The sequence below is a fragment of the Ranitomeya imitator genome, chromosome 2 (assembly GCF_032444005.1).
Source record: "Ranitomeya imitator isolate aRanImi1 chromosome 2, aRanImi1.pri, whole genome shotgun sequence".
NCBI classification, from domain to species: Eukaryota; Metazoa; Chordata; class Amphibia; order Anura; family Dendrobatidae; genus Ranitomeya; species Ranitomeya imitator.
Window position 1 is genome coordinate 627,982,012 of NC_091283.1, and position 72,089 is coordinate 628,054,100.

The 72,089-nt window shown below is 44.6% G+C and overlaps 3 protein-coding genes across 4 annotated transcripts in view; all 3 read right to left on the minus strand.

The window, feature by feature from the left end:
* Nucleotides 1-18,805: 18,805 nt before the first annotated feature.
* PCYT2 (phosphate cytidylyltransferase 2, ethanolamine) lies at nucleotides 18,806-31,930 on the minus strand. 2 transcript variants are annotated; one of them, XM_069752540.1, is made up of 13 exons: nucleotides 31,792-31,930; nucleotides 29,923-30,011; nucleotides 28,501-28,662; nucleotides 27,057-27,123; nucleotides 26,899-26,989; nucleotides 26,762-26,806; nucleotides 25,495-25,633; nucleotides 25,035-25,117; nucleotides 24,882-24,959; nucleotides 24,720-24,785; nucleotides 22,007-22,072; nucleotides 21,630-21,718; nucleotides 18,806-21,230 (listed from the first exon to the last, which is right to left on the minus strand). In XM_069752540.1, exons 1-13 carry the CDS (start codon nucleotides 31,869-31,871, stop codon nucleotides 21,128-21,130), a joined length of 1,158 nt encoding a protein of 385 aa, XP_069608641.1. In that variant the 5' UTR covers nucleotides 31,872-31,930; the 3' UTR covers nucleotides 18,806-21,127. The 2 variants fall into 2 exon arrangements, with proteins under 2 accessions (XP_069608641.1, XP_069608642.1); XM_069752541.1 differs by lacking the exon at nucleotides 31,792-31,930 and adding an exon at nucleotides 31,679-31,700.
* A 118-nt stretch (nucleotides 31,931-32,048) lies between these two features.
* SIRT7 (sirtuin 7) lies at nucleotides 32,049-44,075 on the minus strand. Its single transcript, XM_069752539.1, is given in 11 exon segments — nucleotides 32,049-32,333; nucleotides 34,685-34,791; nucleotides 35,344-35,424; nucleotides 36,912-37,148; nucleotides 39,006-39,104; nucleotides 39,306-39,378; nucleotides 39,461-39,531; nucleotides 41,743-41,847; nucleotides 43,720-43,857; nucleotides 43,934-44,024; nucleotides 44,026-44,075. Coding segments are annotated over 11 exon segments (1,236 nt in total). The 5' UTR covers nucleotides 44,073-44,075; the 3' UTR covers nucleotides 32,049-32,146.
* A 24,029-nt stretch (nucleotides 44,076-68,104) lies between these two features.
* Nucleotides 68,105-72,089, minus strand: part of MAFG (MAF bZIP transcription factor G) — a 10,708-nt gene continuing 6,723 nt past the window's right edge. The window contains exon 3 of the mRNA XM_069752542.1: nucleotides 68,105-72,089. This exon is cut by the window's right edge and continues 1,945 nt beyond it. The gene's annotated coding sequence lies outside the window, so the exon portion shown is untranslated.

Sequence of the window (72,089 nt, forward strand, 5' to 3'; positions counted from 1 at the left end):
TCCCCTAAAGTATTAAGAAGTAGTTCAGGCACAAAGAACAATGAACTTCACATGTTTGGATTAATTATCTCTTTTTCCAGCCTTTTCTGACTATTTAAGACCCTCCCCAAACTTGTGAACAGCACTCATACATGGTCAACATGGGAAAGACAAATGAGCATTCCAAGGCCATCAGAGACAAGATCGTGGAGGGTCACAAGGCTGGCAAGGGGTACAAAACCCTTTCCAAGGAGTTGGGCCTACCTGTCTCCACTGTTGGGAGCATTATCCGGAAGTGGAAGGCTTATGGAACTACTGTTAGCCTTCCACGGCCTGGACAGCCTTTGAAAGTTTCCTCCCGTGCTGAGGCCAGGCTTGTCCGAAGAGTCAAGGCTAACCCAAGGACAACAAGGAAGGAGCTCCGGGAAGATCTCATGGCAGTGGGGACATTGGTTTCAGTCAATACCATAAGTAACATACTCCACCACAATGGTCTCCGTTCCAGACGAGCCCGTAAGGTACCTTTACTTTCAAAGCGTCATGTCAAGGCTCGTCTACAGTTTGCTCATGATCACTTGGAGGACTCAGACTGACTGGTTCAAGGTTCTCTGGTCTGATGAGACCAAGATCGAGATCTTTGGTGCCAACCACACACGTGACGTTTGGAGACTGGATGGCACTGCATACGACCCCAAGAATACCATCCCTACAGTCAAGCATGGTGGTGGCAGCATCATGCTGTGGGGCTGTTTCTCAGCCAAGGGGCCTGGCCATCTGGTCCGCATCCATGGGAAGATGGATAGCATGGCCTACCTGGAGATTTTGGCCAAGAACCTCCGCTCCTCCATCAAGGATCTTAAGATGGGTCGTCATTTCATCTTCCAACAAGACAACGACCCAAAGCACACAGCCAAGAAAATCAAGGCCTGGTTCAAGAGGCAAAAAATCAAGGTGTTGCAGTGGCCTAGTCAGTCTCCTGACCTTAACCCAATTGAAAACTTGTGGAAGGTGCTCAAGATTAAAGTCCACATGAGACACCCAAAGAACCTAGATAACTTGGAGAAGATCTGCATGGAGGAGTGGGCCAAGATAACTCCAGAGACCTGTGCCGGCCTGATTAGGTCTTATAAAAGACGATTATTAGCTGTAATTGCAAACAAAGGTTATTCCACAAAATATTAAACCTAGGGGTTGAATAATAATTGACCCACACTTTTATGTTTAAAATTTATAAAATTTAACTGAGCAAGAAAACTTTTTGGTTTGTAAGATTTATGCATCTGTTAATAAATCCTGCTCTTGTTTGAAGTCTCTAACTTATTTGCATCTTATTAAACCTGCTAAATTTGCTGGGGGTTGAATACTACTTGTAGGCACTGTATATAGGAGATGATGACATACAGGTATATACTATATACAGGGGAGATGACACACAGCAGGTATATACTATATACAGGTGAGATGACACACAGGTATATACTATATACAGGAGATGACATACAGGTGTATACTATATATAAGGGAGATGACAAACATGTACATACTGAGGTGAAAATGAGAGGTGTGAGGTGAAAATGAGAGGTGTGAGGTGAAAATGAAAAGGTGTGAGTGCAAAATGAGAGGAGTGAGGGAAAATAGTGGAGTGATCGGAAAATGACAGATGTGAGGTTGAAATGACAAGTGTTAGGGGGGAATGAGAGGAGTGAGGGAGAAAATGAGAGGTGTGAGGGAGAAAATGAGAGATGTGAGGGGGAAAATTAAAGATGTGATTGGGAAAATGAGATGCGTGATGGGAAAATAAGAGAAGTGAGGTGCTATAACTAACCACAGATATTTACTATGCCCAGGCAACGCCGGGCTCTTCAGCTAGTATATATATATATACATACATATACACACATATACATATATATACACATACATACATACATACACATACATAATATGATAACCACCAACAAAAAATACTAAAAATAATTAAGTACATGAAAAATTCTTGACTTTTTTTGATAGAAGATTCTGTCGACATTTCCTGAGATCATAAAAGGAGGAAGTTAAAGGACAAGAAGGGTCTGTTAAGATAAAAAGAGAAATATGAGTAACACGAAACAAAACAACTGTTAAAACCACAAACATTAGACACAAAAGAGTTTTATATGGCCATAATAAATATCATTGCGGAAGCTATATAAAACTCAAAGAAACTACAAAAAAGGGCGAATGCAGTCTATACGAACTATCCATTGGGCTTCCAATTGAGCAAGACGTTTTTTCATGTCTCCACCTCGTCCATCCATTAGAACCCGATCAATCCCGCGTACTCGCAAAAGGTGGCTATTGCAGTCATGTTTCTCTTTGAAGTGCCTCGGGATTGGCTTCAAAAATTCATCAGCCGATTAGTTTTGTGCTGCCTTGATGTCCCGGATGTGTTCCCTAACTCTAATACGCAGTTGACGTGATGTAAGGCCTACATAAATGAGGCCACAGGGACACGTGGCATAATATACCACGTGGTCCGTGGAACAGGTAATATGTTGAGTGATCCGGAATTCTTTAAACCCATCACTGGATTGACATGTAAAGCAGCGTTCCAAGTTTTTACACGCTACACAGTCCCGACAAGGAAAGAAACCCCATCTCGGGCCTTTAGAACCAAAGGCACATTTTGAGTCAGGCCCCTTATAGTGTCTATGGGTAAGGAGGTCTCTTAGATTTTTATTCCTCCGATTACGTAACAGAGGGTGTATTTGTGAGGCAATTCGTCAATACAGAATCCTGTTTGATGATAGGCCAATACTTGCCAAGTGTTTCTTTGACCATTCTGGAGTTATTAGAGTAAGTTGCTATAAATCTCACCTGATTGGAAGTTCGTGGTTCCTTATTGGTCTTAAAGGGAACCTGTCACCTGAATTTGGCGGGACTGGTTTTGGGTCATATGGGCGGAGTTTTTGGGTGTTTGATTCACCCTTTCATTACCTGCTGGCTGCATGCTGGCTGCAATATTGGATTGAAGTTCATTCTCTGTCCTCCGTAGTACACACCTGCGCAAAGTAATCTTACCTTGCACAGGCGTGTACTATGGAGGACAGAGAATGAACTTCAATCCAATATTTCGGCCAGCATGCAGCCAGCAGGTAAGGAAAGGGTGAATCAAACACCCGAAAACTCCGCCCATATGACCCAAAACTGGTCCCGCCAAATTCAGGTGACAGGTTCCCTTTAAGGAGATCGGTTCTATTGATTCGTGAAGCCCTCCTCCTACATCGTCTAATTGTCCTTGTTGAGTAACCACGATCCATGAAGCGATGAGTTATATCTTCCGCTTGTTTCCGATATGATGCCTCCTCCGAGCAGATCCGTTTTGCCCTAAGGAATTGTCCATAGGGGATGCTATCTTTAAGATGTCTTGGATGAGCTGAAGTGGAATGTAGTAGACTGTTGACTGATGTATCTTTTCTATATAGGTCGCTTTGGCGAAAGCCATCTTCACCCTTGCAGATACGCACGTCCAAGAAGTCAACACCATCTTGGCTGTAATGGCAGGTGAGTTTGATGTTAGAATCATTAACATTAAGTTCGTCAACAAACGTCAACAGGTCTTTTTCGGTGCCCTGCCATATTGCAAACACATCATCTATATACCTGACCCACATAAGTACATTAGATGAAAGTGGGGTGGCATCCGTGATAAAAACTCTTCTCTCCCACAGCCCCAGGAACAGTTCTGGGGCTGTGGGAGAGAAGAGTTTTTATCACGGATGCCACCCCACTTTCATCTAATGTACTTACAGTGGGGCAAAAAAGTATTTAGTCAGTCAGCAATAGTGCAAGTTCCACCACTTAAAAAGATGAGAGGTCTCTGTAATTTACATCATAGGTAGACCTCAACTATGGGAGACAAACTGAGAAAAAAAAATCCAGAAAATCACATTGTCTGTTTTTTTATCATTTTATTTGCATATTATGGTGGAAAATAAGTATTTGGTCAGAAACAAACAATCAAGATTTCTGGCTCTCACAGACCTGTAACTTCTTCTTTAAGAGTCTCCGCTTTCCTCCACTCATTACCTGTAGTAATGGCACCTGTTTAAACTTGTTATCAGTATAAAAAGACACCTGTGCACACCCTCAAACAGTCTGACTCCAAACTCCACTATGGTGAAGACCAAAGAGCTGTCAAAGGACACCAGAAACAAAATTGTAGCCCTGCACCAGGCTGGGAAGACTGAATCTGCAATAGCCAACCAGCTTGGAGTAAAGAAATCAACAGTGGGAGCAATAATTAGAAAATGGAAGACATACAAGACCACTGATAATCTCCCTCGATTTGGGGCTCCACACAAAATCCCACCCCGTGGGGTCAGAATGATCACAAGAACGGTGAGCAAAAATCCTAGAACCACGCGGGGGGACCTAGTGAATGAACTGCAGAGAGCTGGGACCAATGTAACAAGGCCTAACATAAGTAACACACTACGCCACCATGGACTCAGATCCTGCAGTGCCAGACGTGTCCCACTGCTTAAGCCAGTACATGTCCGGGCCCGTCTGAAGTTTGCTAGAGAGCATTTGGATGATCCAGAGGAGTTTTGGGAGAATGTGCTATGGTCTGATGAAACCAAACTGGAACTGTTTGGTAGAAACACAACTTGTCGTGTTTGGAGGAAAAAGAATACTGAGTTGCATCCATCAAACACCATACCTACTGTAAAGCATGGTGGTGGAAACATCATGCTTTGGGGCTGTTTCTCTGCAAAGGGGCCAGGACGACTGATCCGGGTACATGAAAGAATGAATGGGGCCATGTATTGTGAGATTTTGAGTGCAAACCTCCTTCCATCAGCAAGGGCATTGAAGATGAAACGTGGCTGGGTCTTTCAACATGACAATGATCCAAAGCACACCGCCAGGGCAACGAAGGAGTGGCTTCGTAAGAAGCATTTCAAGGTCCTGGAGTGGCCTAGCCAGTCTCCAGATCTCAACCCTATAGAAAACCTTTGGAGGGAGTTGAAAGTCCGTGTTGCCAAGCGAAAAGCCAAAAACATCACTGCTCTAGAGGAGATCTGCATGGAGGAATGGGCCAACATACCAACAACAGTGTGTGGCAACCTTGTGAAGACTTACAGAAAACGTTTGACCTCTGTCATTGCCAACAAAGGATATATTGCAAAGTATTGAGATGAAATTTTGTTTCTGACCAAATACTTATTTTCCACCATAATATGCAAATAAAATGATAAAAAAACAGACAATGTGATTTTCTGGATTTTTTTTTCTCAGTTTGTCTCCCATAGTTGAGGTCTACCTATGATGTAAATTACAGACGCCTCTCATCTTTTTAAGTGGTGGAACTTGCACTATTGCTGACTGACTAAATACTTTTTTGCCTCACTGTATGTGGGTCAGGTATATAGATGATGTGTTTGCAATATGGCAGGGCACCGAAAAAGACCTGTTGACGTTTGTTGACGAACTTAATGTTAATGATTCTAACATCAAACTCACCTGCCATTACAGCCAAGATGGTGTTGACTTCTTGGACGTGCGTATCTGCAAGGGTGAAGATGGCTTTCGCCAAAGCGACCTATATAGAAAAGATACATCAGTCAACAGTCTACTACATTCCACTTCAGCTCATCCAAGACATCTTAAAGATAGCATCCCCTATGGACAATTCCTTAGGGCAAAACGGATCTGCTCGGAGGAGGCATCATATCGGAAACAAGCGGAAGATATAACTCATCGCTTCATGGATCGTGGTTACTCAACAAGGACAATTAGACGATGTAGGAGGAGGGCTTCACGAATCAATAGAACCGATCTCCTTAAGACCAAGAAGGAACCACGAACTTCCAATCAGGTGAGATTTATAGCAACTTACTCAAATAACTCCAGAATGGTCAAAGAAACACTTGGCAAGTATTGGCCTATCATCAAACAGGATTCTGTATTGACTAATTGCCTCACAAATACACCCTCTGTTACGTAATCGGAGGAATAAAAATCTAAGAGACCTCCTTACCCATAGACACTATAAGAGGCCTGACTCAAAATGTGCCTTTGGTTCTAAAGGCCCGAGATGGGGTTTCTTTCCTTGTCGGGACTGTGTAGCGTGTAAAAACTTGGAACGCTGCTTTACATGTCAATCCAGTGATGGGTTTAAAGAATTCCGGATCACTCAACATATTACCTGTTCCACGGACCACGTGGTATATTATGCCACGTGTCCCTGTGGCCTCATTTATGTAGGCCTTACATCACGTCAACTGCGTATTAGAGTTAGGGAACACATCCGGGACATCAAGGCAGCACAAAACTAATCGGCTGATGAATTTTTGAAGCCAATCCCGAGGCACTTCAAAGAGAAACATGACTGCAATAGCCACCTTTTGCGAGTACGCGGGATTGATCGGGTTCTAATGGATGGACGAGGTGGAGACATGAAAAAACGTCTTGCTCAATTGGAAGCCCAATGAATAGTTCGTATAGACTGCATTCGCCCTAAGGGGCTTAATGAAGTTTTAAGTTTTGTCCCTTTTTTGTAGTTTCTTTGAGTTTTATATAGCTTCCGCACTGGTATTTATTATGGCCATATAAAACTCTTTTGTGTCTAATGTTTGTGGTTTTAACAGTTGTTTTGTTTCGTGTTACTCATATTTCTCTTTTTATCTTAACAGACCCTTCTTGTCCTTTAACTTCCTCCTTTTATGATCTCAGGAAATGTCGACAGAATCTTCTATCAAAAAAAGTCAAGAATTTTTCATGTACTTAATTATTTTTAGTATTTTTTGTTGGTGGTTATCTTATTATGTATGTGTATGTATGTATGTGTATATATATGTGTGTATATGTATGTATATATATACAGGTCCTTCTCAAAAAATTAGCATATAGTGTTAAATTTCATTATTTACCATAATGTAATGATTACAATTAAACTTTCATATATTATAGATTCATTATCCACCAACTGAAATTTGTCAGGTCTTTTATTGTTTTAATACTGATGATTTTGGCATGCAACTCCTGATAACCCAAAAAACCTGTCTCAATAAATTAGCATATTTCACCCATCCAATCAAATAAAAGTGTTTTTTAATAACACACAAAAAAACCAACAAATAATAATGTTCAGTTATGCACTCAATACTTGGTCGGGAATCCTTTGGCAGAAATGACTGCTTCAATGCGGCGTGGCATGGAGGCAATCAGCCTGTGACACTGCTGAGATGTTATGGAGGCCCAGGATGCTTCAATAGCGGCCTTAAACTCTTCCAGAGTGTTGGGTCTTGCGTCTCTCAACTTTCTCTTCACAATATCCCACAGATTCTCTATGGGGTTCAGGTCAGGAGAGTTGGCAGGCCAATTGAGCACAGTAATACCATGGTCAGTAAACCATTTACCAGTGGTTTTGGCACTGTGAGCAGGTGCCAGGTCGTGCTGAAAAATGAAATCTTCATCTCCATAAAGCATTTCAGCCGATGGAAGCATGAAGTGCTCCAAAATCTCCTGATAGCTAGCTGCATTGACCCTGCCCTTGATGAAACACAGTGGACCAACACCAGCAGCTGACATGGCACCCCACACCATCACTGACTGTGGGTACTTGACACTGGACTTCAGGCATTTTGGCATTTCCTTCTCCCCAGTCTTCCTCCAGACTCTGGCACCTTGATTTCCGAATGACATGCAAAATTTGCTTTCATCAGAAAAAAGTACTTGGGACCACTTAGCAACAGTCCAGTGCTGCTTCTCTGTAGCTCAAAAGTGGCTTTACCTGGGGAATGCGGCACCTGTAGCCCATTTCCTGCACACGCCTGTGCACGGTGGCTCTGGATGTTTCCACACCAGACTCAGTCCACTGCTTCCTCAGGTTCCCCAAGGTCTGGAATCGGTCCTTCTCCACAATCTTCCTCAGGGTCCGGTCTCCTCTTCTCGTTGTACAGCGTTTTCTGCCACATTGTTTCCTTCCAACAGACTTACCATTGAGGTGCCTTGATACAGCACTCTGGGAACAGCCTATTTGTTGAGAAATTTTTCTGGGTCTTACCCTCTTGCTTGAGGGTGTCAATGATGGCCTTCTTGACATCTGTCAGGTCGCTAGTCTTACCCATGATGGGGGTTTTGAGTAATGAACCAGGCAGGGAGTTTATAAAAGCCTCAGGTATCTTTTGCATGTGTTTAGAGTTAATTAGTTGATTCAGAAGATTAGGGTAATAGGTCGTTTAGAGAACCTTTTCTTGATATGCTAATTTATTGAGACAGGTTTTTTGGGTTATCAGGAGTTGTATGCCAAAATCATCAGTATTAAAACAATAAAAGACCTGACAAATTTCAGTTGGTGGATAATGAATCTATAATATATGAAAGTTTAATTGTAATCATTACATTATGGTAAATAATGAAATTTAACACTATATGCTAATTTTTTGAGAAGGACCTGTATATATATATATATTTTTATATCCTTGTATCTTTCACTTCCGAGTTTGGTGTTTCCATATATTAGTTTTACCTATTTTTGGTTTTATGAATAATATGCTATGTATCTAGTTTTTTATTCACTAACAATATTCAGTGTCCTTTGACTTAAATTATTATCATTACTTTTTTAGCACGTACTTATGCTTACAGACATCCTTGATAGGACACTATGACTTTTTATCATATTTATTTTATTTTATCCATATAACTCCTTATGGACGTTAACACATACGGGGTATTTCCCTGCTTTTATCACAATCACTATTCTCTATGTACTCTATTATAGGCTTATGCCCCTTTATTACTATTTTTATTTTATCTTATCACACCAGTGTCATGTGATATTGGTGCTGCTCAGTCCAGCATCTTTTATTATAACTACTTAATATGCTTGTATGTATACTTGCACCATCTCACATTATGCATATTTACCTTTCACTGCAGTTGGTCCGGTTCCTTCACGAGCACTCTCCCTCACTTCCCTTCCTGCCCTTTCACCATCACCGTCTAGTCAGGTATGTGTACATGGACTTATCTGTGGGTACGTTCTGTTAGTCGCTTCCTGTTAGTCTCCGAGCGGCGTGCGCTTCTCCGGGTCGACATGCCATGGCTGCCGTGGATACGCGTCCTCTCTGCGTCACGCGGCTGGCCCCTCCCACTGACGCGTCAGTGCGGGGCGCGGCCGCGTGACGTTGGACGCCGAGTCCGCCGCCTCCAGCCATTGCCGCGCCTGGGTAAGCGCCGCCATTGCTGCCTGGAGCTTTTATCTGTCTGGTATATAAGGACCCTCATCCTACCCTTCATTAGCGCGCCCCCCGAAGAAGCCATATTTGCGAAACGCGCGTCGGGGCCTCTTATCCACGCACGGCAGTAGCAGCAGCAGGTTGGTACAAGGTTGATATTATATCGGATCTTCTTCAAATCCTTTCTCCCGTTTACCTATTTGGTATATATATGCTCTGGCACAATCCTTCCTTTTTTCTTTATACATGGGACTTCCCAGGACTATTGTCTTAGTGTACTCACATGGATGTGCCAGCATAGGGTGAGATACCATTCAGTATTTAATACTTAGTCTATACCATCATAACCTATTACTTGCACCTCCCTGCTGTTTGCGTTTATATATTTTTTTTGGAGCTCTCTCCCTATTGCAGTTGCCCACTTGCTATCATCATCATTGTATACTACTATCTGGTTTTGGGCCTTGAGTTTGTAGTTATTATACTTTTGGGAGTTTACATATATGACATATGTGTTTACATGTAAGGTTTTCCTACATATCATTGCTGTTTTGCTCCTTATATTATTATAACCGTGCATGGTACTAGGTTTACCTCTCTCTTCCTTATTGCATCTTTTTTATTTGTGTTTTTAGTATTTGTGTGTTGCATTTTAGAATTTTTTCTCAATAAAGTTGTTATATTTTAGCTCTGGTGTCCATTATCTTTTCGGTTGTCTTCCCTAATCATGACTCTAATGTCTTCTGATTTGACTGAGGCTTCCTCCCGTAAGGTAGTATCAATGCATGGTTTACAAAGCCTCTTAGCGTAACTATCCGGAAGGGGTTGGAGACATAACGCACACTGTTTGTGTTTCGTTTTTTCAGTTCTTTTTGCCTAGGGTGTATAGAGGGAGAGGGAACAATAATCAGCTTAGTGGGGTAGATACACACTCACCCAGTGAAGCTGTCTGTCAAGGTACCGGCTGAGGAGGAGACTGAGGCGTAGGTAGAGGAATAGGTCGATCCGACTTCTTCCTAGATGATCCGCTCTGTCTAGAGCGACTGCTGCTGTTACGGCTGCGTGGAGTGATAGCGGTGACTTTCACGGAAGGCATCGCAGGGTCCTGCGCAGAATCCATATTGGACGCCGGATTGTCGGTGCCGGCGTCCTTTTAACATGGGGCCGCCATCTTCTTCCTGTTGAACCCGGAAGTGCTAACCACCTCCGGGTCGCGGCCATATTCTATGCGCCTGCGCAGGCGCCGTCTCCCTCCTCCATCACCCCGGAAGCTTACCTGCACTTCCGGGGGAACACACCGGGGCTCCACGCTGCCTGAGCGTCCGCCGAGGACGGCGCGATGCTCCTTACTGCGGCGCTTGCTCCCTGCAGACAAGCCGGATGGATTCCCATGAGCCAGCAACCGCCTGTCCTGGCCTCACGGCGTCTGCCAGCAGAGGGGGGAAACTGAGCCAGGACCCCCGACGCTGCTTCCAGCTCTGGAGCCCTTGCCGTCCTCACAGGTAAACTGCACAAGCGGCATCCAGGCTGGGCATCCTCTTCTCCGTTGATGTTCCCGTAGGAACAGGAAACCAAACTGTGGGAGCGAGAGGGACCGCCCCTTTTATCTCTCCGTAGGGTTTCCTGTTCCTAGGGGCGGATCCCCTCTCTCAGTGGGTGCTGTCGTGGCAAAGAGAAAAAGTACTGTTTGGGTGCATGGCAGGACTTGAAAGGGAAGGTGCACCATTTGACTTTTTGAAAGCAAAATTGACTGCAGTTGAAAGCGGACGTCATGTTCCTTTTGGAGAGCCCCTGGTGTGCGCAAACAATGGAACCCCCTCCCCCCCCACAAGTGACTCCATTTTGGAAACTAGACATCCCAATTTATCTACATGTGTGGTGAGCACCTTGAACCTCCAGGTGATTCACAGAAATTTATAACCTTAAGCTGTGAAAAAAAAAAAAAAAAAATGTACACCCTGATACCACATACGTGGGGGAAAAGTACTGTTTGAGCGCACGACAGAGCTCGGAAGGGAAGGAGCAGCTTTTAACTTTTTGAACGCAAAATTGGCTGGAATTATCAGCGGATGCCATGTCGCGCTAGGAGAGCCCGTGATGTGCCCAAACAATGGAAACCATCCACAAGTGGTGCCATTTTGGAAATTAGATCCCTCAAGGAATTTATTTAGATGTGTGGTGAGCATATTGAACCCCACGGTGCTTCAGAGAGGTTTATAACGTTGAGCTGTGAAAATAAAAAAAATAAATCACATTTTTTCCCACAAAATTGTGCCCCAATTTTATTTTCACAAATGTAACATGAGAAATTGCACCATACAGATTGTTGTCCAATTTCTCCTGAGTATGCCGATACCCCCTATGTGGGGGAAATCTTTTGTTTGTGGGCACGGCAAGGCTCAGAAAGGAAGGAGTGATGTTTTGGATTGTAGATGTTGATAGAATTGTGTGCGGATGTGAGGTCGTGTTTGGAGAGCCCCTGGTGTGCCTAAACAGTGAAAACCCCTCTCAAGTGATCTCATTTTGGAAACTAGATCCCCCCAAAGAATTTATCTAGACATGTGGTTAGCACGTTGAAGCCCCAAGTGCTTCACAGGATTCTAGAACGCGGATCTGTGAAAAATGAAAAAATAAAAAAATTCTCCCACAAAACTGTTTCAGCCCCACATTTTTTTATTTTTATAAGGATAACAGGACAAAATGCACCCCAAAATTTGTTGTGCAATTTCTCCTGAGCACGCCGATACCCCATATGTGGTCCAAAACTACTTATGAGGCACAGTGCAAAGCTCAGAAGAGATAGAGTGCCATATTGGAGTTCCGATTTTGCTGGAATGGTTGGAGAGTGCCATGGCAGAACCCCTGAAGTGTCAGAACAGAAGAAACCCCCACATATATGACCTCATTTTACACTCCCCATTGAATTAATTTTTGGGTGCAGTGATCATATTAACACCACATGCCTCACAGAATTTTATACTATTGGGTGGTGAAGAAACAAGAATTACGTTTTTGAACTATTTGTTATAAAAATGTCTCCCGAGTGTGCCAATACCCTACATGTAAACAGGAAATACTATTCATGCACAGTGCAAAGCTCAGAAGGGAAGGAGCGCCATATTATAGTGCAGATTTTACTATTACTACCATTGGGCAGTGAAGAAAAAGTAATTACATTTTTACAACCAAAATTTTACATTTTCACAAGATGAAATGGGTAAAAAATGGCACCTTAATTTGGCCCTCAATTTCTGCTGAATGTAGCAATACCCTATATGTGGCTGTACAGTACTGCTTAGCCACATGGCGAGATTGCGGTAGCCCAGATGTTTCTAGAATAGTTTGCGAACTCCGTATACAGAGTCCCTAAATGAACCAAAAAAGGTGTGAACAGGTTTCTACAGACTTGTTCACTATGCAAGTAGCCCATGTGTTTTTGGTTCTATAATTGTTCTCTTGTTTCCACAAGACTGGGGAGTCCACCACTCCTCTGTGGGTCATTTGCATTGTAGCTGTTCCATCCTGCATGTCCACATGTATATTTTTTCTCTCTGAACCCTGCTTATACAGGTACTATACAGATGATCAGGTTTTTAAATACATCAGATAGAGCAGTCCCATTATGGGTATACCTTGGTGATTGGTAGAGCAGCTTAACATACATTTTTTTGCAAAAAAACGTATTAACTAAATACCCTGTATTTTTTTCATTTTTTGACTAGCACTTGCTTATTTACTGTGACTTTTTTACAACAGAGTATTTTTGACCTCTCTGTGCGTTTTTGTGTCTTAGGCTACTTTCACACTAGCGTCGGATTCGGCCTGTCGCATTGCGTCGGGCCGAGATTCCGACGCTAGCGTTTGATGCGCCGCACAACAGGTGAAGCGGATGCATTTCTACGGCGCATCCGCTGCCCCATTGTGAGGTGCAGGGAGGTGGGGGCAGAGTTCCGGCCGCGCATGTGCGGTCGGAAATAGCGGTCCGTCGGCAGCAAAAAACGTTACATTTAACGTTTTTTGCTCCCGACGGTCCGCCACAACACGGCGCAACGTTGCACGACGGTTGCGACGTGTGTCAATACATCGCAATGCGTCGGTAATGTTACTCTATGGGGCAGAAACGCATCCTGCAAACAACTTTGCAAGATGCGTTTTTTCCCCTAAAAGACGCATTGTGACGTATTCAAAAAAACGCCAGTGTGAAAGTAGCCTTAGAGTCCCTAAATGCTAGAAGAGCAGAATCCCCCTTTAAGTGACTCCATTTTGGAAATTATACCTCTTTAGGAATTTATCTACAGGTGTAGTGACGATTTTGAATTCATGCGTGTCTTCCAGAAACAAACAGTAGTGGATGTTACTGAGTAAATTGCAAATTGCCATTGTGGTGACTGGTACATTATAGTGACCACTATGTTATGGCCCAGCTCATGCTTCTGTTGACACGCACCTGTAAATTAGGCGGTCTCTACTCACTACAGAATTGTCAAACATGTGGGCGCTAAAAGTGGTTTGGGCAAACTGGGGCTCAGAAGGGAGGGGGCATTTGGATAGGGGAGCTGAGAATTCTCAAGGATTTCTTTTGAGGGGCGAGGAGCCATTTTGCTTTTTCAGAGCCTTTGTGCTACCAGTAATGTGGAAGCCCCCTATATTTCCATTGACAGATTAAGGACCTGAATGGGGACTTATTATTTTTGTGGATTGAGTTGAATCTTTTATTGGTAAGATTTTGCATAACATTTGGGATCACATTTATCCGGCGCTATACGCTGAGAACTTACTTTGGGGTTTTCAGCTAAATCGCCAAGTGCTGTGACAGATGAAACCCCCGAGGGATCCATTCCCTATAATGATGCAGCAGAGTTGCTCTGGACTCCGTATGGCTTTGGTACTGCAGCTTCCTTCTTTTCAGAGGTGCACAAAACTGGCGGACCGCGGTTTTATGCACGCTTAAAAAGTCGGATCACAGGTCAGACAGTGCATCTGTCTGCCTCATTATGGGGAATCTTCTGCTGGGGGTTCCATCTGAATCACATACAGGTCCTTCTCAAAAAATTAGCATATAGTGTTAAATTTCATTATTTACCATAATGTAATGATTACAATTAAACTTTCATATATTATAGATTCATTATCCACCAACTGAAATTTGTCAGGTCTTTTATTGTTTTAATACTGATGATTTTGGCATACAACTCCTGATAACCCAAAAAACCTGTCTCAATAAATTAGCATATCAAGAAAAGGTTCTCTAAACGACCTATTACTCTAATCTTCTGAATCAACTAATTAACTCTAAACACATGCAAAAGATACCTGAGGCTTTTATAAACTCCCTGCCTGGTTCATTACTCAAAACCCCCATCATGGGTAAGACTAGCGACCTGACAGATGTCAAGAAGGCCATCATTGACACCCTCAAGCAAGAGGGTAAGACCCAGAAAGAAATTTCTCAACAAATAGGCTGTTCCCAGAGTGCTGTATCAAGGCACCTCAATGGCAAGTCTGTTGGAAGGAAACAATGTGGCAGAAAACGCTGTACAACGAGAAGAGGAGACCGGACCCTGAGGAAGATTGTGGAGAAGGACCGATTCCAGACCTTGGGGAACCTGAGGAAGCAGTGGACCGAGTCTGGTGTGGAAACATCCAGAGCCACCGTGCACAGGCGTGTGCAGGAAATGGGCTACAGGTGCCGCATTCCCCAGGTAAAGCCACTTTTGAGCTACAGAGAAGCAGCACTGGACTGTTGCTAAATGGTCCCAAGTACTTTTTTCTGATGAAAGCAAATTTTGCATGTCATTCGGAAATCAAGGTGCCAGAGTCTGGAGGAAGACTGGGGAGAAGGAAATGCCAAAATGCCTGAAGTCCAGTGTCAAGTACCCACAGTCAGTGATGGTGTGGGGTGCCATGTCAGCTGCTGGTGTTGGTCCACTGTGTTTCATCAAGGGCAGGGTCAATGCAGCTAGCTATCAGGAGATTTTGGAGCACTTCATGCTTCCATCGGCTGAAATGCTTTATGGAGATGAAGATTTCATTTTTCAGCACGACCTGGCACCTGCTCACAGTGCCAAAACCACTGGTAAATGGTTTACTGACCATGGTATTACTGTGCTCAATTGGCCTGCCAACTCTCCTGACCTGAACCCCATAGAGAATCTGTGGGATATTGTGAAGAGAAAGTTGAGAGACGCAAGACCCAACACTCTGGATGAGCTTAAGGCCGCTATTGAAGCATCCTGGGCCTCCATAACATCTCAGCAGTGTCACAGGCTGATTGCCTCCATGCCACGCCGCATTGAAGCAGTCATTTCTGCCAAAGGATTCCCGACCAAGTATTGAGTGCATAACTGAACATTATTATTTGTTGGTTTTTTTGTTTGTTATTAAAAAACACTTTTATTTGATTGGATGGGTGAAATATGCTAATTTATTGAGACAGGTTTTTTGGGTTATCAGGAGTTGTATGCCAAAATCATCAGTATTAAAACAATAAAAGACCTGACAAATTTCAGTTGGTGGATAATGAATCTATAATATATGAAAGTTTAATTGTAATCATTACATTATAGTAAATAATGAAATTTAACACTATATGCTAATTTTTTGAGAAGGACCTGTATTTCAGAGATTTATAAGGAAACCCAGTTGTAAGCACTCAGCGTAGAGCGCAGGATATTTGTGAGACAAGCCTTACTGCGATTTTTAGGTGGCAGAATGAAAAAAATCCAACAGCAGGTGAAGAATTAGTTTTACTTATTTTTATACCATTCCTCATGGGGTGTAAGTCATTAGACGACTTTATTCTTCGAGTTGGTGCGATTAAAACGATACTAAATTTATATTGTGTTTTTATATTTGGCTTGCTGTCACACACTAAAAACGCTTTTTATTGCTCATCGCCATATTTTGACAGCTGCAATTTTCCTATATTTCTGCCGACAGTCATGAGTGGGTTTGTTATTTTGCGGGACAAGTTGACGTTTTTATTGGTACCATTTTTGGGCACATGACATTTTTTGATCGCTTTCTATTCCAATTTTTGGGGGGCAGAATGAACAAAAACCAGCAATTCAGGATGAGGTTTTTTTTGGGGGGATGGGTTTATTCATGTGATAAAATTGTTAAGGCAGTTTTATTCTTTGAGTCAGTACGACTACAGCGATACCACACCTATAACTTTTTTATGTTTTGGCACTTTTACACAAACTTTTCCATCGCTTTATTCTGAGAGCTATAACTTATTTTTCCGCTGATGGAGCTGCATGGCTGATTGCTTTTTTGAGGGACAAGATAACGTTTTCAGTGATACAATTTTTGATTTACATTCGTCTTTTCGATCACGTTTTATTCCACTTTTTGTTCGGCGATATGATGAAAAGCATTGTTTTTTGCCCAATTTTTTTTTTTTTTTTTTTACAAGTGTTCACTGAAGGGGTTAACTAGTGGGACAGTTTTATGGGGCAGGTCATCCAGGACATGGCAATATCAAATACCGGTATGTGTACTTAAATTTCTATTTTTCTGTAAAAAAAATAAACAAATATCAGTACAATATATATTTCTTTTAATAGTTTTTTTTATTTAATATTTTTACAATTTTTTTTATTATACTTTGTCCCATTATGGGACTTGGACTTTTAGCAGCCTGATCGCTGATATAATCCATTGCAGTGCACAAGCATGGCAATGGATTACAACTGTTAGTACTGCACTGACAAGCCCGAGACAGTGCTTTGCGCATCATCTTAGGGGCTTGCCGTAGCCTGGTGACCTGAATGTCATCATGACAAAATAGGGCCCCCACGTTGCCATGGGGGTTAAAGTACTGGGAGCAGTGTGGTCACGGCTCTTGCACTAAGTGCCGGGTGTCAGCTGTCAGAATCAGCTGACACCCGGCAGCGGTCGCATGCGTACAGCTTGTGTGTGTGCAAAATCGCCTGGTCGTACTCAGTATGTTCAAGGTTGGTAAGTACCAATCGACCAAGACAGAGTACATCCAAGCAAGTGAACAGGTTAACACCTAAACATCTGTCCCTTCTATTCTGCATTCTCTTCCTGTGTCACACTGACTGTGTCCCAGTCATGACATCCATCCAGTCATGTCTATGTGTGGGTCACACATACCGTGTGAAAACAGACATGTGCCCTGCTCCATAGATTATAACGGGTGTGCGTGAGTACGTATGAAAAATAACACCACACCTATTGGAAACACAGACATGTGAGGGGGCCTAAGAGTGCACACCAAAGTTTCTAATCAATAGGGCTCCCACTAATCACATTCTCTACGAATGAGTGGAGTGTTCTTGTACTGTACTCTGCCCTAAACGCTGTAGCCCCACCGTGCATGCACTACTACTTCTCCTTTTAACTGGAGGACAAGAAACCCGCTAAGTGACTCTCTCATTCATTCTAATACTTTGGCTATTGCAATGTTGCTTCTCTCTACTAGGAATCTGTGTAAGTAGCCTCCAATTACTGTAGATTTACCTCACTGTACCAACAGTGCATACATGATGGACGTACACGTGGAATAGTTCACAGGCTAAATGTCCTGGCCGGCCCACTGTGTATAGTCTGGCCTGTCAGGTTGCTGTACGTGAGCCAGGCAGTAATATAAGGCATTATATGGACATATAATAGGACCCGGCTGAGTACACCTCTCACAAAGTTCGAGTACACCTCATACTCCGTATTTAGTAAATATGGAGGGTTCTGCCATCACTTCTCTGCAGGAGAAATTGATTAGACAAGAATTCTATCTGGATCCATTTCATATCTGTGTTTTCCTAATCCCAGCCCCATTCATTTCTATAGACTGGCTCCAAGGCATACTCAGTAGCTGTATTACAGTAATGTCCGTTCTTCACCACCCCCTCCACCTGCGAGAACGCACATTAAGACCAACAGTTCAATGTTACTGCTGGCATAAACAGTCCATTTATCCACCCACTAATCAGGAAGTCAGGCAGGCTGGACAGCGGCACGGTCGGGCAGCCATGCTGGCAGGACAGCGGCACGGTCAGGCAGTCAGGCTGGCTGGACAGCGGCACGGTCGGGCAGCCAGGCTGGCAGGACAGCGGCACGGTCGGGCAGTCATGCTGGCAGGACAGCGGCACGGTCGGGCAGACAGGCTGGCTGGACAGCGGCACGGTGAGGCAGCCAGGCTGGCTGGACAGCGGCACGGTTGGGCAGCCAGGCTGGCAGGAGAGCGGCCTAGTCAGGCAGTCAGGACAGCGGCACGGTCAGGTAGTCAGGCTAGCGGCACGGTCAGGTAGTCAGGCTGGCTGGACAGCGGCACGGTCGGGCAGTCAGGCTGGCAGGACAGCGGCACGGTCAGGCAGTCAGGCTGGCTGGACAGCGGCACGGTCGGGCAGCCAGGCTGGCTGGACAGCAGCACGTTCGGGCAGCCAGGCTGGCTGGACAGCGGCACGGTCAGGCAGTCAGGCTGGCTGGACAGCAGCACGGTTTTGAAGCCAGAAGATTAGAATAACCCTTAAAATCCAAGCAGTTTCGTCGTCTTCATCTGAAGGGAGGTGGGGATCTGTCAGATCCTACAGACAATAGATCTGGCAAGTCCCTCATCGATATCATGGCACTATCATCCAATAAAAACATTCACAAAGTTTAATAAGTAAAATCGTTTAAAACACTCAGACAAATCTCTAAACATTGTCAAAACTGGAAGTGCAAGTGTAGACAAGACTTTGGGGGGAGAGGCTATTTAGTGTTTAAGGCGTAAAGGCAAATCATGTTATAAGAGGAAGCTGTTGAATATGGGGTGGGGGAGAGCGTGTATACAGATTTATGATAGAGAGAACCACATATGGAGCTGTGATCAGTCTTCAGCCTGCTCTTCTATAAATATTGCCAATAACATAAAATTAGCAAGAATACTGGGGTGCTCTGGAGGTCCGTAGCAATGGATGAAAAGCTGCAGGTTACTATGCTCGGATCCTGAACTACTGTAACTTAAGGCTCTCCAGCTATTTTATAACTACAAGCCCCAGCATGCCATGATGATCGACAGCTTTCGTAGCCTCCTGGGAGTTGTAGATCTGAAATGGCTAGACCGAGATAGCTTGCCAAACACTGTCCTAGAAAAGGAATCTGAAGGACACAGACAGACGTGGCAGGGTCTCAGAGTAACAAGAGATGTTACGGTACAATAGGAAGATTTAAAAACTATTTAAAAGAAGAAATGTTTTCAGTGAGAATATTAAAAGGGTAGCCGAACATGGAGATGTGTTCCTTCATTTGAACCATATGTACAAAAGGGAAAGAGTCCCTATAGATTATGTATGGTATGTACACCCAATGGAAACCAAGCCTGTAAAGCTGCCAGTAGACATTAGATGAAGATGTGCCGTCTAGAGATTAGCATGATAAGTGCTCGTTTCTCAAGTTTGCCGAGAGTGCTTATGTATGTACCGAGTATCGCGGGTGCTCGAGTGACGTGCGGCCGCGGGTGCTCGAGTGACGTGCGGCCGCGGGTGCTCGAGTGACGTGCGGCCGCGGGTGCTCGAGTGACGTGCGGCCGCGGGTGCTCGAGTGACGTGCGGCCGCGGGTGCTCGAGTGACGTGCGGCCGCGGGTGCTCGAGTGACGTGCGGCCGCGGGTGCTCGAGTGACGTGCGGCCGCGGGTGCTCGAGTGACGTGCGGCCGCGGGTGCTCGAGTGACGTGCGGCCGCGGGTGCTCGAGTGACGTGCGGCCGCGGGTGCTCGAGTGACGTGCGGCCGCGGGTGCTCGAGTGACGTGCGGCCGCGGGTGCTCGAGTGACGTGCGGCCGCGGGTGCTCGAGTGACGTGCGGCCGCGGGTGCTCGAGTGACGTGCGGCCGCGGGTGCTCGAGTGACATGTGGCCGCGGGTACTCAAACATTTTCATGGCTGTCAGACATCCACAAAACATGCAAGGATTGCTTGTGTTTGTCAGGCAATACCCGCATGTTTTGTGGCTGTCTAACAGGTGCGAAAATGCGTATGCGGGGACAAACATCTCAGCGCATACCAGAGCACCCTAGGAAAACTCAAGTAACGAACACTTGCGCTCATCACTAGTGCTGCCATGTGTGACTGTTGGAGAAGGTCATAGTATGCCACCAACATCCAAGGAGGCAGAAAAGCGACAAATACCACTACTGTTGCATGCAGACATCGTGTGGCTGAGCCCTGGTACAGATATCACATTGGGGTCTGGTAGGTGTCAGCGATGTCTCAGAGCAAATGTCGTTTGTTATGGATAAGAATGACCTAATGTCTATGGTCAGTTTTACGGACACCAGAGACACTGGTGATGCTGCCCCTCTCCCTAATACAGGAATCATGGGGACGGCGATATACAAAGATCCAATAAAATTTGACTCAACCTAACAACACAAACTAAAACCATTTTGGGGATATGCAATAGTCAACCGTTAATAAGCATATTGTTTTGCATATTTTGACTTTCCAGGGGACTTGTCACACTGAATTAGCAAAGCATATAAAAGCAGAGTGGTGCCCTTAAACATGAAATCGTTATCTATTCTCCATTTTGGCGACCGTCCCAGTGTCATGCCAGTGGCATTGCACGCTTATCATAAGATAAGACGCTGTGGTGCTTTTAGTTAAAAGAAGGCTGGTCCCTGCCACGGCAGCTTTAGATAACGGAAACTTTCTGATGGCTGAATAAATTACCTAGAGAAATGGTATTTTAAGACATCAATGTGATTAGAAGTGGCAGCGCTAGGCCCAATATATTCTGTTCAGGGGGAACATGACAGATCCTAATATCCTATTCTACTGTCCTTATGGATTGCACGCCATCTACTGGACATACTGTGTATAATGCACATGACGGGACCCCTGGTATATGGTGGATGAGAGCACTTTGTATCACTGAACTGGGACAGAGAATAGTATTAGGAGTACGGGGAGTGGAGTCTTAGTTCTCTTGTCCTTCTACGATTCGCTCTCGTCTCTGCTGTGCTTCCATGACTGCCAGCTCCTTTGCTTCCTTTTTCTGATTTCGAGCTTCATACTCCAACCTATAGGTTTATACAGGAGTTTATTACAAGCATACAAAAGAATGTCATTATTGACGAAGGTACCGCTGCACAAGACTTAAATCCAAGCCCAGCACTGGAAATGTTACACATTGTGCCCAATTTTGCTTTAGAACTTTGGATGAGATCTGCCCATCAGGGGACTGCACAATATGGCTACTACCGGTCTCCAATTTAGCCGACCTGGGCTACACGCAAGGTACGGCAACATGGAGACAGTGTAATAGTGTGTAGTCCCCACCCTGTGAATATGTCACATCAACCTCTGATCATTGACTATAGTAGTTGCTCATGGCTGTAATATGGCTGCCCTGGTCTCATCAGTGCCCCGCTGATGGGCAGGCTCATGTTGTCGGGCTGGCATAGATGTTTAATACTGACCTGTTTTTTATAATTCTCTGCACAATATCATCTGTCGTGAGGTTGTTCCCGCTGTCTACAGTCCGGAAGATACCTCTGCGTTTTGGCTCCTGTAATACAGAGAAATGACAGGCGTAGTAGAGAAATTGGCGTCTGAGAAGTGACAGCAATTAAGAATGCTACAAACAAACAAGAAGAAGAAGTGCCCCAGGGAAGCAAACAATAAAGTGATGCTTTATAAACTGATAAAAGAATAAAAAGAATCATGAAATCTAAATCGCTCCAAAAGCCTCGAGGCGACAATTGTAGGAAGAGCGAAGAGAGGGGGCACCGGAGGAGAAAAGGATGAGGGGCTACTGAGCAAAAGAATTACGCAGAACGTCAGCAGGGATACTCACCGCATAGGGGTCCGATCCATCCTTATCTGGCAGAACTTCTGTCTTTCCATGACACACCAGGTCAACCTGAGATGAAGAATATATTAACACATGATACAGCCTGGTGTTCAGAGACCACTACATTCACTCAGATCTGTTCCTGGTGACATGGATCCATCATTTCAATGCCATGTGTTCTGGAGATGAGCGGATCGGATCCACTATCCGCCATGTTGGATTCATTGGTGGGGATTTCTGAAGGAGGCAACATGGAGGCCAATGCTACAGAGCACTCAGTGTATGGTGCAGTCTTACACCATTAGGATACAGTTTCAATTTGCCATACAATAAAAGAGAGGATCCAACAGAAGAAAGGCGGTTACTTTGTATGAAATCGGAAGCTTTGGGTGATATACAAAAGCTGTATGGGGGATGTATTATAGCTCCGTACAACTAAAAAGCTGGAAATTGCCAATGTAGTCTCGTGTCCATGAGGACTTCAGCTGGACAAAAACATGAGTACTGTTATCAATCAGGACAAGATTGTGATTATCTATGGAACTAAAAGTGACTGATGGAGACTGAAGATCTGCTCCGCGGGATGAAACACTCACCATTCAAGCTTAACCAATGTTGTCCAATGAATACAAGTCATCCCCTATCTGCAGGAAAGGTGATAATTTACTGATCAGTGGGGTCCGACTGCTGACCCACACTAATTGGCAAAATGAGGCTATGTGCACATGTCCAGTAATCATCCCTTAGAACGGATCCAGCAGCAATCAGTTTGTCAAAACATCGTGCAGACAATATTTTTGTCCATTTTTTTAAAAAACTGTTCTTTGCTGGATCCGTTTTTTTTTTTTTACAATGAAGTCTATGGAAAATGGATCCGTTAATCAAAGAAAAATAGATGGCTAATTAACAGATCCGGTTTCTATAGACTTCAAAGTTTAAAAAAAATAAAAATGGATCCAGCAGAGATCAGTTTTCTAAAAAAGGACTAAAAAGTTCTGTCTGCGCAAAGGGATTGCTGCTGGATCCGTTCTATTGGATGATTACTGGACGTGTGAACAGGGCCGAAGGCACTTTTATCCCTGTTGGATTAAAGCGGCAGTGTACATGCCTGACCTCCGCTCCATCCATTCTCCAGGGATCTGCTGAGCACCGAGCTCAGTTTTTTCCAGCAGTTTCAGAGAGAATGAATGGAGAGGGGGTTGAGCATCCGACCTGCTGCTCCATGTCATGGGGATAAAAGTTCCCCGTCGAGGATAAATAAGTTTCCCGGTCTGCTGATTAGTACGGGTCCCAGTCAGTTTTCACCTATCATGCGGTTGGATGCTACAGGGGTTGTCTAATATAAAAAAGAAAAAAAAAAGGAAGAGAACCATTTTTAAGCTTTGATGGTAAGGGTTTGATATAAAGGAGCGGATCGTCAATCTTTCTGATTGTCAATCAAATTTAACCGATTTCACTTTCATAGATTTAACCCCTTAGTGACGGAGCCAAATTTTTGAAATCTGACCAGTGTCACTTTATGTGGTAATAACTCTGGAACGCTTCAACAAAGCCCAGTGATTTTGAGATTGTTTTTTCGTGACACATTATACTTTATGATAATGGTAAATTTAGGTTGATATGCTTTATGTTTATTTATTAAAAATATCAGAAATTTGAAAAAAATGTTAAAAAATTTGCAATTTTCAAACTTTGAATGATTATCCCTTTAATCCCGATAGTCATACCACAGCAAAACATTAATAAATAACATTTCCCACTTGTCTGCTTTACAACAGCACCATTTGCAGAATGTTATTTTATTTTGTTAGCATTTTAGGAGGATTAAAAATGTATCAACAATTTAAATTTTTTTCAAGGAAATTTACAAAATGTATTTTTTTAGGGACCTATCCATGTTTGAAGTGAATTTGGGGGTCCTATATATAGGGAAATCCCCACAAGTGATACCATTTTAAAAACAGCACCCCCTGACATATTGAAAACTGCAGTCAGGTCATTTGTTAACCCTTCGGGTGATTTTCAGGAATTAATACAAAGTGGCATGAGAAAAATGAAAATGTGTATTTTTACCACCTAAATGTCACTAACTTCTGAACAGGTTACTACAGCCGACAGACTCTAAGGCCGCTATTTGGTCATGAATTTCCATGACAAACATCAGGACCACAATATCATGATCTGATACCACCAATTGAGACAAAGAGGAAGCCCCCACAGTCTGTTAACCGTTTATAATGATGTAGTCACTATTGACAGCAGCATCTAAGGGGTTAAATAGATTTAGACGGTGCAAACACTGATCATGGCTGATGCAGCAAGTTGTCAGCTATAGTGGACAGCTGACAGCTACTGGATTGTCACCTGTATGGGGATATAAGTCTCTTATATCTCAGGTCAGTTAAAAGGCGTATTGGCGGTCACTAAGGGGTTAAATAAGCAAACTCTACGATCCAACAAGATAACTACACAAGCCAACGCAATTAAGCCACCAATGTGGCGGATTCCGCACAAAGAATTGACATGCTGTGGAAAATAAAACGCTGCGTTTCCGCGCGGTTTTTTCCGCAGCATGGGCACAGCGTTTTTGGTTTCCCATTGGTTTACATTGTACTGTAAACTCATGGGAAACTGCTGCGCATCCGCAGCTGCGGATCCGCAGCAAAATACGCATCGTGTGCACATACCCTTACACTTCTGGCTGATCATAACTTACCTTGAAATGATCCAAAAGATCCGAGGTGACTGAATATGGTGCACCAATAACAACTTCTGAAACATACTGCAAGGGAAGGCATAAGGATTTGCTTAGTGTCCAAGAAGTTGCCCACTTTAAGACATTCTCCAGTTTTTTAACAAGATCTAGGGTTATTCTCACCCTGCAGGCCAAAACGCTGAGAGTCCTCTCATGGATGTTCATAATGGGGTAGTTCTTTCTCTTGTAGTGATTGACTTCCTACAAGAACAGACCGTGAGTAGAAAGCACAGAAACCCGACTAGTATCGGGAATATATTGTGCGATCCAAGTCACCTGGTCAAAATGCAATCCCACAATAACGTATGGCTTTGTGGCCAAACTGTGGACCTTCTCCAGGAAATCTATATGGCCAATGTCTGAGGGAAGCCATAAAGGATCCAAAACCATTAACAGCGTGGACACAGGGTAAAAGACAGATTCAGACACAGGATGAGACTTGCCACAACCCTGCCCTCAATTGCAAAAACTCTTTTAGCCCCCCATACATGTATTTAAGTTGAAAATTGTCACCACTTTTAACCATTTCTGAACTGCCCATGAACGATAATATTTCCAGGTAGTCATGTTCTTCTCTGTGGTGAAGTTCTAAAACGTCACTAAGCACAGCTGAACTCCCCATAGGAAAGGCAGAAATGGGTTAACTGTCACGTCTGAAATAACTCAACCCATATGTAACACGGTTGACGAAGTGCCAAAATATAAAGAATCCAGTTTGTGAGAAATGAAAGGATACGGAACAGATCGAAAGCTCCGGCGACATATATAATGCTGTCTCCTGGTTCGGGCTCCTTCCCCGAGGCGAACTGCATGATTTTTTGCGACGTTTGAAGGAACTGAGAAACTCCTGTCCATGGACTGTGACCCCTGGCATCCTGCATGACAATCACAGGTATAAAATTTAAAAAAAAAATTAAAATGGTTGCAGGTTTTCAGCATCAGAAAAGAAACACCATAGCAACCAATCACAGAGCAGCTGGCATTTTTAAACCATCCTCCGAGAGATGAAAGCAGCAATATGATTGGTTGCTATAAACAATAAGCAATAAGGCTGGTACTGATAACTCGGCTGTTTACAGAGCTGGTAAGAAAAGTTCAAGAAAATGGAGATTGGGTAGAACAGGTAGCAGCAGAACTAGGGACTATGAGGCAACTGCTTGTAAGGTTAGGGATTATCCGCATATAAATAAGTGTTAATATCAAGTCCGGCTGACTTATACAGGCGGCTAGTGAGAGAAAAAGAAATGATATCCTCCCTGCGGCCGCTCACTTACTGTCACTGGGGTGGTGCAGAGTGGTCACCACTGTAATCACACAGACTGACAGCGGGGAGTGACTGTGTAGTGAACAGCGGCTACAGGGAGAACGCAAGTTCATTTTCTCCCAGGTGAAACTGCTGAAATATTAATCCTAACTATACCACAGAGGTCCCCAAGATGTGGCTCAGGAACTACCCACGGCTCGCCACTGTCTGCCGGCTTGGTGCATCAGCACCTGGTGTAGCAAGCAGTTGTGAAGAGAAAGACTTCAGATGATGACTTTTTTGGATTATCCATGCAAAGAAGAGCAGATCTGCATTTTCATAAACTTGTGGGGGGTGACGACAGCTTCTAAAAGAGGAAAACGTCATTGAGACCACCAAGCCTGGTGTAGCTCGAGTTTGCTCCATGATGGTCTCCGACGCTACATTTTTTTCTACTCTTTCACCCAGTTGCTTTCCCTGGAGTTCAAAGCATTATATGCTAAAATGTAACGGTGTGAAAAAATATTACAACTCATCTAGAAAAAAAAACACAAAAAAAAACAACAACCTCACGTGGATATGTTATGTCGACATAAATATAAAAATGTTGGCTCTTGGAAAAAGGGTGGTGAAGAATTAAAATGCAAAAACGAAAATTTGCCAAGGCTAAAGAAGATAGCTGAAGATAGCTGAGTGATCAGAGCCTAGAACGACTTACCTACACAACATATCTACGTCGATGTGACGGAGCATTACCCACCTTCCCAAAGTTGTCCTGGTGGCGCTTGTAATCTTGAGTGGCTTCCTGGAGGAGGAGAGGTACACCGCTTATAAAACTGAACATGGACCAGCAGTAGAGAAGTCACCTCACATCCATTCTGCACACTATAGCCTTACATTGCTCACTACACTGTGATGGGCCTTGGTCATGAGTAGCATCCGGCCCACCAGGTCGGTCGTGGACACCCCCTGTGTGCGCTGGCATTCCCTGAAACGAGACCCCCTGGTAATACATGCACCAGTCATTATTCCTTCCACCCTTCACCTCTACTGACCGGTATCTTCCAGCATTCTTCACCTCCTCGTACGTGTCCTTTCCATCTACCGTCAGGGTGATGTCATCTGCAGAGGAGAAGGTTGGGCATTGCGGGTCAGACATAAGAATCTCATCCTGTGGTGATGGCTGGCAGTAAGCGGTGGAACTGAGAAAACATAATGGACGAAGAACCTCCTGCCACGTATTTACAGCAAGCAGCTCTGGGACTGAAATGGGTTGTCCACTTTTGGGGGCCGGTTTTTAGTGGGACGAATTATAGTTGTGAATGACACCATTCACTTTATCATATGATGTAGTGGGGGAAAAAAAGGAAATAAAATTGTAGTGGGATGAAATGGGGCAAAAAATAAATTGCAAATGCCGCCATTATTTTGGGCTATTGTTTTTTTACGGTATTCAATGTGGCAGCATTATTCTCCAGGTCAGTATACTCAATACTATAAGGGTCTTTTTCTAAAAAATATATATATATATATATATATATATATATATATATATATATATATATATATATATATATATATATATATATATAGGCTTGTTTTTTATTAATACCATTTTGGGGTACAACATTTTGATTTTTTATGCTTTTTCAAGCTTTCATCTAGGTTTCTATATAGGATACATTTATCAAATGTTAAAAGGACAGCCCCCTCATTTCATATGGGAAATCTGTCAGCAGATTTTTGCTATGTAGAGCAGCATGGTGTAGGTACAGACAACTGCTTGTTGGAGGTTCAATGAAATCTCAATAAAATCAGTGTTTTATCATCAAGAGATTATCATTAGAGGACTAGTTGTCTGGTGCCAGGTAGTCCTCCTGCTCTGAGTAACCCCACCCCCACCACTAATTTGCCACTTTCTGCCTATGCACGGTGTACACAGACAGCTGCCAATCAGTGGTGTGGGTGGGGTTATACAGAGATCAGCACTGAGAGAACTGATAGATCTAAAGCAGAAAAAAGTGATTTTATCAAAACTGCAGCAAGCAGCCCAGTAAGTGATACATTGCTGGAATCATTGTTACTGTCCCTACGTCATGTGTTTCTCAAGATTCCCTTTTCAGTCCTCCACATAAAATAAAAACCAACATATACTTACCTCCTGGACCAGCCCTGTGATTGTCAGCGGTAATGTGGCATTGTTATGTCATGTGACAGCTGCAGCCAATCAGTAGTGGTGGCTGATTAGCTGAAGTCTTTACTTTTCCTAGTGAAGGCTGCAGTCATGTGAAACCCTTTGCAGTAAGGGCGCCAGTCCTGAGGCTTCTTTAATTACACTATGTTGGGGACCTAAGAAATTGCGGGTGTCTATAGTACTTATGATCTATCGCCCCTTTGAAATTCCTCAATACAGCCGCATTGCAAAGACTGCATGCTCAGTCCGTGGACTAGCGGTACAGGATCAGTGCGATAATCTCGCCACCAGGAATATCCACTCACTTCCATGGACGCAGAAGTCACAGTTATACTTGTCCAGGGTTTCCAAGGTGGTCACATAGGGAGCTGCGGGTACAATCTCATCCACCCACTTAATGGCTCGCACCATCTTGTAGCGTTCCTCCTGTGTGAAGACTGGCGGACCCTTGTGGCGGGATATTTCCTCTAAATGGAAAAACAAAACAAAGTTAGTCGGCCAAAGTGTGCACTTTTTTTTTTTAATTAAACCAAATTGCAAAAATGTCGTTTTAGTACAAAGTCCATGTATTTAGGTCTGAATGCTAAAAATATTTCCATAGCTGGACAACCCCAGGGCTCCATGCTCGGAAGTCCAAGAGTAGAGACTATCCTTGCTGGATCACTGGCTAGTGGTGTCCGGTGCAAGCTACAAGAAATTCCTACAGAGAATGGAAAATGTGCAAAAAAAGAATAAATACATTGGATTGCGGTAACATGTGTGCGCAATAATGTACATGTTTATAAGAAAAAAAAAGTCAAAACACAGCTGAATAGGGTATTCATATCTACTAACGTTCCCAGACAAGTGACTAGGATATACCGCAACATTATGATTAGTTGGGGACGGCCTTGGGACATCTCGGATAATAAGGAACAGATTAAGCATATTCCCTACAGAGCAGCGCTCCCTGTAACAAGCCAATAACGTGGCGGGGAACGTCCCAGCAAGAGGATTCTACCAAGGGGCAGCAGTACTCAACAAGGGTTCATTCTGAGGATCGGTGGGAATCCCGGCAGGCAGATGCCCACTATCGGTAACCGACTGCGTACCCTAGCAAAGTGAGACAACACATATCTATCCGACCCCACCGACCTCTGACCTACGAGAGACACTGAGGGTCAGGATGTTCATCCACATTAGGTTTATGTTAACAATCACATGCTATGCTAATAAATGGCCTGATGGGAAGGAAGGTAGGTAGGTTATGGGACCACAAGGAATATGTCACAGTGTAGGATGACAAGGTTTTAAGGTATGAATGATTTCCTGGCTCCATGTACATTTCTAGTCACTCTATATGACTGCACATTGCCAAATCCTGACAGCGTGCAACATGCACACCGTCAGGATTCCACTCTGCTCACCAGCTTGAGTGTTGGCACATGACCGTTCACATGTGATTTGCATACTGGCGGCAAAGTGCTCACTAGGTTCTCTCAATATATCATGAAATGAAGCTGGTAAGGTTGCCAGTCAGAGCGTGATGGCCAGCATGCAAATCATATAATGAGCGGTCATGTGACAACTCCCAAGCAGGCAATCCAAACAGAACCTATGATGTGCATGCTGCACACTGTCAGGAATTGTGCAGTTGGGGGGGACTGTAGAAATGTACACTTGGGGAAGCCTGGAAAATCCATGGAATCCCCCACAAATGAGAGGTGTGGATCTCATGGCTTACTTACCATCTGTGTGCACTCCGGCAATCAGGTAATCCCCCATAGCCCGTGCCTGGCGCAGCTGGTTGGAATGGCCATAATGTACCATGTCATAGCTGGGCAACAAAACAAGAGAATCTCATTCATTTACCTTCAAAAAAACTCCAGCTTATCTATGAGTAGAAGTAAAAAGCACTGGATGCAGATTCAGAAGAGAGCCACAGACTGAAAAGCACAAGTGCACAATAGTTTACTCATCTGCCCCTCCAAGACCACAAAGGAACCCACCCCCATAGAAATAGGGTTAGAATGCAGCACACAGTAGGACCAGGCAGGGTTCAGCAGGACTCGCCCAGTTGTATGGACAGATGCCAACCTGCTGCACCACCCTCCGAACACTGAAGTCACTTTTCACAAACGTGCGGTATAGAATCATATTTATAGACCCCCAAACCTTCAGCCATAATTATAGGGCAGGGAGATGTGTGCAGAGTACGCCCCATAGACACATTCTACCAATCTCTGATTATCTGCACAGCACTCTGCTCATATTTTGGCTCTATTATTACTATATTTTTATAGCATCTAAAGGTTCTGGGGGTCTTCTTGGACCTGTGACCCCTTCTATCGGGAGTGATGCAGGTACACCCGAAGCCCGGCCCAGGATGCACCAAGGCCAGAGAGAGAACCTGCTCACAGTGGATGATTCCTCTAATTGGCAGATCCCATAAATATATAGAGGGAGGACAATCATTAGATGGTCGTCAGTACCAAGAAGAATACATAGGGTCACGCCTAGGGATTAAGACCGTCCATGGGGTCTTATTGATCACCCCTTATTGTCATCTGCCTGATCCTATACACCATGGCAGCAAACCCCTGGAAATGCTAGATTGCTTCAGATCATCATGTCCCTTACTTGTATATTACAGCACCATTCTAAATGACAGGTGTAATGTAACGCCCTCCTGGGGAATGTTCTGCATTCCTGTACAGGTGGGGTGATCACGTCATACTACCCCCTGGCACCGATCAGGTGACAGCGCCGAGATCACTACACACCAGCCCTCTACGGAGAGGTTGTGTAACATGTGGTCAGGGTCAGGTTACAGCAGGTCGGCCATATCCACAAAACTAGGAAATCTGCCGCAGAGACGATGGCAAGGTCATAGAGCGAGAGCGGGCACCAAGACAAAGCACTGCCCTGTCTCATCAGAAACAAAGGCCGTCAGGAACGGCCATCACTGTGCAATAAAGGGCTCGGCAATATCCAAGACCCCTGCCTGCTCCATGAACCGGACAGGTGGCAGATGCCAACATAAAGAAGGCAGACGGTCGAGGACCCACGAAGGAGAAGCTTCCAGAAAGAGTTCCAGATCTGGACACCCCTGTGACAAGCCCCTGCTTATCTCTACAGATAGAGAGGCACAAAGGTCAGTGTGACAGGACAGGTGCCGCACTGTCACCGATAATGAGCCGTCATCAGGGTGCACAAGGGTGCCAGCAGCTATGGGGTCTCACCCATACAAAGCCCGCCGTCTAGGATCTCTGGTGCTGTCAGGGACTTGGAGGCGTTGTTGAAGCCCCCTGCAGACCTCCTTAGGGTGGGTTCACACGGGTGAGACAATGAATGAGATGGGACACCGTGATGGAATGACGCTTTAGTGCGGTGTGAATCCATCTGACAGCAGAGGGTTCGCTACATTGTATCCGCTCTGGCCACAGAGCAGCCTATAACGGGGGATGGGGTGAGGCTGACCCGCTGTAGCCTGTGTACACACACCGGATGGCGGCCATACTCATTAGGAGACGCCTCAGCTACCGGATCCTCCCGGTCTAGTGACCCCTGGGCTGTGCACAATGGCAGCCTGCACGGCTGGCACACTTCCCGCTCACCAGCCATCGCACCACACCCGCACGCTCCTCCGGGACACAGTCTGCTCCGGGGCGGGGTCGCCGTGCCCGTTCCGAATCATCCTGAGACTCAGTGTCAAGCGACCGGAAACGCCCCACAAGCCGCAGCCACCTCCCCCGGAAGTGACGCCGCCGAGGGACCAATCCCATAGCAACCACAAGCTTCGAGGCGGCGGCCATTTTTGTTCAGGGCAGCTTCCAGTTGCGGCTGCACAATATAGACCACACGCAAGAGATCATTCTGCTAAAAAGATTTGTTTTATTTTTTTTTATTAAAACACGGAAATTACAAAAAGATCAAATGTGCAAATATTTCCTGCATACAGCAGTCAGGGCATTAACACTTAGATTTCCTCCTTCCTTTGGTGCATCCTTTACCAAACCAGCCACCACTAAGCGCCTCTGATGGCGGCTGGTGTGACCGCACGTCTGGCGTCTCCGCTGCCTTTATGAGTTTACGAGTATGGCTAGCCTCTTCTCCTGGGCGCAGGGGTACAGCCATGGAGAAGATTGGGTCCGTGGACCTAGAGGAGAGGGTGTAGTTAGTAACCCACCATAGGTATGGGCGACACACATGGGACAAGGACACCAGGTCGGAGCTGGGGCCTAACACAACGTCAGTCATGCTACACTTTACATTGTGCCGTCCCTCGGCTATCCCTCCTGGGAATGGATGAGTACATGGACGCTGGGGTGCTCCAGATGTGCTGCTTTATGGGAAATTAAAGTATGGGCTAAAACCTACATAATAAGATCTTAAAGGGGTTGTCCCCTTTCAGAAAACCTTGGTCTATAAATTGCGAGTGTATAAAAAAACAAAAACGGACTGAGTATTATGAACATACAATGAATGCGGCACCAGCTCTCCACCGCCGCTGCAGCCAATCAGCTTAGCGGACTGCAGGACTGTTAAAATGACATCAGCGCTGCAGACAAACAACTATTACTAGAGAAGCGGGGGAGAGCTGGAGCTGCACAGTAGTGTATGTCATAGTCTGGAGTCACAACTTCTAGCCCAAGCGGTTCTGAATGGGGACAATCCCTATAAATGTCAGCAGTGTTTCTCATGGGACTCCGAACATTGCACACAAAATCTGACCAGGTTTAGGTCAGGGAACAGGTGTAAGGGACCCCCACCACACAGGTACCTGGGGTAAAGCTGGCTGGACCCATTTTAGACGGGCTAAGTGACCATGTAGGGTATCCCAATTAATAGTGATAGGAGCAAGACCAGGCAGTGTACATTTTAATGCCAACTCCTTGTGTTCCCCCTAGAGATAAGCGGGAATTTGAGGAATTTGTCCTGGCTAGCTCCCCTCTTCCTAACCAGAACACGTCATCAGACACACTGGAGAGCGATTGGCTGAAGGGGCTGGCCAGCACTTGGAAAACTCCTTCTCAATTACAACATTCTCCCACATAAAATAAAAACTTCGATTCAACATCGGCTCTGGTTCACAAGTGACATTCTGTCACGTGACCTCTGCAGCCAATTAGATGCCTCTTCCCTCACTTCCTTTGCATGAAACGGACATCTGGAAGAAGTGAGAGCTGTTCTGTTGCTGCTCTCTGACTACCTCCGGATGTCAGTTACGTCTGAAGGAAGAGTGAAACAGCGTCTGATTGGTTGCAGGGCTCACGTGACATAACGATGTGCTGATGACTCTAAAATGGCGTTGGCACCAGAGGAGAGTATAAGGCAGTGGTGGCGAACCTACTGCACGAGTGCCAGAGGGGGCACACAAAGCCCTCCCTCTGAGCACGAGCGCCATCTCCTCAAAACTAGCGCCGTCACCACTCTCCTCAGCCCACTCGTAATCTCCCTCGTCACTCATCACTAGCGCCGGCGCCATGGCCACTCTCCTCCGCTCCTAACTCTCCCATCAGGCCGCACGCCATTCCATGAGTCTGCGCACATGAGGGCTGAGGAGAGTGGCAGCAGCACGACTGCCGAGATGACGCACGTGCCCACAGGTAGGGCTCATATATGAAGAGGCCAGATCAGCGTTGGAACGGGCAGAGGCGAGTAGTTTTTTTTTTTTTTTTTTTTTTTTTAACGGGAGGCCATTATAGTATGGAGCATCATGTGGGGCCATTATACAGTAAGCAGCTTCACGTGGGGCCATTATACTGTATGCAGCATCACGTTTGGCCATTATACAGTATGGAGCATCATGTGGGGCCATTATACAGTATTGAGTATCATGTGGGGCCATTATACAGAATGGAGCGCTATGTGGGGCCATTATACAGAACTGAGCATCATGTGGGGCCATAGTACTGTATGGAAGGCAATGCAGGACCCTATTATACTGTATAGAGCACTATGTGGAGCACATTACACTTTATGGAGCACTATGCAAGGCCCACAACACTGTATGGAGGACTATGTGGAACCATTGTACTGTATGGAGGACATTTTGTGCACATTATACTGTATGGAAAGTTGTGTGGGGATTACCTTTGGAAAATCACACTGTGATGGGGCCATCATTCTTTGTTATTCTACAGTATAGACGCTATAGGGCGCTAATGTAGGAGCTGTTTTTCTAATCTAACACTTCAGTATTCCGGTTAAATTGCCGTGTTGGCACTTTGCGATAATTAAGTGGGTTTCAGATTGCAGTTTGGGCACTTGGTCTCTAAAAAGTCCGCCATCACTGGTATAAGGTGTCTGTATTCTACATAGGGGAAGCCATCTGATGTATTATGGCCATCATAAAAGTCAAAGTGGGACGAAATTGCAAATTTGCACACCAAAGATCTTGTGTGTAATAGATAGCACGGATCCTTTGGGCCAACCATTGTTGGGGGCCTCAGCCCACAGGCCCTCCTTATATACCCACACGGTATATATTAATTTAAAAAGAATCACCTGTTATATTCTGGAATGTCCAACTTCAGCTCATCCATCAGACGTCTCATGACCTCATCACATTTTCCATGGATTTTCTGGGTGGCTAGTGCATCTTTAGGTGTCCACTGAGGAAATATATAGTGCCGATGGGTGACAATGGCGCTCCTGATCCTGTCTACACTTCACATTATCACCTTTTACACAGGCAACGATTTATCCAAGGAAAGTTATTTCTGAACAGGCTGTTAGGGATCCAGCACGACAACACCTCAATGCTCCGCGGTGCAGAGTGTGACACTTTCTAAAAAAAAAAATACTGCTATGCTGACAACTAGAAATAAAAAGAATTGACTCCAGAAAACGGTTCTACGTGACATGCAATCCATTGATCATTTATGACCTCAACGATCAGAAATGGCGTCATTCTAGTCTCCAAATAGATGTGACGGTAACCAGCAGATTGAGCACACTGCTTATGTGACAACCATGTAGTACCCGAATCCGTCCTCTTTGTATAGGAGAAATGCAAGAAGCGGCTTCTTGTGTTGCCCGATTGTCACAGCACCAATATTGTCCGATTTGTTTGCTGCAACTTCTGCAGTAAACTTTCATTTTCAGGTCAAAGACGAGAACTCTAGCAAGACCGACTTAAGACAAGAATTTCCACTGGCTCTTACCTGCAAATTTACAATGTAAAGCTTGGGCCGCCGTGTGCTAGGTCTATTCATCCCCCATAGACAGTGGTATTTCTTCAAGATCTGAGGAGGAGATCATGATCAGTCACAAGTAACAGAGCAGGACAGAGCAGTGAGGCGTAAGGGTGAAACATCTCACATGCCTGGTAACTAGAGCCTCTGCATGACACCACGGCAGCCATTTACATTCTGACCCAGGTAAGACGTGGTTAGCTGCAGAAGATCATACATAACACACGAGATTGTCACCTATGGCTTTCAAGCCATCAACAAATCACAAGTCCAATAATGCAGTGACATCCTGACGCTTTCATGCTGGCATTTGTGGTTACACAACAACTGGAAAGTGACAGGTTGCAGATCAATACTTTAATATTGCTCCTTTCAGGATAATCTTTCAGTGTAAAGAGGCTGCCGATCACCCGAGAAAGGAGCAAAACGCTCTTTCACATACAGCGCAAAAGATCATCGTTCTCAGCAGCACATTGTCCAGTGTAAACAGGAACCGTGCTGCCGAAAACAATGGCTCTTTTGCAGAGACTTAATTATGCACCTTGCACAGCGTCTGCCTGTCCAAACAGATAATTATCATTAACGCCTTTGGTCGGTCCATGTAAACTTTTTTTTAGACTTCGGCTACATTCACATATTAGTTTCCATTTTTACATCCTTGTAAAACAGATGGTTGTGTCACCTGCATCTCCCCCAGTTTCGTCTCTCCTTTTTTTTTTCCCCAACACTGAAGCCGGTAGACTGTCTGCACTTTATGAATTAACTCTTAACAGTTGGATCAGTTAAAAACTAATGAAATGTTAAAGTAAAAGTCTGCCTTCAGTTTGTCATCTTTACTGATCTCAGTGAACTTTAATAGACGATTCTAAACTGCACAATGGATGAGAATAGGACTTGTGCTGAGTCCCATGGACCAGAATCCTTTTTAAACCGGATGTGTATATGGATCAATGAAACCACGGGTATGAGCACAGCCGTGTAAAGTATGGTCAGCACCCAGATGAGGACAAATGAATGTGTGAATATAGCCTTTAAGTTGTGTTGTGTGCATAATGGAGTCAGGAGACAAAGGCTGTAGGCTCAATGGACGACAACTATCTCATGTGTACGGTAACTAAGTGAAATTAATACAAAGATTATTTTATGTTTATTAAAGTAAAGTCCCATTAAGACGAGCGGACTATCAGGAACAAGTGTTTCTTAGAAAATTTGTTCACAGATAATGGCTTGTGTAAATAGGCTGGCAATCATCTGACAAGCAAAATCCTCATTCATTGGGCGACAGCATTGCTCAATCATTAACATCATAGACAGACATATTGGATGCGCACACACCATAGGCAGACATTGCTCATGCAGACGAGTGTATAAATCAGATATGTTCATATACATTTTTTAATGTAGATGTATGAAAACTGACTGCAAGGAACATAACACGGATGTAAAAAACAGACATAAGAATGAAAATAGTCTGTGTTTTCTGGACAATTTTAATCATCTGCACCTGGTCTGCGTCACATTTTTTGTGCTTCATGTACCTTCAGGCTGGAGCCGAGGCAGAGAATGACATCGGCCTTTTCTGCAGCTTTCACGGCCCCCACCCAGTTGAGCGGCTGCGACAACTTCCCTCGCTCTCCAAAGTGAACAATAGAGTCTCTCAGCTCCCCCCCACACTTGTGGCAGGAACGGCCAGTGTTGTGCTTGTGAAGGGCTGTCCTCTCCGTCACATCAAACAGTCGCACATACTCTCGGGGAGGTGAACATGATGTGCACACCTACAGGAGAAAGCACACCACTGAGGGCACCACCAAACAAGGGAACAAATTCTTCTAAAACGCCACATGCCATTTTATCCTTACACAAATGAGGTGTTGTCTGATGGAGCATGTTTCCTGGAGGCAACACTTTTTTGTGTACCCTTTTAGGACACACAAATATGATAAGGTTGGGTCTTTGACTCTGGATCCCCCAATAAGAGTAATTAACAAAAAGCATCTCTGTGCAGACGCAACCCCTCCATGCCCTGCACGTCATACTATCATGGCTGGCAATACTACATGACATGCATGGCCAAATGGAGGACTTCTCTGACTGGTGTGCACCAGTGTCATTTACTCCCATTATAACAAGAAGAATAATTTTAGGATTATAGATTAACAGAGTTTATGTTTTCAGGAAAGCTGTCAATATAGTCTCCATAGTGGTTTTGCCGTCTTCCTTAATGGTGCCATATTCCTTTATCTACATAATGGAACTATGTGGATTCTAATGAGAAAAGCTATTAAATAAGCAGTGCAATGTGTCCGCACTAATTAACTACTCACGGCTCCAACTTCAAGCCCAAATGCTTAATCTTCCAAAAACGTATGCATAAGAAGGCAGAATCCCTGGACACTTGGATGTATGCAAGTCAATTAGACCTTCATGTAATAAAACTGAAAGTGAAGGCTGCAGTTAAAGACATTGTCCACTACTTCATGTCTGAACAATTGGGACCTGACACCCAGCACCCACGCCGGTCAGCTGTCATCGGTCGGAAATACCTGCAGAGCTGGCCGTCTTCTAGTATCGGCTGTGGCTTGGTACTACACATCCTCCTCCTATTCAAATCAATAGTAGGCGGATGTGCAGTACCCTGCGGCGACCATTATCAGAAGACGGAGCAGCAACACGAGTGAGAATTTCCAGCTGGCGCCAACACCAACTGCAGCTGATCGGTGATGGTGCCGGGTGTCTGACCCTGAACAGACAGACACTGATGGTCTATCCTAAGGATAGGTCATCAGTGCTAAAGAAGTGGACAACCTCTAAACAAATGCTCACAGACACATAGGCCACGTGCACACGGTCAGTATTTGGTGAGTTTTTACCTCAGTAAGTGTAAGCCAAAACCAGGAATGAAGCAATCTGAGGAAAAGTATAAGGCCACGTGCACACGGTCCGTATTTGATCAGTATTTTACCTCAGTAGGTGTAAGCCAAAACCAGGAGCGGGTGATAAATACAGAAGTGGTGACGTGTTTCTAATAGACTTTTCCTCTGATTGTTCCTCTCCTGTGGGGGGCTCATTCTGTATATAGGGGAAGCAGAGTTAATTTCAGCTTATTAGTTCAGCCCTCCACAAGTGTCTCTCATGTAGCCTCTTGGGAAAATTGCCCAACCCTAGTCTAAAAGGTCCTGTCGCTATTGATGACACCCTCTAGAAGGTTAGACAGATATGATCCTGATCCAGCAGCATCACCACACCGTACATACACGCCACTTGTCACCAAGGGCTAAGAATCTATTCTACTATAGATCATCACATTAACAGCGCACGCACAGAAAATATAGCATTTCACCAATAGGGCCTGATGAGGTGTACAGCAGTCCGTTATTAATCAGGGAGCACTGCTGGCTGCTGTATACAGATGCAGATACAAGAGACCTGTTCAAAACGGACGAGAAACTGAGTCTGCCATGCGCTTCTCTTAACCGAACGGCACAATAAATTAACTCTGTGATCTTATGATTAATAGTAAAGATGACCGATCACTGAAAATAGAGTAGCATATTCAGGCAACAGGTTCACTTTCACACCCTTCAATAGCACGTTATTCAAAATCACAATCAACAAGCCGAGCCAGTCCTTACCTCTATATACATGTTTCCGTGGACTTCAGACGTGGCGTCTCGTGGTAAGCCGCTACGAAGATGAAGCCCGTCACAATTTTGCGAGACTACATGCTGCACCTAGTAAGACCATATATTTTAATAAAAATGGTTGCAAGATCCAGAAGTCATCATATCTGACTTATGGGAATATGTACAGCCATACGACAAGCTGTCACTGCAACCTATGGGCTGGCGAGGCACTGGGTAATGCACCAGTCTGGAGCTCACAAGGCATTACACAGTGGTCACCATAGGGGGAGGGGAGTCGTAGACACCTACCAGCCCAGCTCTGTGTAATCGAGCAATGCACATGTGTGTAAAGGTCGGCTGCGCTTCACTCAGATCACCAGTGCTGTGAAATAAAGAGCACACACTTAATAAAAGTCCCCATTGGAAATGTCTGATGAGAAGATTCACACATCAAATCCCCTCACCTCACACTCCTGCCCTTATTCAGAAGGGTCCACACACCACTTGGTCCACGATAGTCTGGAATGGCAGCTGCCTAGTAAACAAAGCAGACATTGTTTATTATGTACGTGTTACCATGACTGGAAGCCATCTTCTAGTCTAAAACGTTTTAAACCATAAACACTAGTCACAGCCCTCATTAGCATAGGGAAAGCGGAGGTTCTAAATGCTTTTGTGTTTATTTAGAATATAACTATAGGATTAGTAATGGATAGATTTCTTATAGACACCTCTCCATTACTAATCCGTGGGCTTGATGTCACCAGACAATACAAAGGTGACATCAACCACATAAATATTACCCCCCTTGCCATCTAATAGATGTGTATTTTCAGGATGGCTGCGGGCTGCTATTTTTAGGCTGGGGGAGGACAGGTCAATATTCATGGCCCCTTACCAGCCTGGGAATACCAGCACCCAGCTATCTGCTTTAGCTAGGCTGGTTGTCACAAATGTGGGGAGGGACATCATGCAGTTTCTTTAAAATCATTTAAATTAAAAAAAAAAAAAAAAAACAGCTAGGCACCAGCCTTGCTAACGCTGACACCTGAGGGTTGCAGCCCACAGCTGTCAGTTTTGTCTGGCTGGTTATCAAAAATACAGGGGAACTCACACCGTTTTGTTTTTTTAATTTATTTATAATACAGGCAACAGCTGATGAATATTCCCAGCTGCTGACTGCTCTCAACGTTACTAGATGGCAGAAGGTCTAGGCTGATGAGAGTAATAGTCCCATCAGCCGCCGCCTGCTCTCGCTGTTATCAGTTAATTATTACTCTCAACATTCTCCCCTGCTCGCCGACAGAACAGGGGAGAATGATGAGAGCAGTCTTCAGAAAATAGTGCTGGGGAATAGCGCTAACTGTACCGCTGCTTCCCGTGTCATCCGTGTGCGGATACGTTTTGTGGTCCGTGCTGCTGTTAAAAAGTGGATATGTCAGCGTATTTTGCCCACAGACACATGGTCCGTGGAAACACACTGACATGTGCACAGACCCATTCACTTGAATGGGTCTACGTGTGTAAGTGTCTCTGGTACGTATGAAAACTGTCACCACACGTAGCGGTGACACTGACGTCAGAAAGAGGCCAGACTAAAATGATGAGTGCAAATGTACATTTTCTTTTTTCATTGGCCCTGCCTGGGATATCGTGACTGGAGGAAAAGGTGGGGTGAGTGGACAGTTTACAAATGAGGATGTAGGGAAAATCTTTGTATATTAATCATTCACTTTTTTATGTAACAAATAATATAATTAACATCTACCAGATGTAAAATCTAACAATCGAGCATAGTTTGTCCTGAGCCCAAAAGAAGATGTCCATGCTATGTTGACTACCGCACATCCAGTTGAAGTCTATTGAGACGCACAGTCGGGTCTGTAAGCGGCAAAATGGAGGCCAGCGGCTGACATCAGCGTGCACATGACAGGGGAGGCAAATGGCAGGGAGGTCATGCTCTCTTGTTGCATACTGAAGTCGGCGGCCAGCTTCAGAAGAAGATGCCGCACAGTGGGGGAGCGGAGGGAAAGTGAGCATATTATTATTATTATTTTTTTTTTTTAAATCAGTGGCCATACTGCTATGTGGATGACTATGGGCTGAGCATTATACTATATGGAGGACTATGGGCTGTGCATTATACTATAAGGAAGACTATGGGCTGTGCATTATACTATAAGACTATGGGATGCATTATACTATAAGGAGGACTATGGGCTGTGCATTATACTATATGGAGGAGTATGGGTGTCATTATACTATATGGAGGACTATGGGCTGTGCATTATACTATAAGGAAGACTATGGGATGCATTATACTATAAGGAGGACTATGGGATGCATTATACTATAAGGAGGACTATGGGCTGTGCATTATACTATAAGGAAGACTATGGGATGCATTATACTATAAGGAGGACTATGGGATGCATTATACTATAAGGAAGACTATGGGCTGTGCATTATACTATAAGGAAGACTATGGGATGCATTATACTATAAGGAGGACTATGGGATGCATTATACTATAAGGAGGACTATGGGCTGTGCATTATACTATATGGAGGACTATGGGCTGTGCATTATACTATATGGAGGACTATGGGATGCATTATACTATATGGAGGACTATGGGCTGTGCATTATACTATATATTTTTTATATTATATGTATTATTATTCAGAATGGGGCCTAAATCTTGCACCAGGGACCATAAGACTCTAGTTACGCCACTGCTCCTTACCGTGCTGATCCCAGCTCCAGTGTAGATCACCATATCCTCTGCTCCGCGTACAGCTTCTGCCAGCTCCAAAACCTTTTTCTGAAGGATTTCAGCTCCATCAACAACCTAAAAAAGGCACAAATATGAATCACAATGTATATTCACTACATAATTAGCAACTTTTGTTCTGTGCTCTATGTTGCCACGTGAAACACCAACAATATCATCATCAGCATAACTAATGTATTCTCCAAGAGGACATTGAAGGTTTTTTCTTGCATAATGTCTAATAACTTACAACACTGATATAATGTAATGCACACATTACACAGGCGATACTGCCATGCACACATTACACAGGCGATACTGCCGTGCACACATTACACAGGCGATACTGCCGTGCACACATTACACAGGCGATACTGCCGTGCACACATTACACAGGCGATACTGCCGTGCACACATTACACAGGCGATACTGCCGTGCACACATTACACAGGCGATACTGCCGTGCACACATTACACAGGCGATACTGCCGTGCACACATTACACAGGCGATACTGCCGTGCACACATTACACAGGCGATACTGCCGTGCACACATTACACAGGCGATACTGCCGTGCACACATTACACAGGCGATACTGCCGTGCACACATTACACAGGCGATACTGCCGTGCACACATTACACAGGCGATACTGCCGTGCACACATTACACAGGCGATACTGCCGTGCACACATTACACAGGCGATACTGCCGTGCACACATTACACAGGCGATACTGCCGTGCACACATTACACAGGCGATACTGCCGTGCATACATTACACAGGCGATACTGCCGTGCACACATTACACAGGCGATACTGCCGTGCACACATTACACAGGCGATACTGCCGTGCACACATTACACAGGCGATACTGCCGTGCACACATTACACAGGCGATACTGCCGTGCACACATTACACAGGCGATACTGCCGTGCACACATTACACAGGCGATACTGCCGTGCACACATTACACAGGCGATACTGCCGTGCACACATTACACAGGCGATACTGCCGTGCACACATTACACAGGCGATACTGCCGTGCACACATTACACAGGCGATACTGCCGTGCACACATTACACAGGCGATACTGCCGTGCACACATTACACAGGCGATACTGCCGTGCACACATTACACAGGCGATACTGCCGTGCATACATTACACAGGCGATACTGCCGTGCACACATTACACAGGCGATACTGCCGTGCATACATTACACAGGCGATACTGCCGTGCACACATTACACAGGCGATACTGCCGTGCACACATTACACAGGCGATACTGCCGTGCATACATTACACAGGCGATACTGCCGTGCATACATTACACAGGCGATACTGCTACTGACGTGTATAATGGCAGTATCACCCATATAACGTATATACAGTATTATCACCCATATATAATGTTAGCATACGCTAACGGACTGCATTAACGCAATGTCCAAAAAGGGATCGCGTTTAGCGATCGCGCTAGCGCAGATGCCCGATCTGCGCTAGCGAGAACGGACCCAAAAACGCTGCAGACAGCGTTCGAGGTCCGTCACAAAATGACGGAACATTGCTAACGCATGCCAAAAATGGCATGCGTTACATACATTGCGGTCAATGGGTGCGCTAACGGATCCGTTACATTGCGTTAGTGGCGCTATGTAACGGATTCCGTTAGCGAACACCCACTAACGCAATGTGAACCTAGCCTTATCCGCCAGAACACACAGCCTGTGATTGGCTGCAGCGGTCAAGTCACTTTAAGCAGTGCAGCATTAATAATCATCCAATGAGTCGCTGCTGCAGCCAATCACAGGCCGCTGGTAGGGCACTGCTCCATCCATGCTGGACGCATCCCATCCCCCGCTAATGCCTGGCATAACCCTTTCCTGTCCTGGGGGTAACTGCCCGCTGACCACCGTGCTCCGCCCGCACACACTGACCTCCTGCTCCCGGTACCGCAGCCGTTCTCTCCGCTGCCGCTGCCTCTCCAGCTCCTGCACCAGCTCCGCACAGCTCTCCAGCAGCTCCCGCTCCCCGGGACTCCGCTCGGCCGGCCGCTTGTGCAAAATCCGGGAGATCTGCAGGAAAGCAGCGGGTCAGAAGGTGCAAAGCTCTGGGTCCATCGGCCGTAGCCGTGAGACCGCGCCGCCATACCTGTCTCCGCCGCTCCCGGTGCTGCTCGCGCCGCACAATTTGTTCTCGGGCTTCTGCTTTCCGCTCTGCACGGCCCATACCGGTAACTTGGAAACACCTTCCGCTTCCGCGAGCGGCTCCGAACCGGATGAGACGTCATTCCTGCTGCACTGAGGGGCGGCCACGTGACCGGCAACAGAACGCGTAGAATCTGCCCTGAGAACGGCCCTCCTAGCAACCAGAGTCTAACTCTCACAACCAATCACATTTCAGCTCTCATTCGTACAAAGCAGATTAGCAAATATAATCTGACACTTGATTGGTGGCTGGGCACAGTTGTGGCATATACACAGGGGGGCATACGCCTATGTCAGGAGCACTAGCCACTGACACTCCATGGGTGGCCGCACATATGTGTATGGAAGATATGGAGATTAAAGTAGAGACAAAAACTCAAATACACACATGTTTATACATATAAAAAAAATTGATCAATGGTAAATCACCTGTAACCAACATTGTTGTTCACAGAAACATATAAAAATAGTTCTGGTTTCATCTGTAATAAAAATAATCAATTTTTCATCTTAATTTTAATCCATATGTCTCTGTTTTTATATATCAGTGGTTTTTAAAATTTACGAGACCAGTTGTCTATGTGAAAGAATTACGATATATATGTAAAAATCAGATGGTTTAAGATGGGAGAAACCCCTTAAAGTATGATTAGATTTTTTGGGGCAAATTAGGGCGTATTCGGAATAGGATATGCACTGAGCGTAATGGAACGGACACATTAATTCATCTAAAACCTGGATGTAAGACTAGTTCTATTCAATTCTAGGGGTCTGTGTGCCGTCAGGTTTTCAAAGGGATAACTCAGAGACAATAAATCTCATGGTCCAGTCTTGGACTGACCCCCGGAGAACAGGTAAATGCCCCGGGGGGCCCCTGTGGAGGAGGACATCACTCGTTCCCCAACATGAGCAGCAGTGGTCTCATTTGATTTCCTTTGTATACAGAGGGGCAGCATCTCATTACTCATGTGACAAACTACCCGGACTATTATATAGGATCAGAGGCAAATTTGTGAAAGAGGGTAATGTAATATTTGCATGTAGGTTAACAGTGGGCCCCCAGAGCCAATGTTAGGCTACTTTCACACTAGCGTTAACTGCAATCCGTCACAATGCGTCGTTTTGCCGAAAAAACGCATCCTGCAAAAGTGCTTGCAGGATGCGTTTTTTCCCCATAGACTTGTATTGGCGACGCATTGCGACGGATTGCCACACGTCGCATCCGTCGTGCGACGGATGCGTCGTGCTTTGGCGGACCGTCGGCACAAAAAAACGCTACATGTAACGTTTTTTGCTGCCGACGGACCGCTTTTTCCGACCGCGCATGCGCGGCCGGAACTCCTCCCCCACCTCCCCGCACCTCACAATGGGGCAGCGGATGCGATGAAAATCTGCATCCGCTGCACCCGTTGTGCGGCGCTTACAACGCTAGCGTCGGTAACCTCGGCCCGATGCACTGCGACGAGCCGAGCCCGACGCTAGTGTGAAAGAAGCCTTACTGGGGGTCCTTGTCGTCCCACTCTGACACTGCTGTGGCAGGAGTATTCCCGACTGAGTCTGTGCACTTAGCTGAACATGTAGATCAGGAAAAGTACCCGGAGTCCTTCACAATATATCTCATTGATAGATCAAGCATTATTAATCCACAACTATCCCTTCCCGACTAGTTCTAAACTTGAGGGAACAATAAAGTACAGTAACCAAATCAGAGATAGGCAGGAGCTAATACACAGTATGGGGATATATTTATTAACGATCTGGTAGCAGGTTTACAGAGTAAAATATCGATATTTGCAAATGATACAAAACTATGTAAAGCAGTCAATACAAAACGGGAAACCACAGGGTAAATCTGACATGAAGGAGGACTTGGGGATCCTAGTTAATGATACACTTACCTGGAGCATCCAGTGTCAAACAGGATCATGGGGTGCATTAAAAGACATCTGGATACACATGATGAGAGCATTATACTGCCTCTGTACAAATCTCTGGTTAGACCGCACATGGAGTATTGTGTGCAGTTTTGGGCACCGGTGCTCAGGAAACATATAACGGAACTAGAGCGAGTACAAAGGAGGGCAACATAATAAAGGGGATGGGGAGTACAAAGGAGGGCAACAAAATTAATAAAGGGGATGGGGATTATATCTTACAGTTATTAGTTTCCTTAGAAGGACGAAGATCTGGGTATTTATTCTGTGACAGAATATAGGCTGAACTGGATGGACAAATGTCTTTTTTCAGCCTTGTTAGTAAGGCTAGGGTCACATTGCGTTAGCAGCAGCCCGTTCAGCGCATACACTAACGGGCTGCTGCTAGCGCAAGTGCCTGCGCTACATCACGCTATCGCAGATGGAGCTTCTGCTAGCTCCATCTGCGCTAGCAGTGACGGACCCGGAAACGCTGCAGCCAGCGTCTCGGGTCCGTCACTCAATGACGGCGCATCACTAGCGCACGCCCATTTTGGGCGTGCGCTAGGCGATGCGTCCGACATTGCATTCAATGGCGGCGTTAACGGAGTACGTTACACAGCGTTATGCCGCGGTGTAACGTACTCCGTTTAACGTTGCCCCTGAACACAATGTGAACCAAGCCTAACTATGTTATTATGACTGTGTCGTGGGAAAATGTGCCCTACATCAGTGTGTCTCTACTCATCCAATATCTTCTGGCTGGTCTCACGCCTACCCTGACTCATATTTATTCCCGATGTGGTTAGTGTGCCCACCAATTTAAGTGGGGGTTCAGCAAACACATTTTATTCTGTTGGAAAAAAAGGCTTTTTTTTTACTGATCCATGCATAGTCTGCTTGCAATAAAATGACATCTGAACATGTCCATAGGGTACATAGTCTGTAATGGGTACATGTTGAAGTCAGAGTGAGACACGGACGGTCATACGCTTCTCCCTTATTAAGGAAACGGTTATGTCCTGTGTATTGAAAAAAATGTCTTTTATCATGCATAGAACCTTACAGGCACCAAGGTGCAGGGTTAACATATTGTAATGTAATTGGGATAATCATAATATGTGCAATTTCAGAGTCTTATAAGTACTTCGTTATGTGGTTCTCTCTGTGTTTTTGGAGAATTTCTCATACTCCTGCACTGACTAGAAGAACTTGACTATCATATTAAACAGTGTCAATTTCTTTTAGCTGTGCAGGGATTAATCTGCTCTGCTGAGAGCTCCTGGAAGCTTTCCTGTTCTCAGCTGTGCACTGTTAGCCACTCCCATCTCCTATATATTCTAGGCCCCGGCTGCACTCATTGTCAGAGAAAGCTTATGTTGCATGCAGGGCCGGACTGGGACTAAAATTCAGCCCTGGCATTTGAAGTCACACAGGCCCACTTGTCGCATGGTGACTGTATAATATCTTTGTACACTTGTAGGTTACAAGAAGTGAGGGGAGTGTAACACGACTATATAACATATAATTATAGATGCATCAAAAAAGTAACTCCGGCACACAGTAAAAGTCAATTCGATTCACACATGAATTTATTAGAAATTTCAATAATATTCTTCATCCAAAGACTATAAATTTAAACCGCATACGTAGTGAAAAAAAGGGACAATAATACTCTCCAAGTAGTAACTTCACAGTAAATTATTTCAACGTTTCGGCTTGTGAGCCTTTTTCAAGAGAAACCTGTACATGTATCAGTGTTGGGAATCCGGGTGCATCAGGTCCGTAGTGAGGTTTGAGATGAAGTGGGATGGAATCGGGTCAAGTGCACAGGTGGTGAGATGTGATCTTGAGAGTAGAGTGGAGAGTCGATCTTCTGTAATGGTGGAGAAGTTGGTTTTGGAGGTGGAGGGCTGGGAAGTCGGGAGGAAGGGCTCTGGGGGTTGTTCACTAAAACTGTCTCTGATGTTATCAATCTTCTGCTTGAAAAATGAGGCAAATTATAAGACATATAGTATAATGATGCCACTCCAGAGCATAATGCAGCCCCCCATAGAATATAATGTAGCCCCTCCATAGAATACAACGCAGCTCTCCTCATATAGTATAATGCAGCCCCCTCATAGAGTATGATGCAATCATCCCTCATAGACATCACCGAAGGGGGGCTTAATTGTCTCCTCTCCAAATCGCACCTCACCACCTGTGCGCTCAACCCCATCCCATTCCACCTCCTCCCCAACCTCACCACCACACTTATCCCATTCCCTAACCAACCTCTTCATCCTATCACTATCTTCTGGCACCTTCCCTTCTGCTTTCAAACATGCCACAATCACGCCTATCCTTAAAAAGCCAACCCTCGATCCAACTGCTATGTCCAGCTATCGCCCAATATCACTGCTCCCATTCGCGTCCAAACTCCTGGAGCAGCACGTCCACTCTGAACTTTCCTCCCACCTCTCATCTAACTTGCTCTTTGACAATCTACAATCTGGTTTCTGCCCCATCACTCAACTGAGACAGCCCTGACCAAAATCACTAACGACCTACTTACCACCAAAGCTAATGGACAATACTCTATACTCCTCCTTCTAGACCTGTCTTCTGCTTTCGACACAGTTGACCACTGCCTCCTACTACAGATCCTCTCCTCCTTTGGCACCAAAGGCCTCGCCCTATCCTGGATCTCCTCGTACCTTTCCAACCGCACATTCAGCGTTTCCCACTCCCACACTACCTCCTCATCCCATCCTCTCTCTGTTGGAGTTCCCCAAGGCCCTGTTCTAGGACCCCTACTCTTCTCAATCTATACACTTGGCTTGGGACAACTCATAAAGTCCCATGGATTCCAGTACCACCTCTATGCTGATGACACTCAGATCTACCTCTCTGCCTGCATAGGCAGCATCAATAGTAAAAAAGTTGGAGACACACAGGGTTAATAGCAGCGGTAACGGAGTGCGGTACCCACGGCCCCGTTACTGCTGGCATTAACCCTGTGTGAGCGGTGACTGGAGGGGATTACGGAGCAGGCGCCGGGCACTGACTGCAGGGGAGTAGGGGAGGGACTAATCGGACTGTGCCCATCGCTGATTGGTCGCGGCAGCCATGACAGACAGCTGGCGAGACCAATCAGTGACGTGGGATTTCCGTTACGGAAGTTGCCGACAGAAAGACGGAAGTACCCCTTAGACAATTATATATATAGATATATATAAATATATATATATAGCCACACACACATACATGTATATATATTGCATGGTCTCCTTTATTATGTATATTGCCATCCCTTATTATACAGTGCCCTCTCTTGTTATATACAGCACCGTCTCTTACATATTGGATTATATAGAGCCCTGTTTTTTTATTACATACCGTCCTGTCTTGTTAGATGTATAATGCAATGAATGCTGATGGAGCATGGGAAAGCTTATTTTCTAATGGAGGAGCTGATGGACTGGTAGTCTGGACACCGGCTGCTCCATCAGCAGTCATTTTATATCTAACAAGAGAGGGGACTATGTAATAAAAGAGGGCGCTGTGAATAACAGCAATAACAAGAATACACTATGTAAGGCCTCTTTCAGACGTCAGTGTCTCCGGTACGTGTAGTGACAGTTTTCTCACGTACCGGAGACACTGACACACGTAGACCCATTCAAAATAATGGGTCTATGCACATGTCTCCGTGTTTTCACGGACCGTGTGTCCGTGTTGAAAACACGGAGACATATCAGTTTTTTGCCGGAAGCACATACCGCAATACGTGCCGCACACGTGCACACGGAGAACAGTGTGCACGTACCGCCCGCAGGAGAGACAGCGCTACAGTTAAGCGCTGTCCCCCCTGCGTGCGGTGCTGAATCCAGAATTCATCCCTTCTTCCCAGCAGCATTTGCTGGAAAGAAGGGATGAATCATCTTTTTTTTTTTTTTCACCTTAAAAATAAAGTTAATGCGTCCCCTCCCGCCTCCCATCCCTTGTGCGCTGGCCAGGAAATACTCACCCAGCTCCAGCGATGTCTCCTCTCAGCGGCTGCAGCCTGTGCTGTGTGAGCGGTCACGTGAATATGCGCATATTCCTCACTGTAATTAGCGGTCCCACGTGACCGTTCACACAGGAGAAGCTGCCAGCGCTGAGAGGAGAGAGGAGACATCGTGGGAGCTAGGTGAGTATTTCTATGCAAGGGGCCGGGCGGCGCACGGGGGATGGAAGGGGGGAGTCACAAGAAAACTTTATTTTTAACAAAAAAAAAGAAAAAATTATCTTTCATCTCTTCTCTCCTGCGGGGGAGAAGAGATGAATGCGGCTTCAGCACCACACAGGGGGGACAGCGCTTAGTGTAGCGCTGTCTCCCCTGCACGGTCCGTGTGGTCCTCAGGCGGCACACGGATGCCGCACGTGTGCCACACTGATGTGCTACGTGAGCACACGGACACAGATAATTATCTGGACGTCTGAAAGAGGCCTAAGAGACAGCACTATACATAACAGCAGAGAAAGCTATATAATAAGGGACTGCACCATATATTATGTGCAATAATGATAATGTGTGCAAACTGTAAAGCGCTGCGGAATATGTTAGCGCTATATAAAAATAAAAAGATTATAGAAGAAGAAGATAGATTATATAACTAGAGAGGATGGTATGTAATAAGGGACAGTGTTATACATAATGAAAGAGGAAACTATGCAACTAAGGATGGTGTTATACATAATAAGTGAGTGCACTATATACAAAGGGACTGTGTTAGACATAATAAGTGAGTACACTATATACTAAAGGACTGTGCTATACATAAGTGAGTAAACTATATACTAAGGGACTGTGCTATACATAAAAAGTGACTATACTATATAATGAGGGATGGCGCTATGTATAACAAGTGAGTACACTATTTACTAAGAGACTGTGTTAAACATAATAAGCGATAACGTCTTCCTCCACCTCCTCCTGTTGCTAAATCCATTATAGATCCTCATTCCTTCCATCCCAATCCCCCACACCCCTCATTGTTTCCCTCCCCCCACATCCCATTATTGTCCTCTCCCCCACCCCATCATTGCCCATTCCACCACCTCCATCATTTCCTCCTCCCCCACCACCCCGATTATTGCCCTTTCTACCACCCCCATCATTGCCCATTCCGCCACCTCATTATTGCTTTCTCCCCACCACCCATATCATTGTTCTTTCCCCCACCTCCATCATTGCTTTCTCCCCCACCACCTCTATCATTGCCCATTCCACCACCTCCATCATTTCTTCCTTCTCCACCACCCCCATTATTGCCCTTTTACACCACCACCATCATTGCCTTTTCACCACCACCCCCATCATTGTCCTTTCCAGTGCCACCATCATTGCCTTTTCCTCCACCACCCCCATCATTGCCCATTCCACCTCCATCATTTCCTCCTCCCCCACCACCCCCATTCTTGCCTTTTCCACCACCCCATCATTGTCCTTTCTACCATCTCCATCATTGCTTTCTCCCCCACCACCCCCATTATTGCCCTCTCCGTCACCCCCATTGCCTTCTCCCCCATCATCCCCATCATTGCCCTCTCCTCCACCGACAAACACACAGACACACACAGCACTATTCACTTCTCTGCACATTCCCTCTCAGTGACACACACACCAGAAAACACTTCTCACCTCTCCGCATGCTCTCCCACAGCTTCAATATCACCTGCAGCTTCCTCTCTCTGGCACAGCGGCTGCGGCACTGAATGATGATGTTATCCAGCTGCGTCGCTGACTGCTGTCAGACAGGGAGCGTGGGCAGGAAGCAGGATGGATCCCTGCAGCTTTGCTGCCTACAAAGCGGAGCTGCAGGGATCTCTCCCTGCCCGCTACATATGAAGGCAATCTGGCCAGGGGCCCCCCGGAGCCTCGGGGCCGGATAAAAAGGCCAGGGTCACCAATCTAACCCAAGAAGAGGTGCGGAACGGGCTAAATAAGATTAAAATAGATAAATCTCCGGGTCCGGATGGCATACACCCACGAGTACTAAGAGAACTAAGTAATGTAATAGATAAACCATTATTTCTTATTTTTAGGGACTCTATAGCGACAGGGTCTGTTCCGAAGAACTGTCGCATAGCAAATGTGGTGCCAATATTCAAAAAGGGCTCTAAAAGTCAACCTGGAAATTATAGGCCAGTAAATCTAACCTCTATTGTTGGTAAAATATTTGAAGGGTTTCTGAGGGATGTTATTCTGGATTATCTCAATGAGAATAACTGTTTAACTCCATATCAGCATGGGTTTATGAGAAATCGCTCCTATCAAACCAATCTACCGTAATCAGTTTTTATGAAGAGGTAAGCTATAGGCTGGACCACGGTGAGTCATTGGACGTGGTATATCTCGATTTTTCCAAAGCGTTTGATACCGTGCCGCACAAGAGGTTGGTACACAAAATGAGAATGCTTGGTCTGGGGGAAAATGTGTGTAAATGGGTTAGTAACTGGCTTAGTGATAGAAAGCAGAGGGTGGTTATAAATGGTATAGTCTCTAACTGGGTCGCTGTGACCAGTGGGGTACCGCAGGGGTCAGTATTGGGACCTGTTCTCTTCAACATATTCATTAATGATCTGGTAGAAGGTTTACACAGTAAAATATCGATATTTGCAGATGATACAAAACTATGTAAAGCAGTTAATACAAGAGAAGATAGTATTCTGCTACAGATGGATCTGGATAAGTTGGAAACTTGGGCTGAAAGGTGGCAGATGAGGTTTAAAGGGACTCTGTCACCTGAATTTGGCGGGACTGGTTTTGGGTCATATGGGCGGAGTTTTCGGGTGTTTGATACACCCTTTCCTTACCCGCTGGCTGCATGCTGGCTGCAATATTGGATTGAAGTTCATTCTCTGTCCTCCATAGTACATGCCTGCGCAAAGCAATCTTGCCTTGTGCCGGTGTGTACTATGGAGGACAGAGAATGAACTTCAATCCAATATTGCAGCCAGTATGCAGCCAGCGGGTAAGGAAAGGGTGAATCAAACACCCGAAAACTCCGCCCATATGACCCTAAACCAGTCCCGCCAAATTCAGGTGACAGGTTCCCTTTAACAATGATAAATGTAAGGTTATACACATGGGAAGAAGGAATCAATATCACCATTACACACTGAATGGGAAACCACTGGGTAAATCTGACAGGGAGAAGGACTTGGGGATCCTAGTTAATGATAAACTTACCTGGAGCAGCCAGTGCCAGGCAGCAGCTGCCAAGGCAAACAGGATCATGGGGTGCATTAAAAGAGGTCTGGATACATAGTAACATAGTAACATAGTTAGTAAGGCCGAAAAAAGACATTTGTCCATCCAGTTCAGCCTATATTCCATCATAATAAATCCCCAGATCTACGTCCTTCTACAGAACCTAATAATTGTATGATACAATATTGTTCTGCTCCAGGAAGACATCCAGGCCTCTCTTGAACCCCTCGACTGAGTTCACCATCACCACCTCCTCAGGCAAGCAATTCCAGATTCTCACTGCCCTAACAGTAAAGAATCCTCTTCTATGTTGGTGGAAAAACCTTCTCTCCTCCAGACGCAAAGAATGCCCCCTTGTGCCCGTCACCTTCCTTGGTATAAACAGATCCTCAGCGAGATATTTGTATTGTCCCCTTATATACTTATACATGGTTATTAGATCGCCCCTCAGTCGTCTTTTTTCTAGACTAAATAATCCTAATTTCGCTAATCTATCTGGGTATTGTAGTTCTCCCATCCCCTTTATTAATTTTGTTGCCCTCCTTTGTACTCTCTCTAGTTCCATTATATCCTTCCTGAGCACCGGTGCCCAAAACTGGACACAGTACTCCATGTGCGGTCTAACTAGGGATTTGTACAGAGGCAGTATAATGCTCTCATCATGTGTATCCAGACCTCTTTTAATGCACCCCATGATCCTGTTTGCCTTGGCAGCTGCTGCCTGGCACTGGCTGCTCCAGGTAAGTTTATCATTAACTAGGATCCCCAAGTCCTTCTCCCTGTCAGATTTACCCAGTGGTTTCCCATTCAGTGTGTAATGGTGACATTGATTCCTTCTTCCCATGTGTATAACCTTACATTTATCATTGTTAAACCTCATCTGCCACCTTTCAGCCCAAGTTTCCAACTTATCCAGATCCATCTGTAGCAGAATACTATCTTCTCTTGTATTAACTGCTTTACATAGTTTTGTATCATCTGCAAATATCGATATTTTACTGTGTAAACCTTCTACCAGATCATTAATGAATATGTTGAAGAGAACAGGTCCCAATACTGACCCCTGCGGTACCCCACTGGTCACAGCGACCCAGTTAGAGACTATACCATTTATAACCACCCTCTGCTTTCTATCACTAAGCCAGTTACTAACCCATTTACACACATTTTCCCCCAGACCAAGGATTCTCATTTTGTGTACCAACCTCTTGTGCGGCACGGTATCAAACGCTTTGGAAAAATCGAGATATACCACGTCCAATGACTCACCGTGGTCCAGCCTATAGCTTACCTCTTCATAAAAACTGATTAGATTGGTTTGACAGGAGCGATTTCTCATAAACCCATGCTGATATGGAGTTAAACAGTTATTCTCATTGAGATAATCCAGAATAACATCCCTCAGAAACCCTTCAAATATTTTACCAACAATAGAGGTTAGACTTACTGGCCTATAATTTCCAGGTTCACTTTTAGAGCCCTTTTTGAATATTGGCACCACATTTGCTATGCGCCAATCCTGCGGAACAGACCCTGTCTCTATAGAGTCCCTAAAAATAAGAAATAATGGTTTATCTATTACATTACTTAGTTCTCTTAGTGCTCGTGGGTGTATGCCATCCGGACCCGGAGATTTATCTATTTTAATCTTATTTAGCCGGTTTCGCACCTCTTCTTGGGTTAGATTGGTGACCCTTAATATAGGGTTTTCATTGTTTCTTGGGATTTCACCTAGCATTTCATTTTCCACCGTGAATACCGTGGAGAAGAAGGTGTTTAATATGTTAGCTTTTTCCTCGTCATCTACAACCATTCTTTCCTCACTATTTTTTAAGGGGCCTACATTTTCAGTTTTTATTCTTTTACTATTGATATAGTTGAAGAACAGTTTGGGATTAGTTTTACTCTCCTTAGCAATGTGCTTCTCTGTTTCCTTTTTGGCAGCTTTAATTAGTTTTTTAGATAAAGTATTTTTCTCCCTATAGTTTTTTAGAGCTTCAATGGTGCCATCCTGCTTTAGTAGTGCAAATGCTTTCTTTTTACTGTTAATTGCCTGTCTTACTTCTTTGTTTAGCCACATTGGGTTTTCCCTATTTCTAGTCCTTTTATTCCCACAAGGTATAAACCGCTTACACTGCCTATTTAGGATGTTCTTAAACATTTCCCATTTATTATCTGTATTCTTATTTCTGAGGATATTGTCCCAGTCTAATAGATTAAGGGCATCTCTAAGCTGTTCAAACTTTGCCTTCCTAAAGTTCAATGTTTTTGTGACTCCCTGACAAGTCCCCCTAGTGAAAGACAGGTGAAACTGCACAATATTGTGGTCGCTATTTCCTAAATGCCCAACCACCTGCAGATTTGTTATTCTGTCAGGTCTATTAGATAGTATTAGGTCTAAAAGTGGTGCTCCTCTGGTTGGATTCTGCACCAATTGTGAAAGATAATTTTTCACACATGATGAGAGCATTATACTGCCTCTGTACAAATCCCTAGTTAGACCGCACATGGAGTACTGTGTCCAGTTTTGGGCACCGGTGCTCAGGAAGGATATAATGGAACTAGAGAGAGTACAAAGGAGGGCAACAAAATTAATAAAGGGGATGGGAGAACTACAATACCCAGATAGATTAGCGAAATTAGGATTATTTAGTCTAGAAAAAAGACGACTGAGGGGCGATCTAATAACCATGTATAAGTATATAAGGGGACAATACAAATATCTCGCTGAGGATCTGTTTATACCAAGGAAGGTGACGGGCACAAGGGAGCATTCTTTGCGTCTGGAGGAGAGAAGGTTTTTCCACCAACATAGAAGAGGATTCTTTACTGTTAGGGCAGTGAGAATCTGGAATTGCTTGCCTGAGGAGGTGGTGATGGCGAACTCAGTCGAGGGGTTCAAGAGAGGCCTGGATGTCTTCCTGGAGCAGAACAATATTGTATCATACAATTATTAGGTTCTGTAGAAGGACGTAGATCTGGGGATTTATTATGATGGAATATAGGCTGAACTGGATGGACAAATGTCTTTTTTCGGCCTTACTAACTATGTTACTATGTTACTATGTTATTGCCTTCATCATTAGCTGCCCTGCAGTGGCCTCCCTCCACCTCTGGGCCCCAATGTAGCCGCACGGGCTGCACATGCGGTATGTCCGCCCCTGATGGCTTCTTTGCATCGTAGAGCATCAATTTGCATTTGTGGATTGCATGGCAAACGGTGATCACAGACATTGATTTCAGACATTGAAGTATCCTGGAGCCCATGCAGTGATTTGCACCAAATCATTTTAATGCAGTGCCGCCTGAGGGCCCGTAGATCACAAGCATCAAATATTGACTGTCTGTCTGGTCCCTTGTGCACACGGATTGCTCCAGAATCTCTCAATCTTTTGATATTATGTACTGTAGCTGGCAGGATGTTCCAAATTGTTTCAATGTCACTTTCACTTTGAGGAAACAGTTTCTGAAATTATCTCAATTTTTTTACATAGTTGTTCACATATTTTGTGAACCCCTGACCATCTTTGCTTCTGAGAGCCTGTGCCTCTCTAACTCGCTCTTTTTATACAGTCATGCAACTTAATTGAAAATTGACCCTCCAGTCGTCTTTCAACCCGTGATCAGGACTGTGCTGCTAACTAAAGACCTGTCTCTAAACTTCCCTTCATCTCTTAACTCTTGGAACATCTGGTCCACATACGTCTAGTCTCTCTAAGATAACGCTCTTCTTGACCCCTTTCAATCTGGTTTCCACTCCTTACACTCTACAGAAACTGCCCTTACTAAAGTCTCTAATGATCTACTAACAGCTAGATCTATTGGTCTCTGCTCCCTGCTGATTCTCCCGGATCTCTGCTGCATTCTACACTGTGGATCACCAGCTCCTCCTCACTTTACACTGTGCATTGGACCTCAAGGGCGCTCTCTTGGTTCTCCTGCTACCTCTCTGACTGCTCCTTGATTGTATCTTTTGCTGGCTCCTCTTCCCCCTACTGTCTGGGTTCCTCAAGGATCAGTCCTGGGCCCCCTCCTCTTCTCCCTACATATTGCTCCTATTGGACAAACCATCAGTAGTACTGAAAACCAAATCTATCTGTATGCTGATGACACCCAATTATACATATAATGATTATAGTCTCCTGACATCACCCCTGCATTACTGCAAAATATCAGTGATTGTCCGCTGTCTCTAACATAATGTTGTCCATCTACCTAAAACTCAATCTGTCAAAAACTGAAGTCCATCCACTAATCTACCTTTGCTTGACATTGCCATTTCCTTGTGTTTTTACCTATTACTCTCCAGTAACATGCCCGCTCTCATGGGGTTATAGTTGACTCAGATCTTTCATTCTTCCCCCACATACGATCACTCGCTTGCTCATTTCACCTACACCTCAAACACTTCTGTACAATTCAACCTTGTCTTACCTTTGTCTCTGCGAAAACTCTGTAAGGCTACGTTTACATTTGCGTTCTGCCGGGCTGCGTCGGGCGCAGCCGCGGCGACGCATGCGTCATGCACCCCTATATTTAACATGGGGGCGCATGGACATGCGTTGCGTTGCGTTTTGTGACGCATGCGTCTTTTTTGGCGCACGCGTCAGAGCGCAGAGGACGCAGCAAGTTGCATTTTTTTGCGTCCAAAATCATGCCAAAAAAAGGACACATGCGTCACAAAACAATGCGTTTTGCATGCGTTTTGGTTTGCGTTGTGCGTTGGGTCGCCGACGCAGCACCGCACAACGCAAATGTGAACGTAGCCTAACTCATTCATTCTTGTCTGGACTATTCCAACTCTCTACTTATCGGTCTCCCTCTTACTAAACTCTCCTCTCTCCAATCCTTCCTGAATCTAGCAGCCAGGGTCATATTCCATTCCAACCAGTACACCGATGCCCAGTAGCGTAGCTACCGTGGGGCAGTGGCCCAGGGTCCCGCGCTCTGAGGGGGCCCACCCGGAGCTATGCTACTGTAAGTGTATCGGCGTGCACAGAGCGCCGATAGTTACATTCTGCAGCAGAGCAGGGAGACATGATCTCCCTGCTATGCCGCCAGCCGCTGTGCGGCCCCTGAGGAGGCGATGGGGGCCCTGTGCCAGCAGTGGGGCCCCCACCTGTCATCGCAGGGTTAGCTTGATGAGAGAGGGAGTGTTACGCTCCTTCTCCCATCATCCCCACTGACAGGGGGTAGCGATGACATCAGTACCCAGGGCCTGCTGTCTTTTGATGAGCGGGCGCTCAGAGCACCGCGGGAAGAAGGAAGAAAGGTGAGTCTTGTTTTTTTTTTTTTCATAGGGTGCATTATATTATACAGGCTGCCAAATGGGGGTGCATCATATTGTACTGGCTGCCAAATGGGGGTGCATTATATTGTAATGGCTGTCTAATGGGGGTGCATTATATTGTACTGGCTGCTTAATGGGGGTGCATTATATTGTAATGGCTGTCTAATGGGGGTGCATTATATTGTACTGGCTGCTTAATGGGGGTGCATTATATTGTAATGACTGCCTAATGGGGGTGCATTATATTGTACTGGCAAATTCTCTCTCTCCTAGCTTCAGGTGTTTTAATTATAGTAGGTCCAATACCCCTCCACAGAGAGAGAGAATTTGAGTCCAAGAAGAGGTTTCACATGTACCCATTCAGATGGAGACGTTTATTCTCAGCGAGGTAGGTCAAGCGTAGGACCTCGTATAAGAGAGATGCCGTAAAGTGGCTACGAGGTACACATAAAATTGGCCATTTTTATGCGCTAAAAGCTCTCATTTTTCATATTTCTAGTGCAGTAATGCAGTTCAAATTTCGTGTTTTCAAGTTTGCATGTTTTGGCGCTGCAGTGTGCTGCCCTATTTACTTAACTATATACGAGTTGGCGACTCTGGGTTCAGCACCTGTTCACACTCAGTCTATGTTTGGATGTGCAGATCAGGTTTTTGAAATGTATTCTCTAGCCTTCTGATCGTGCACTCCCTGCCTCCTAGCTTCAGGTGTTTTAATTATAGTAGGTCCAATACCCCTCCACAGAGAGAGAGAATTTGAGTCCAAGAAGAGGTTTCACATGTACCCATTCAGATGGAGACGTTTATTCTCAGCGAGGTAGGTCAAGCGTAGGACCTCGTATAAGAGAGATGCCGTAAAGTGGCTACGAGGTACACATAAAATTGGCCATTTTTATGCGCTAAAAGCTCTCATTTTTCATATTTCTAGTGCAGTAATGCAGTTCAAATTTCGTGTTTTCAAGTTTGCATGTTTTGGCGCTGCAGTGTGCTGCCCTATTTACTTAACTATATACGAGTTGGCGACTCTGGGTTCAGCACCTGTTCACACTCAGTCTATGTTTGGATGTGCAGATCAGGTTTTTGAAATGTATTCTCTAGCCTTCTGATCGTGCACTCCCTGCCTCCTAGCTTCAGGTGTTTTAATTATAGTAGGTCCAATACCCCTCCACAGAGAGAGAGAATTTGAGTCCAAGAAGAGGTTTCACATGTACCCATTCAGATGGAGACGTTTATTCTCAGCGAGGTAGGTCAAGCGTAGGACCTCGTATAAGAGAGATGCCGTAAAGTGGCTACGAGGTACACATAAAATTGGCCATTTTTATGCGCTAAAAGCTCTCATTTTTCATATTTCTAGTGCAGTAATGCAGTTCAAATTTCGTGTTTTCAAGTTTGCATGTTTTGGCGCTGCAGTGTGCTGCCCTATTTACTTAACTATATACGAGTTGGCGACTCTGGGTTCAGCACCTGTTCACACTCAGTCTATGTTTGGATGTGCAGATCAGGTTTTTGAAATGTATTCTCTAGCCTTCTGATCGTGCACTCCCTGCCTCCTAGCTTCAGGTGTTTTAATTATAGTAGGTCCAATACCCCTCCACAGAGAGAGAGAATTTGAGTCCAAGAAGAGGTTTCACATGTACCCATTCAGATGGAGACGTTTATTCTCAGCGAGGTAGGTCAAGCATAGGACCTCGTATAAGAGAGATGCCGTAAAGTGGCTACGAGGTACACATAAAATTGGCCATTTTTATGCGCTAAAAGCTCTCATTTTTCATATTTCTAGTGCAGTAATGCAGTTCAAATTTCGTGTTTTCAAGTTTGCATGTTTTGGCGCTGCAGTGTGCTGCCCTATTTACTTAACTATATACGAGTTGGCGACTCTGGGTTCAGCACCTGTTCACACTCAGTCTATGTTTGGATGTGCAGATCAGGTTTTTGAAATGTATTCTCTAGCCTTCTGATCGTGCACTCCCTGCCTCCTAGCTTCAGGTGTTTTAATTATAGTAGGTCCAATACCCCTCCACAGAGAGAGAGAATTTGAGTCCAAGAAGAGGTTTCACATGTACCCATTCAGATGGAGACGTTTATTCTCAGCGAGGTAGGTCAAGCGTAGGACCTCGTATAAGAGAGATGCCGTAAAGTGGCTACGAGGTACACATAAAATTGGCCATTTTTATGCGCTAAAAGCTCTCATTTTTCATATTTCTAGTGCAGTAATGCAGTTCAAATTTCGTGTTTTCAAGTTTGCATGTTTTGGCGCTGCAGTGTGCTGCCCTATTTACTTAACTATATACGAGTTGGCGACTCTGGGTTCAGCACCTGTTCACACTCAGTCTATGTTTGGATGTGCAGATCAGGTTTTTGAAATGTATTCTCTAGCCTTCTGATCGTGCACTCTGCCTCCTAGCTTCAGGTGTTTTAATTATAGTAGGTCCAATACCCCTCCACAGAGAGAGAGAATTTGAGTCCAAGAAGAGGTTTCACTTGTACCCATTCAGATGGAGACGTTTATTCTCAGCGAGGTAGGTCAAGCGTAGGACCTCGTATAAGAGAGATGCCGTAAAGTGGCTACGAGGTACACATAAAATTGGCCATTTTTATGCTCTAAAAGCTCTCATTTTTCATATTTCCTCTTATTTCTTATTCTTATTTCCATATTGTACTCTTGCAAAACTCTCCCCGCTCCAATCTGTCCTGAATGCTGCAGCCAGGATCATATTCCTCACCAACCGTTACACCGATGCCTCTACCCTGTGCCAGTCATTACACTGGCTACCCATCCACTCCAGAATCCAGTACAAAACTACTACCCTCATCCACAAAGCACTCCATGGCTCAGCACCACCCTACATCTCCTCCCTGGTATCAGTCTACCACCCTACCCGTGCCCTCCGCTCTGCTAATGACCTCAGGTTAGCATCCTCAATAATCAGAACCTCCCACTCCCGTCTCCAAGACTTTACACGTGCTGCGCCGATTCTTTGGAATGCACTACCTAGGTTAATACGATTAATCCCCAATCCCCACAGTTTTAAGCGTGCCCTAAAAACTCATTTGTTCAGACTGGCCTACCGCCTCAATGCATTAACCTAACGATCCCTGTGTGGCCTATTTATAATAAAAAAAAAAAAAGGTTCCTCGCATCATGTTCTCATACACTTTATGCAGTATTAGCCCTCTGTGTCTGTACTGCTACATACTTAGGCAGGTAACTGGTTCATGCAGCTTTACATGAACACCTGAGCCTTACACTATAGCTGGTCCGAATAACTAAAGCAATTGTTACCATCCACCTCTCGTGTCTCCCCTTTTCCCCATAGTTTGTAAGCTTGCGAGCAGGGCCCTCACTCCTCCTGGTATCTGTTTTGAACTGTATTTCTGTTATGCTGTAATGTCTATTGTCTGTACAAGTCCCCTCTATAATTTGTAAAGCGCTGCGGAATATGTTGGCGCTATATAAATAAAATTATTATTATTATTATATTATTATTTCTAGTGCAGTAATGCAGTTCAAATTTCGTGTTTTCAAGTTTGCATGTTTTGGCGCTGCAGTGTGCTGCCCTCATTATATTATACAGACTGCCTAATGGGGGTGCATTATATTATACAGACTGCCTAATGGGGGTGCATTATATTATACAGGCTGCCTAATGGGGGTGCATTATATTGTACTGTCTGCCTAATGGGGGTGCATTATATTGTACTGGCTGCCTAATGGGGGTGCATTATATTGTACTGGCTGCCTAATGGGGGTGCATTATACTATACAAGCTGCCTAATGGGGGTGCATTATACTGTACAGGCTGCCTAATGGGGGTGCATTATACTATACAGACTGTATAATGGGGGTGCATTATATTATACAGACTGCCTAATGGGGGTGCATTATATTATACAGACTGCCTAATGGGGGTGCATTATACTATACAGGCTGCCTAATGGGGGTGCATTATACTGTACAGGCTGCCTAATGGGGGTGCATTATACTATATAGGCTGCCTAATGGGGGTGCATTATACTGTACAGGCTGCCTAATGGGGGTGCATTATATTGTACTGGCTGCCTAATGGGGGTGCATTATATTGTACTGGCTGCCTAATGGGGGTGCATTATACTATACAAGCTGCCTAATGGGGGTGCATTATACTGTACAGGCTGCCTAATGGGGGTGCATTATACTATACAGACTGTATAATGGGGGTGCATTATATTATACAGACTGCCTAATGGGGGTGCATTATATTATACAGACTGCCTAATGGGGGTGCATTATACTATACAGGCTGCCTAATGGGGGTGCATTATACTGTACAGGCTGCCTAATGGGGGTGCATTATACTATATAGGCTGCCTAATGGGGGTGCATTATACTGTACAGGCTGCCTAATGGGGGTGCATTATACTATACAGACTGCCTAATGGGGGTGCATTATATTATACAGACTGCCTAATGGGGGTGCATTATATTATACAGGCTGCCTAATGGGGGTGCATTATACTATACAGACTGCCTAATGGAGGTGCATTATATTGTACTGGCTGCCCAATGGGGGTGCATTATATTATACAGGCTGCCTAATGGGGGTGCATTATATTGTACTGGCTGCCTAATGGGGGTCCATTATATTGTACTTGTACTAGCTGCCTAATGGGGTGCATTATACTATACAGACTGCCTAATGGGGGTGCATTATATTGCACTGGCTGCCTAATGGGGGTGCATTATACTATACAGGCTGCCTAATGGGGGTGCATTATATTGTACTGGCTGCCTAATGGGGGTGCATTATACTATACAAGCTGCCTAATGGGGGTGCATTATACTGTACCCATAAAGCACTCCATGGTTCAGCACCACCCTACATCTCCTCCCTTGTTTTAGTGTACCACCCTACCCGTGCCCACTGTTACATTAACGACCTAAGACTAACAGCCTCAATAATCCGAATCTCCCACTCCCGTCTCAAAGACGTCTCGCATGCTGGGACAATTCTCTGCAACGCAGTACCCAGATAAATCAATTAATTCCCAAAACTCACAGTTTTAAGTTTGGTCTAAAAACGCATTTCTTTAGACTGGCCTATCGCCTCACCTCACTTAAGTAACTTTTACCATTTTGCCTTTACAAAATTCTCTTCCAAATCTGGACTCTCGTACCTTCTGTTTACACCCTCCATGGAGTTAATAGCAGTCTGTATCTGTACTTATGCAGATACTGGCTGGTGACCGGTTCATGCAGCATTATGTGGACACCCCATTTATTAGAATGATGGCTGGATCATGCAGGATAAACACTTTTTACCATTCACCTTTCATGCCCCCCATATTTCCTCATAGATTGTAAGCAGGGCCCTCACTCCTCTTAGTATCTGAATTATGTCTTTATTGTCTGTATAAGTCCCCTCTGTAATGTAATGTGCTGTGGAATATGTTGGCGCTCTAGAAATAAAAATTATTTCATTAGTGCCACTTAATTTTCCAGTCTTTTGTTAACCCTCTCCCAACTTTGAGGTATGTTGCTGCCATCAATGTCTAACTGAGTTAATTTTTTTTTCAAATGAAATGGTAAAATGTATAACTTTACACTTCTGATCAGTGTTGCATGTTCTTTTGTCAATATATTATGGCCACACATACACAGTGTCAGAACTTTTTTTGGGATTGGTGATGTACAATGGGGAATATGGTATTTAACCCCTTAGTGACTGAGCCAATTTGGTACTTAATGACCGAGCCAATTTTTACAATTCTGGCCACTGTCACTTTATGAGGTTATAACTCTGGAACGCTTTAACGGATCCTGCTGATTCTGAGATTGTTTTTTCGTGACATATTGTACTTCATGTTATTGGTAACATTTCTTCGATATTACTTGCGATTATTTATGAAAAAAAAAAACGGAAATATGGCGAAAATTTTGCAATTTTCAAACTTTGTATTTTTATGCCCTTAAATCAGAGAGATATCTCACGAAAAATAGTTAATAAATAACATTTCCCACATGTCTACTTCACATCAGCACAATTTTGGAAACAAAATTTTTTTTGTTAGGGAGTTATAAGGGTTAAAAGTTGACCAGCAATTTCTCATTTTTACAACACCATTTTTTTTTTAGGGACCACATCACATTTGAAGTCATTTTGAGGGGTCTATATGATAGAAAAAAACAAAGTGTGACACCATTCTAAAAACTGCACCCCTCAAGGTTCTCAAAACCACATTCAAGAAGTTTATTAACCCTTTACGTGCTTCACAGGAACTGAAACAATGTGGAAGGAAAAAATGAACATTTAACTTTTTTTTGCAAACATTTTACTTCAGAACCATTTTTTTTTATTTTCACAAGTGTAAAAACAGAAATTAAACCATAAATTTTGTTGTGCAATTTGTCCTGAATACGCTGATACCATATATGTGGGGGTAAACCACTGTTTTGACGCACCGCAGAGCTTGGAAGTGAAGGAGCGCCGTTTGACTTTTTCAATGCAGAATTGGCTGGAATTGAGATTGGATGCCATGTCACGTTTAGAGAGCCCCTGATGTGCCTAAACAGTGGAAACCCCCCACAAGTGACACCATTTTGGAAACTAGACCCCTTAAGGAACTTATCTAGATGTGTGGTGAGCACTTTGAGCCCCCAAGTGCTTCACAGAAGTTTATAACGTTGAGCCGTGAAAATAAAAAAAAAAATCGCATTTGTTTACACAAAAATGATCTTTTCGCCCACAAATTCTTATTTTCACAAGGGTAACAGGAGAAATTAGACCACAATAGTTGTTGTGCAATTTCTCCTGAGTACGTCGATACCCCATATGTGGGGGTAAACCACTGTTTGGGCGCACCGCAGAGCTTGGAAGAGAAGGAGTGTCGTTTTACTTTTTCAATGTAGAATTGGCTGGAATTGAGATCGGACGGCATGTCGCGTTTGGAGAGCCCCTGATGTGCCTAAACAGTAGAAACCCCCCACAAGTGACCCCATTTTGGAAACTAGACCCCCCAAGGAACTTATATAGATGTGTGGTGAGAACTTTGAATGCCCAAATGCTTCACAGAAGTTTAGAATGGAGTCGTGAAAATAAAAAATATTTTTTTTTCCACAAAAAAGATTTTGTAGCCCCGAAGTTTTTATTTTCACAAGGGTAACAGGAGAAATTGGACCCCAAAAGTTGTTGTCCAATTTATCCCGAGTACGCTGATGCCCCATATGTGGCGGTAACCCACTGTTTGGGCGCACGGCAGAGCTCAGAAGGGAGGGAGCACCATTTGACTTTATGAGTGCAAAATTGGCTGTCGTGTTTGGAGACCCCCTGATGTACCTAAACAGTGGAAACCCCCCAATTCTAACTCCAACCCTAACCTCAACCCGATCCATAATCCTAATCATAACCCTAACGATAATCACAACCCTAACCCCAAAACAACTCTAATGTCAACCCTAACCATAACCCTAATCAAAACCCTAAATCCAACACACCCCTAATCCTAATCTGAACCCTAACCTCAAACCTAACCCTATTCCCAATACACCCCTAATCCCAACCCTAACCTTAACCCTAATCCCAAACCTAACCCTAATCCCAAGCGTAACCCTAATGCCAACCCTAACCCTAATACCAACCCTAATCCAAACCCTAACCCTAATCCCAACTCTAACCCTAACTTTAGCCGCAACCCTAGCCCTAACTTTAGCCCCAACCCTAACTTTAGCTCCAACCCTAACCCTAGCCCTAACTTTAGCCCCAACCCTAAGGCTACTTTCACACTTGCGTCATTTGGCATCCGTCGCAATCTGTCGTTTTGGACAAAAAACGGATCCTGCAAATGTGCCCGCAGGATGCATTTTTTGCCCATAGACTTGTATTGCCGACGGATCGCGACGGATGGCCACACATCGCGTCCGTCGTGCACTGGATCAGTTGTGTTTTGGCGGACCGTCGGCACAAAAAAAGTTCAATGTAATGTTTTTTTTGTAAGTCGCGTCCACCATTTCCGACCGCGCATGCGTGGCCGTAACTCCGCCCCCTCATCCCCAGGACATAGACTGGGCAGCGGATGCGTTGAAAAACTGCATCCGCTGCCCACGTTGTGCACAATTTTCACAACGTGCGTCGGTATGTCGGGCCGTCGCAATGCGTCCAACGCAAGTGTGAAAGAAGCCTAACCCTAAATTTAGCCCCAACCCTAACCCTAAATTTAGCCCCAACCCTAACCCTAAATTTAGCCCCAACCCTAATTTTAACCCCAACTGCTTTCCCCTGCCGGCCGGCAGATGGCGACAGATGGCGGGCGCACTGCGCATGCCATTTTGTTTCCCAAAGAAGACGCCGGCGGGCAGGAGAGGACGCAGGAGGACCCAGCGACACCGGTAAGTATAATAGGGTCCCCGAATCCCCCCATTGGAGGACAGAGAATTACATCAGAGGACAGAGAATTACACATCGCTTTTTTTTTTTTTGCGACCGCCGGTAAACAGTTAATTACCGGCGATCACAAAACAGGGGTCGGTAAAACTGACCCCGATCATGTTCTTTGGGGTCCCAAAGATCCTCCCGATGCCGGCCGGCGGGCGCACTGCGCATGCGCCCGCCATTTTTTTGCCTGAAAAAGATGGCGGCACCCATCGGGAGCCACGAGGAGCACCGGGGGAGACAGGTGAGTATTGGGGGGGCTATCGGGGACCCCATTTCTCTGTCCTCTGATGTGCAATCACATCGGAGGACAGAAATTAAAAGGGAAATCGATTTTTTTTTTTGCGATCGCCGGTAAACGGTTAATTACCGGCGATCGCAACTCGGGGGTCAGTAAAAAAAACCCCGAATCATGTTCTCTGGGGTCTCGGCTACCCCCGGCAACCGAGACCCCAGAGAAAATCTGACTCTGGGGGGCGCTATTCACTTTTTCCACAGCGCCGTTAATTAATGGCGCTGTGGTTTAAGTACCCTTAACTGCAGCCGTTAAAAGGCGTATCGGCGGTCGTTAAGGGGTTAAGATGGGGTTGTCTGACTAGTGGACATCTCTTAATGCAGAAATTCTAAGTGAACAAGGTCTTGGGCTGTGTTCACATCTGCTTTTGGGAAGTCCATTTGTCTGTTCCATTTTAGGAACAATCAGAATTCAAAACAGACTCATTGCAGAACTGATGCAACAGAAGCAGAAGGGTCACATTGATTATTATGGGGAATGTCTGGGGTCCGTTATGTGAGTTGTTAGAATGGAGATTGAGAACTTTTTAACAAACGGGCAAATAAAGCTTGTAAACCATGACGGTTGCCTAATATGGTTTCAAGTAACTCCTGAGCCATCGATATGGGTGACTAATAACAAATCGTCACTGTCTGAAAAGAAGCCGGCATCGTTTTGGAATTTCGTCCGATAGTCGCTCGTAACCGACTGTATATGGGTCACTAAAAAAAGGATTGTTTGTGAAAGAATAGCGTACAGGTCATTATTTTCTCATTGTTCAGAATACTCTCTATTCTTTGTCAACTTTTTAAAAATCCCCCAAACCCAATCGCAGCTAAACTTACCAGGGATACTGAGAAGTGGGGCAAAGATTTCAGCAGGTCCCATTATAAAGTGCCAGTCATATATAGCCTGTCAATAGTGTTTCTTTACTTTTCAGTGGTATAGAAATGAGTCACCATCCCCTTCCTCCAATTAATTTCAGACAAACACAGCTCCTTATAAGATGTTTATTGGCAATATACAATATAAAATAGACCTTATATCAAACATACATAATATACAACAGAGGTACTCCCAAACCATCCATAGCTCCAAACAGGCTCCTCCGAATCTCAAGCGGAGATCCAGGACAGCTGGAGATCATGGATCAGAAATGGACATCCCAAATATACAGAAATAAATAACACCATATACACTTTTATAGTTATGTACAGATGAAAATGCTACAATAATTTAGCAATAAATACCAGTATATATGTCCGTGATACAACCTGCATCAGTGACTCGAAGACAGATTTTCAGGAAGGTGGGTTCAGCAAGGCCAACCATGGAAAAGCAAACACCCGAGTGTTCACAGCGAGACCACCACATGGCACAATATATGGTAATGAGGAGTCAAGGCCCTATTCTCTCAAGGCCGAGGTTTACGCCATGGGATTTAATTCTACAAAGGGATCAGGCTTTTTCCTCCACTTTCGTATTCATACAATATAGAAAGATACTCAATATCCTGATTTATTAGAAAAGCTCTTCAGCTCAGTTGCTTTTGATAAGTGCTGGCATGAGGATTCTCACCAGGCATCTTATATTTATATCTATGGTTCGGCTCGGTGGTTACTGGTGTCCGGCTACTACCACGTTTCCCCCAAAAAAGCCCAACCACAATTGTGTGGGCTTTTTGGAGTATGCTTAAAATAGAAGCCTTACTCCAAAAATTAGCCCTAGTTGCAGTTCAATAAGAAAGTTTCCAGGCAGCTAAAAAAGTTAAAGAACACAGAAGGACCCTTCATCAAAGAAAGAAGACACCCCCAAAAGAATCGCACTCACCAGACCCAAAAACAATTACAATTAGAAAGTGCCAATGGGGGATGCGCTCTAACACAAATCTGCGCCACGGTCAGGTCCCTCACCGTTCCGGCTGTATTGTACTGAAGCGCTCGGGTACCGGTATCACTCTACTCCCGAGCGATAGTGCGTCCGGTCACCAGGAGCAGCCAACCGCTGTCAGGGAGACCCGATTTGTGTGCGAGAACCCACTCACTTGGCAACTCTAGTTGTTTGGGATCTGGCGAGTGCCATTCTTTTGGGGAGCGACTGCTTTCTTTCGAGGGGTAATCCAATATGAGCAATCAGTGCAAGTACATAGAGAATAATAATTTAAATTTAAGCAGGTAAATACAAAATGATAATTAAAATATAAATATATGAATTAGCCAGTACATGGCACCACATAACAAATAAATAGGGAAAGATATGAACATATAAATTACGGTAGTAACCCAGAGTGGAGTATTTCATCAAATGATAAGACCTACAATTTACCTAACATGAATATGATAAATAGATGTGGTACCAATTCCTTTTGGAAATTGTAGGTCTTATCATTTGGTGATTACTTCACTCAGGGTTACTACCACGGCTGTGGAGTCGGAGTCCATTGTGGTGGAGTCGGTGTCATGGATATTGAGGAGTCGGAGGGTTTTTTTTAGCGCTGACAGGGCTGTGGAGTCGGAGTCCGGGTCCATTTTGGTGGAGTCTGAGTCATGGAAATTGAGGAGTTTGAGTCGGTGGGTTGGCTTACCGACTCCACAGCCCTGGTTACTACCATAATTTGTATGTTCATATCATTCCCTATTTATTTGTGGTGTCATCTAATGTCTAAGTCATATTTATATTTTAATTTCCATTTTTTCAATAAATTGTATTGTAGCTACATTGACGGGCGCATACAATCAGGAGGTTAATTGCCAGTAGCCAGAGTCAGGATGGATGCCAAGCATAAGGAACCATTGTAATAAATAAAGTATATTGCATGGTATACATTTTTTTGGAGTGACCTTCTGTATAGGTTCGCCTTAGGACTCTCCATGCTAAATGTTAGCCTTCTTGAACTACTTGCGCCATAATAGAACATGCTTAATTTGTACACTAAGCGCTACCTTACCAGGTGAGTATATTACTGGGAACCGGTCATCCCCAAACGTTGTTAGCTAGGAGATATTGGGTTAATAGCGGCTGTACTGAAAGGGCGACTACGTGGAGAAAATTAACTGTATTCCTCCTGGGGGCTGTCAGCTTTTAGTATAGAGGCACCGTTCGCAGCATTAAGAGCAAGCACTGGCACAATGAATGACAGCTCACATGGGCATCGTTGCCGGGGCGCGCTTAGGCTACGTTCACATTAGCACTTCCCGACGCAGCGTCGGGAAACGCTGCGGCGACGCATGCGTCATGCGCCCCTATATTTAACATGGGGGGCGCATGGACATGCGTTGTGCTGCGTTGTGCGACGCATGCGGTTTTTTTGCCGCAAGTGTTGGGCGCAGAAAACGCAACAAGTTGCATTTTTTTGCGTCCAAATTTCGGCAAAAAAAGGACGCATGCGTCGCAAAACGCAGCGTTTTTGCGTGCATTTTTATTTGCGTTGCGTCGCCGACGCAGCGGCGCACAATGCAAATGTGAACGTAGCCTTACAGTCACAGCTCACAGTATACTGAGCGGTGACAACCCACTCTATGCACACCCCCATGACTGAAAGCCAGCAACCATTCTCGGCTTACACAGTATGATGCTCTGCCAAAATGATGATCTTTTAAGCAAGAAAACCAAGGGATCATTTTATGAAAGCCGGTTTCGCTCATTAATCGGGTGATCAGCGCTGTTTAGACCCTACGATTATTGGGAATCGTGTAACTGCCCCCTTACTAGTGCTTACATTTTCTGTAAAAATATGACGACAGGTCAAATATTGGCACATCTACCTACATTTTGGGGGGCCCAGTTGACCATGTATGCTTTTTAAATAGTTGACTGCTATTTATCTGTTAATTTCACTGTAAATATTATGGGCAGATTGACCTAATTAACATAAAAGGATGCTCCACCAACATAAGGCTGTAAAATACTCCTATGATCTATGCTGATTACAATGGTCTTTGATTTAGGGAACCTGTCATGTTGAAAATGGTATCTGATCTGTAGGCCAGGTATTATAGAGCAGGAGCTGAGCAGATGGATAGACACTTTTGTGGGAAATGTTTCAGTAGAACGTTCATTTTATTCAGTGAAATCCTTGGTGTTTGTATACATACAAGTCCAGTGGGCGGTCCTACCAGTGATTGACAGTCTTCCCTGTATGACTGTGCTGGCAGAGAGAGTGGTCAGTCACTAGTAGGACCGCCCACTGGACTCATGTGTAGGAAGAAATTAGCTCGTTTTCTCCAGTAGCCGCACTTTCAGTAAGGTGGCCGGACATCTGTTCTTTTGCATCTGCACCACTTTAAGTGACATGACTGGTACAGAGTGCCAAGGTATAGAAACATTTGAAAAACAGTATATTTAGTGAACGCTCAGCCCTGTTAACCTTTGGCATAATACCATAATCTGATAACTAATCAGAAGGTCATCAATATGTGTGTAATATGCCATACAAAGCACAAATGTCTAGAATGGGCAGCAGCATCAAGAACGGGAGGTAAGAACGTTCCAGACGTGACCTTCTGTTAGTCTTGTTTCCCATCATATTTCAGGTCCATGTTCCCTCCTGTATTGGATTCCTCAGTTGGCAATGCAATGCAGATGTGAACACAGACCATGGACAGTCACAACAATGTAAGCAACACACCTTATATACGTATGATTGGATATATTCGGTTGTATTGATCATTCTATGACAACGCATATTTGCGCCATAAAATATCCTATACATAACATAAATCAAAAAGAATTTTTGAAACCTGTTGGACCCTAATAATTTACAACATCATCACAATTAAAACCAACTGGTTGCACACATATCACTATTAATACAGGGCTCCTCATTTTGCTTACAAAGCAAATTATTAGGAATGATGACATCATCAATATGTCCAGTGATGTCACGAATACTCATACCCATATTGGGCATCTGCTTTCTATGCTCTATGAACAGCTGTACCTTACAAATAACAGAATAATATACCCCATCTCACTTGTACAA

Excerpts from the sequence above, each read along its gene's own strand:
- PCYT2 (XM_069752540.1), bottom strand. The coding sequence starts at position 31,871 with ATGATTCGGAACGGGCACGGCGACCCCGCCCCGGAGCAGACTGTGTCC. Across the intron at positions 30,012-31,791 it reads CGGGTGTGGTGCGATGGCTG|CTATGACATGGTACATTATG; the intron begins GTGAGCGGGAAG and ends TTTGTTGCCCAG. Across the intron at positions 22,073-24,719 it reads ATCTTTTGGATCATTTCAAG|GTTGACCTGGTGTGTCATGG; the intron begins GTAAGTTATGAT and ends TCTTCATCTCAG.